This window comes from Coregonus lavaretus (genome assembly GCF_964263955.1).
Source record: "Coregonus lavaretus genome assembly, chromosome: 22".
NCBI classification, from domain to species: domain Eukaryota; kingdom Metazoa; phylum Chordata; class Actinopteri; order Salmoniformes; family Salmonidae; genus Coregonus; species Coregonus lavaretus.
The window spans coordinates 25,682,812-25,754,900 of NC_140009.1; the positions used below are offsets into that span (position 1 = coordinate 25,682,812).

The window sequence follows — 72,089 nt, forward strand, 5'->3', positions numbered from 1 at the left end:
AGTTAACCACCTAACCGAGGATCTAAATTTAACCTTGCGTAATACCCTAGATGCAGTCCCACCGCTAAAAACAAAAAACAATTGTCACAAGAAATTAGCTCCCTGATATACAGAAAATACCTGAGCCCTGAAGCAAGCTCCCAGAAAATTGGAACGGAAATGGCGCTCCACCAAACTGGAAGTCTTCCGACTAGCTTGGAAAGACAGAACCGTGCAATATCGATGAGCCCTCACTGCTGCTCGATCAACCTACTTTTCCAACCTGATTGAGGAGAATAAAACAATTTAAAAAACATGTTTTATACTGTCGCAAAGCTAACTAAAAAGCATCATTCCCCAAGAGAGGATGGCCTTCACTTCAGCAGTGATGAATTCATTAACTTCTTCGACAAAAAGATCATGATCTTTAGAAAGCAAATTATGGACTCCTCTTTGAATCTGCATATTTCTCCAAAACTCAGTTGTCTTGAGTCTGCATAGAACTGCCAGGACCTAAGATCAATGGAGACACTCAAGTTTTTTAATCCTGTATCTCTCGAAACGTTCACAAAAATAGTCATGGCCTCTAAACCTTCCAGCTGCCTACTAGACCCTATTCCAATTATTTGTCTTCAGGAAGCAACTCTTCCTGAAGACAAATAATGTATACGAAACGCTCCAGTCTGGTTTTAGACCCCATCATAGTACTAAGACTACACTCGTGAAGGTGGTAAAGTACCTTTTAATGACGTCAGACCAAGGCTCTGCATCTGTCCTCGTGCTCCTAGACCTTAGCTCTTTCTTTGACATCATCGATCACCACATTCTTTTGGAGAGATTGGAAACCCTAATTGGTCTACACGGACAAGTTCTTGCCTGGTTTAGATTTTATCTGTTGGAAAGATATCATTTTGTCTCTGTGGATGGTTTGTCCTCTGACAAATCAATTGTACGTTTCGATGTTCCTCAAGGTTCCGTTTTAGGAACACTAATGTTTTCACTGTATATTCCTCCCGAGTGGCGCAGTGGTCTAAGGCACTGCATCGCAGTGCTAGCTGTGCCACTAGAGATCCTGGTTCGAATCCAGGCTCTGTCGTAGCCGGCCGCGACCGGGAGACAAGGGCGGCGCACAATTGGCCCAGGGTAGGGGAGGGAATGGCCGACAGGGATGTAACTCAGTTGGTAGAGCATGGCGTTTGCAATGCCAGGGTCGTGGGTTCGATTCCCACAGGGGGCCAGTATATAAAAAATTAAAATGTATGCACTCACTAACTGTAAGTCTGGATAAGAGCGTCTGCTAAATGACTAAAATGTAATATTCTACCTCTTGGTGATGTCCTTCGGAAACACAATGTCAACTTTCACTGCTATGCAGACGACACACGGATGTACATTTCGATGAAACATGGTGAAGCCCCAAAATTGCCTACCCTGGAAGCCTATGTTTCAGACATAAAGAAGTGGATGGTGACAACGTTTTTACTTTTAAACTCAGACAAAACAGAGATGCTAGTTCTAGGTCCCAAGAAACAAAGAGATCTGCTGTTTGATCTGAGAATTAATCTTGATGGTTGTAAAGTCATCTCAAATAAAACTGTGAAGGACCTCGGCGTTACTCTGGACCCTGATCTCTCTTTTAACAAACATATCAACAATATGTCAGGATATTTTTTGGGTCACAAAATGATGTAGAAAAGCTCATCCATGCTTTTGTCACTTCTAGATTAGACTACTGCAATGCTCTAATCTCCAGCTACCCGGATAAAGCACTAAATGTACTTCAGTTAGTGCTAAATAAGGCTGCTAGAATCTTGACCAGAACCCAAAAAATAGATCATATTACTCCAGTGCTAGCCACTGGCTTCCTGTTAAGGATAGGGCTGATTTCAAGGTTTTACTGCTAACTTACAAAGCATTACATGGACTTGCGCCTACCTATCTCTTCTTTTTGGTCCTGCCGTACATCCCTACACGTACGCTACGGTCACAGGACGCAGGCCTCCTTATTGTCCCTAGAATTTCTAAGCAAACAGCTGGAGGCAGGGCTTTCTCCTATAGAGACGCAGACTCGGTCTCGACATTTAAGTCTTTACTGAAGACTCATCTCTTCAGTGGGTCCTATGATTGAATGTAGTCTGGCTCAGGGGTGCGAAGGGGAACGGCAAGGCACTGGAGTGACGAATCGCCCTTGCTGTCTCTGCCTGGCCGGCTCCCCTCTCTCTACTGGGATTCTCTGCCTCTGACCCTATTACGGGAGCTGAGTCACTGGCTTACTAGTGCTCTTTCATGCCATCCCTAGGAGGGGTGCGTTACTTGAGTGGGTTGAGTCACTGACGTGATCTTCCTGTCCGGTTTTGCGACCCCTCTGGCTCGTGCGGTGGAGGAGATCTTCGTGGGCTATACTCAGCCTTGTCTCAGGGTAGTAAGTTGGTGGTCTGTTGATATCCCTCTAGTGGTGTGGGGGCTGTGCTTTGGCAAAGTGGGTGGGGTTATGTCCTGCCTGGTTGGACCTGTCCGGTTGGCCATGTCCGGGGGTATCGTCGGACGGGGCCACAGTGTCCCCGACCCCCCCTGTCTGAGCCTCCGGTATCTATGCTGCAATAGTCTATGTGCTGGGGGGCTAGGGTCAGTCTGTCCTATGTGGTGAAATTCTCCTGTCTTATCTGGTTTTTCTTTATTTTTACAATTTTCTACATTGTAGAATAATACTGAAGACATCAAAACTATGAAATAACACATGGAATCATGTAGTAACCAAAAAAAGTGTTAAACAAATCAAAAATATTGCCTTGATGACAGCTTTGCACATTCTCTCAACCAGCTTCATGACGTAGTCACCTGGAATGCATTTCAATTAACAGGTGTGCCTTCTTAAAAGTTAATTTGTGGAATTTCTTTCCTTCTTAATGTGTTTGAGCCAATCAGTTGTGTTGTGACAAGGTATACAGAAGATAGCCCTATTTGGTAAAAGACCAAGTCCATATTATGGCAAGAACAGCTCAAATAAGCAAAGAGAAACAACAGTCAGTCAATATGGAAATTTCAAGAACTTTGAAAGTTTCTTCAAGTGCAGTTGCAAAAACCATCAAGCGCTATGATGAAACTGGCTCTCTTTATTCAAATTAGTTTTTTCCCTGCTAAGAACTTACCTTGTTTTAAAGTTTGTTTCTTAAATCCTTTGTTGTTGTAATTAATTATTTACATTCATGTTTTTTTCATCATATTTTAAATAACTTGTAGAAAATAAACTTTATGACACTGTTCTGAAGCATTATGACCATCCTTTGTCACTTTACTTGGACTAAGAAAATACACTTTATGACACTGTCAAGAAGCATTATGACCATCATAATCATATAAGCCAGATAGGCCTATCACATACATTCCCTTATTTCAGTCATCAGTCAAAAAGAGTGTGTCTTGTCCTGCTCCTGAAACCTGCTCCTGCATTCATCCCAGTCATCAGCAACAGAGCATTGGGGTATGTGCATGTCTGACATCAATGTGTGCGCAATTACAATGAAAATGTAATATGGTCATTTTCACACAAAAAAATATAACATAAACATACTGTTGACATGTAGGCTATGGTGTAATGGAATGTTTTGCCTTGTTTGTGTGGTAGGTTTTGTGGGCTTTGACACTTATGTAGGTGTCATAACCAGCCATAATATAACGCAATATATGTCACAATAGGTATAAATATACAGTGCATTCGGAAAGTTCAGACCCCTTGACCTTTTCCACATTTTGTTACGTTACAGCCTTATTCTAAAATGGATTAAAAAATATATATCCTCATCAATCTACACACAATACCCCATAATGACAAAGCAAAAACAGTTAAAATAAATACATATGTTTGCAAATGTATAAAAAAAACACCAACTGAAATATCACATTTACATAAGTATTCAGACCCATTACTCAGTACTTTGTTGAAGCACTTTTGGCAGCGATTACAGTCTCAAGTCTTCTTGGGTATAACGCTACAAGCTTAGCACACCTGTATTTGGGGAGTTTCTCCCATTCTTCTCTGCAGATCCTCTCAAGCTTTAACAGGTTGGATGGGGAGCGTCGCTACACAGCTATTTTCAGTTCTCTCCAGAGATGTTCGATCGGGTTCAAGTCAGGGCTCTGGCTGGGCCACTCAAGGACATTTAGAAACTTGTTCCGAAGCCACTCTTGTTTTGTCTTGGCTGTTGGAAGGTAAGCCTTCGCCCCAGTCTGAGGTTCTGAGCGCTCTGGAGCAAGTTTTCATCAAGGATCTCTTTGTACTTTGCTCCGTTCATCTTTCCCCCAATCAAATCAAATCAAATGTTATTGGCCACATGCGCCAAATACAACAGGTGCAGACATTACAGTGAAATGCTTACTTACAGCCCTTAACCAACAGTGCATTTATTTTTAACAAAAAAGTAAAAATAAAACAACAACAAAAAAAGTGTTGAGAAAAAAAGAGCAGAAGTAAAATAAAATAACAGTAGGGAGGCTATATATACAGGGGGGTACCGGTGCAGAGTCAATGTGCGGGGGCACCGGCTAGTTGAGGTAGTTGAAGTAATATGTACATGTGGGCAGAGTTAAAGTGACTATGCATAAATAATTAACAGAGTAGCAGCAGCGTAAAAGGATGGGGTGGGGGGGCAGTGCAAATAGTCCGGGTAGCCATGGTTAGCTGTTCAGGAGTCTTATGGCTTGGGGGTAGAAGCTGTTGAGAAGTCTTTTGGACCTAGACTTGGCACTCCGGTACCGCTTGCCGTGCGGTAGCAGAGAGAACAGTCTATGACTAGGGTGGCTGGAGTCTTTGACAATTTTGAGGGCTTTCCTCTGACACCGCCTGGTATAGAGGTCCTGGATGGCAGGAAGCTTGGCCCCAGTGATGTACTGGGCCGTATGCACTACCCTCTGTAGTGCCTTGCGGTCGGAGGCCAAGCAGTTGCCATACCAGGCGGTGATGCAACCAGTCAGGATGCTCTCGATGGTGCAGCTGTATAATTTTTTTGAGTATCTGAGGACCCATGCCAAATCTTTTCAGTCTCCTGAGGGGGAATAGGCTTTGTCGTGCCCTCTTCACGACTGTCTTGGTGTGTTTGGACCATGATAGTTCGTTGGTGATGTGGACACCAAGGAACTTGAAGCTCTCAACCTGTTCCACTACAGCCCCGTCGATGAGAATGGGGGCGTGCTCAGTCCTCTTTTTTTTTCCTGTAGTCCACAATCATCTCCTTTGTCTTGGTCACGTTGAGGGAGAGGTTGTTGTCCTGGCACCACACGGCCAGGTCTCTGACCTCCTCCCTATAGCCTGTCTCATCGTTTTCGGTGATCAGGCCTACCACTGTTGTGTCGTCGGCAAACTTAATGATGGTGTTGGAGTCGTGCCTGGCCATGCAGTCATGGGTGAACAGGGAGTACAGGAGGGGACTGAGCACGCACCCCTGAGGGGCCCCCGTGTTGAGGATCAGTGGGGCAGATGTGTTGTTACCTACCCTTACCACTTGGGGGCGGCCTGTCAGGAAGTCCAGGATCCAGTTGCAGAGGGAGGTGTTTAGTCCCAGGATCCTTAGCTTAGTGATGAGCTTTGAGGGCACTATGGTGTTGAATGCTGAGCTGTAGTCAATGAATAGCATTCTCACGTAGGTGTTCCTCTTGTCCAGGTGGGAAAGGGCAGTGTGGAGTGCAATAGAGATTGCATCATCTGACTAGTCTCCCAGTCCCTGCCCCTGAAAAACATCCCTTATTATAGCAGGTTATGACAAGTTATGTCAGCTGTATTGACATATTATGACATGGTTATGAACGTGTCATAATGTGTTATGGGTGAAACTAACCCAGTAATGAATTAGCTCTTCAATTAAAATCATAACCATTGAAATATTTTACATTATCATATTTGACAATAGGTTATAATTATTATAATAATCCAATCATGGCTTTTCATCAGATCTGTGCCTTTATACCTTTAGATATTTCTTTGCTGCAAGTCTGTATTTCTGGCCTATTTCATGACATCCAAATGCAATCATAGTTACTGTATGTGGAGTCTCAATCACTGAAAAGGATCTAACCGAACTACCGCCTGGGAGGCATGTGCTTCCGCGTATGATGCGTGTTGCTACCGAACCGAAACAAGAAAAAGTGTCAATAAAGTCAATACAATGAATGGCGTTACTGGGTATAAACACATCACATCATCATCACACAATTCACTGGCGACACAATCTGTTTAGAAGAGGTTCAGAGATCAGAGCTTATCTCCCCTGATACCATAATGTGCATGCGCACACGCAAATTCTACAGAGCGGATGTCTTCACCGAGGATTTTCGTTTGCGGGATAGGTTGACCGCAGTATCAGACTACAGAGTGCGCACCTAGGGGCATGGTTTATAAAATATACAGTGGGGAGAACAAGTATTTGATACACTGCCGATTTTGCAGGTTTTCCTACTTACAAAGCATGTAGAGGTCTGTAATTTTTATCATAGGTACACTTCAACTGTGAGAGACGGAATCTAAAACAAAAATCCAGAAAATCAGATTGTATAATTTTTAAGTAATTAATTTGCATTTTATTGCATGACATAAGTATTTGATACATCAGAAAAGCAGAACTTAATATTTGATACAGAAACCTTTGTTTGCAATTACAGAGATCATACGTTTCCTGTAGGTCTTGACCAGGTTTGCACACACTGCAGCAGGGATTTTGGCCCACTCCTCCATACAGACCTTCTCCAGATCCTTCAGGTTTCAGGGCTGTCGCTGGGCAATACGGACTTTCAGCTCCCTCCAAAGATTTTCTATTGGGTTCAGGTCTGGAGACTGGCTAGGCCACTCCAGGACCTTGAGATGCTTCTTACGGAGCCACTCCTTAGTTGCCCTGGCTGTGTGTTTCGGGTTGTTGTCATGCTGGAAGACCCAGCCACGACCCATCTTCAATGCTCTTACTGAGGGAAGGAGGTTGTTGGCCAAGATCTCGCGATACATGGCCCCATCCATCCTCCTCTCAATACGGTGCAGTCGTCCTGTCCCCTTTGCAGAAAAGCATCCCCAAAGAATGATGTTTCCACCTCCATGCTTCACGGTTGGGATGGTGTTCTTGGGGTTGTACTCATCCTTCTTCTTCCTCCAAACACGGCAAGTGGAGTTTAGACCAAAAAGCTTGACGGCATAGTGTGTTACTAATGGTTTTCTTTGAGACTGTGGTCCCAGCTCTCTTCAGGTCATTGACCAGGTCCTGCCGTGTAGTTCTGGGCTGATCCCTCACCTTCCTCATGATCATTGATGCCCCACAAGGTGAGATCTTGCATGGAGCCCCAGACCGAGGGTGATTGACCGTCATCTTGAACTTCTTCCATTTTCTAATAATTGCGCCAGCAGTTGTTGCCTTCTCACCAAGCTACTTGCCTATTGTCCTGTAGACCATCCCAGCCTTGTGCAGGTCTACAATTGTATCCCTGATGTCCTTACACAGCTCTCTGGTCTTGGCCATTGTGGAGAGGTTGGAGTCTGTTTGATTGAGTGTGTGCACAGGTGTCTTTTATACAGGTAACGAGTTCAAACAGGTGCAGTTAATACAGGTAATGAGTGGAGAACAGGAGGGCTTCTTAAAAGAAAAACTAACAGGTCTGTGAGAGCCGGAATTCTTACTGGTTGGTAGGTGATCAAATACTTATGTCATGCAATAAAATGCAAATTAATTACTTAAAAATCATAAAATGTGATTTTCTAGATTTTTGTTTTAGATTCCGCCTCTCACAGTTGAAGTGTACCTATGATAAAATTACAGACCTCTACATGCTTTGTAAGTTGGAAAACCTGCAAAATCGGCAGTCTATCAAATACTTGTTCTCCCCACTGTATATATATTATTTTATGCACAGATTTGACTGTACTGTAGGCCCACGTTGAAATCGAGCCAACGTTGCTTGAATTTGGCCTGAAAATGTGCAATTAATTTAGATGTTTCATAAGAATGTTTGATTAAGGCTATAGAAAAAAGGAAGTATGCAAGAACAAGAGGATTTTGTAACATAGAATGTTGTAACAAAGAATAATGGTAAGGATCATTTTCCAAACATCGTCCTCAAATAAGGTTTTAGGTAGGCTATAAATCTTAGTTTTTGTTAATATTATTATTTGTGTAGGCCTACTTGACTTACATTTTACTGCATTGTTAGGAGCCAGTAACATAAGCATTTCGCTGCACCTGCTATAACATCTGCTAAACTGTGAACGCGACTAATACACTTTTATTTGATTTAGGTATAAACCAGTTCCAAGTGGCATTGTTTATCGTCTATACAAGCACACAGTACAGGTAGGCTAACTGCCAAAATAATGGAAACACTTGACTAAATGAGGGTTCTGGCGGCTCGGTTATGGTGGTTGGGTGCATTTACTTGGCATGGTTTAGGTTCACACAACCCCTTAGAGGGCAAGGTAAACGCTATTAAATACACAGACATTCTGTATGGTGAATCTTTCTATCCTGATGGGAGTGGATGACAATACCCCCATCCACAGGGCCCGAGTGGTCACTGAATGGTTTGGATGAGCATGAACACGATGTAAACCATATGCCATGGCCATTTACGTCACCAGATCTCAACCCAATTGACCACGTATGGGAGATTCTGGAGCAGCGCCTGATACAATGTTTTCCACCACCATCAACAAAACACCAAATTATGGCATTTCTCTTGGAAGAATGGTGTTGCATCCTTTCAATAGAGTTCCAGATACTTGTAGAATTTATGCCAAGGCGCATTGAAGCTGTTCTGGAGGCACGTGGTGGCCCAACCACCTATTAAGACAATTTATGTTGGTGTTTCCATTATTTTTGGCAGTTAGCTGAATGGTGGTTTTATTACCATGAAATAATTATATAATTATAGCCTACTGAAATTAAAGGGGTCTGGGCCATTTACCATTCATGTTTTCATCAAGTAAATAGGCTATGCATTTTTACCATGTTATTAATTATTATAGACCCCTTTCCGCACCCTTTTTGGCTGTGGGTGACTTCATCGTCTGGGACATGGATTGGTGGAACGGACCATATCACGCCCACGTGACCCCTCTTTCTTGGAATGTTCCTGGAAAGACGAGCGCTCCGTTAACAAGGAAAACTAGGAAAGGAAACATTGTAAAAAGAAAAAAACTCAGTGCCCAGACACTACACTGGTACAGAGTGCACACTGATAGACTGACAGGTCGTGCATTTAGAGGGCAGCTCGTGACATATTGTGGATTGTTTGTTGAATATATTCCTGAAAATATCATAGATCATGCAGGATACAAAACAAGTACTCCAGATCTTTCGTTGCGCTGTGTCGCTCAAGACTTCAGTTTGAATTGCTGAGGACATGAGCTGTTTAACCAGTGCAGGTAAAATGAATGATCAGTTGCAGCAGCCAAATATATATGTTCTGCTTTATTTAATGTATGTTGTCCAAGACAGGAGAAGCCTAATTGTCATGCGGTTTATATGCCAAAAAGTGGTTTATGCGCCAAGAAGACGTGAGTTGAGAGATTCGGCATCATGTTTTGTTCGCAGCATTTAGCCAATGAATATTTTTTTTATACAATCACATCACACTTTACTCAACATATTCGTAAGTAGTAGGCTACTGAATCTCATTGCATGTTCTATATTGTCTATCGACGATGAAGACTGTGTTTGTCTATAGGATGTATCAAGACAACCGTTCCGCAAACTAGACCACTTTCATGTAGAATGGTGAAACATTGAAATAAACTGTGAAAAACGTGAAATATTCCTAATTAGTGTCATTTGGTTCTAGGAGTTAGGCTGCAGAAGATCTTCTGAATAGGCTATTTCAAGGGTTAGACCTCTGGGGATTCCAAGTACGCACTCAGGCTCGTTAAGGTGAGAAATAGCCCACTTTCAAATAGGCCTAGATGTGAGCATATACAACTTTAGTCTAAGACATACTGTATTTTCCAGTAAGATTTGTCCAACGACCATAATATTAGAACGCATAGGCTATTCAACACAGCAAATTATTCAAATAATGTAGTGATGCTAACACAGGTTAATATATAGGGCTAGGCGTCACAGTGTCTGGCTTTTGGAAATTCTTTATATCATTTTTATAGAACTGATTAGGCCCCTATCCATTTTTATGTGTGACATTTAGTTGATTTGTGTATCTGTTTGCGTTCTTTTTAAGACTTTGGATGGGTTACACACAGCTGCGTGTCTGAAATAGTGGACAGTGACTCCTACCAGACCTCGGGTCGACAACAGATTGAGAACCATCGGATGCCCAAATCCTCCGGTGTACCATCGCCTTCAGGCCCAATGATTATTCCGACCAGTGCCCCCAACAAATCCCTCAATGCAGTCCGGCTAAAGGACACCGAGCTGGAACCACGTCGAATTGAGTCAAGAGAGAATGCCTCACGGTTGCAAAGAGCCATGTCTCACCTTCAGGAGTCAGGTTAGCATATTTTCGTTATTGCAGGCCTACATTTCGATTTATGGACTATTTCAGTCAGCTGTCTGTGGACTTTGAACACATTTTCTGTCTCATTAGAATATTCAGACAACAACCATATTGCATTAGGCCTACAACCGATTTAAATGTCATGTTTATATTTTTTTCCCAGAATGTATATCTGACATGAATGTAGCCTAACATTTAAATTCAGATGACATTATGTAAAGAATGTTTGACAGCCTAAACGTATTGCATCTAATATTACCATCTGCATGTCCCTCTCCCTCTTGCTCATGCTCCCCTCTGTGTGTTTTGCAGGCTGGTACTGGGGCCCCATGACAGCTGCTCAGGCTAAGCAGGTTCTGATTGATGCTCCAGAGGGGACTTTCCTTTTGCGGGACAGCTCCTACCAGGGCTACCTCCTCACCCTGTCTGTGAAGACCAGCCTTGGCCCCACACACCTCCGCATAGAGCATGCCACTGGCATGTTTGGCTTCGACTCTGTAATTGTGGCACGGCCACGACTGCGGCAGTTTGAGGGTGCTGTAGATCTGGTGCAGCACTATGCCCTGACTTACAAGCATCTGGCAAGTCAAAAGGATGGACTCAGGGCTCAAAATGACACAGGGGGGGGTAACCCTTTGGCCCCTACAGAGAAAACTCTGCAGCTCAAGCTCACCCGGCCCCTCCATAAAGTCTCCCCTAGTCTCCAGCACCTTTGCCGCATCACTATTAACCAACATTCTCGCTGTCACCAAGACTTACCCTTGCCTAGGCGGCTACAGGACTTTTTGCTGGAATACCCTTTTGTGCTGTAGGAAATGTTAATCAGATTTTTTGATACTCCTGAATTAGACAATTTCGATCAATGTCCTAATATAGTGCTGAAAATGGGCTTTCCTTTTCCCCCCACCTCGTCAGCTGTATACACGCTGGTTCCTAGATTACAATTTAGCAGATTTCTCTACAGATATCAGAGGCAAAATGTACCTACTTGGGGTATATTATTATTTCCTGAAATATCACCATCTTAGGTTAGTTAAACTAAATCAACAATTGAGAGTACTGAAATGGAATGCTGAAAAAAAGAACATACAAAAGAAAATGCCAAAGGGGAATAGATAAGAGGTTTGTTATTGTTATATAAACAGTATTGAAGAAAGATTATTGCATTAGAAATGGACCACATTAATTAAAAACACAATACACTATTTCAGCCAATTCCCCTCATACCATGGCTGTTATTGTGGAGGATTTTTAATGAATATCAATCATGAAGATTTCCAGATTTCCTTGCTGAAAAGGTGGCTGATCTGAGTGTCCTATCCATTCCCATTTTTTCTGAATCCTGAAGTGTAACTTGGTTATTATCAAGGCTGTGTAGTTTCAGCTGATCTCACTAACTTTTCGTTTTTTTGAAGACTGTCATTGTGCTAAATCAATATCAGGTCTAAATTAGGTTTCCTTATAGATCTTTGATATGCTGAAATAACCATCTCTTGAACTGAGGAATAACACAATAACAAACAGCAAAATGCTGCTTGTGAAGCTTCCTCATATTCTCCAACACTGCCTTATTTATAAATGAGAGTGCGCTTTCTATCATGGTTTATTTGCGACCATTTTGCAGAGCCATTTCGATATGACATTGATCTGTTTTCATCTGTGACAGTAGCCAAATTAACTCCATTAATATTGTTGTTATTTTTTATGATGATCACTGGTCTATGTCTCAAGGTCGGGGGAATTGGCCAATTGAAACAATGTAAGAATGTAATGTGAGAGAGTGTTGCATGTTTTCTATTTTTTTGTGGTTATACTTTGGTTAAGTTGTTTTACAGGGAGCATTAAAATCTTGTGTTGGTTAAAAAAAATCACTGTCTCTGTTTGTTTATCATTTTGGACTTGAGGGAATATGATTAAATATAGAATTGTTGTTTTTAATCATTAGACTGAATACGTTCCAGAACATTTTAGTTACTATAAGCCTCGCATGGGAGGCTACAATAAACCAAATAAACCTAGAAGATATGCAAAATGAATGGACCATTATTTGTGTTTCCATGAAATGTTCTGCTTTTTAAATGTGAAAATCAAGTATAAGCCTCATCTATTTATTTTGCCACAGAGCAATTTCATTTTTGTAGATAAGCCATTTTGTCGTAGAAATGTGATATTTTATAACTGCCTATTTTATAGCTGTCCCCGTATCTGCCTCTTGAGAATGATTGAGAATAGCAAAGGTGCATTTTAACAGTATTTTGATTAATCCCTTGACCTGGTTTGCTCAGCTTCAGCTCACCGCTCTTTCAAGGAAAGGAAAGACAGGGGAAAATGCAGTACTCTTTGAGGAAACCATAGAAACTACAAACAATAGTGTGTGTGCATGGGGGGGGGGGGTGGATTCTGCAATTGTAAGCCCTCTTTTACCTTCCCAGAATGATTAAGCCTGTTTCTGTTTGACCCCATGTTCACCCACAGACTCTTTGTGAAGGTTCTCTGGTGTTTCCTTTCATTTCAACGTGGACATTCATTGAATATTGTACAAAAACAATCTCCCCACTCCCAGCTTACGTCATTACAGAGAGATACTGCAAGTGTGCACAGAGAAGGTTGGGGCTTATGCTGTAGTAATATGATATCTCACTAATGCAGAGGTGTGTGTGTGTGTGTCTGAGTGTGTCTGTGTGTCTGTTTTTGTTGAGCCCATTGAATGACTCACCATTCCTGGAATGAAGATTCCCGAAGGCTGCTGCGCCCACAACTCACCCCCAGCTGATTCTCACTCAAAGAGAGCTGAAGAGAGAGAGAGCTGAAGAGAGACAGACAGACAATGAAAGAGAGGGATAATATCATTTTGAACAATCACTTTTTCATGCCATTTTCATAACAGTTTGCCATATTCATTCATGGCTTCTGTTTTTGTCTCATCAAACATCTTTATTACAGTTATTTTTTATCATTGTTACACATTCTTACTTCCCAGTAAGGGACTTCCTTAGAGGACCCTGACCTTGAACATACAGTGAGGGAAAAAGTATTTGATCCCCTGCTGATTTTGTACGTTTGCCCACTGACAAAGAAATGATCAGTCTATAATTTTAATGGTAGGTTTATTTGAACAGTGAGAGACAGAATAACAACAAAACAATCCAGAAAAACGCATGTGAAAAATTTTATAAATTGATTTGCATTTTAATGAGGGAAATAAGTATTTGACCCCCTCTCAATAAGAAAGATTTCTGGCTCCCAGGTGTCTTTTATACAGGTAACGAGCTGATATTAGGAGCACACTCTTAAAGGGAGTGCTCCTAATCTCAGCTCGTTACCTGTATAAACGACACCTGGGACCCAGAAATCTTTCTTATTGAGAGGGGGTCAAATACTTATTTCTCTCATTAAAATGCAAATCAATTTATAACATTTTTCACATGCGTTTTTCTGGATTGTTTTGTTGTTATTCTGTCTCTCACTGTTCAAAAAAACCTACCATTAAAATTATAGACTGATCATGTCTTTGTCAGTGGGCAAACGTACAAAATCAGCAGGGGATCAAATACTTTTTTCCCTCACTGTAATGTACTGTTCTGTAAATTATTGAAATAGTATGATTCATGAAAATACATTTCATTACATTTTTATTATAGATTGAATAAACACCAATATAACATTTTCTTCAGAGTTCATCCTCTTACTCCGGTGAAGAAGTGGTCTTTAGAACTGCCCAAATAATCACATTATTCTAGTTTCAAATCACGCACAAACAGCAGAGCAACAAGTCGATGTACAGTAAATGTCCATGCCCTGAATTAATTTAGGTTTACCTAGACCCACAAGTAAAAATTGATTTCATCTCCCCAGGACCAACATGAGTGGAGGTCTCACATTAGGACAAACTTGCTCAGTGCCAAATATGATTGCTTTTTACTTTCTCCATCCTCTCAAAATGCTTCATAAACAGGTGTAGACTAACAGGCCCTTCCCAACAATGCAGATAGAAACCTTTAGAAAAATAAATAAATAACACAAGGAATAAATACACAATGAGTAACGATAACTTGGCTATATACACGGGGTACCAGTACCGAGTTGATGTGCAGGGGTATGAGGTAGATACTGTATGTACATATAGGTAGGGATAAAGTGACAGGTAACAGGATAGATAATAAACAGTAGCAGCAGTGTCTGTGATGAGTCAAAAGAGTTAGTGCAGAAAGGGTCAATGCAGATAGTCCGCATAACTATTTGGTTAATCATTTCACTATTTAGCAGTCTTATGGCTTGGGGGTAGAAGCTGTTCAGGGTCATGTTGGTTCCAGACTCGGTGCATCGGTACCGCTTTCCGTGCAGTAGCAGAGAAAACAGTCTATGATTTGGTGGCTGGAGTCTGACAAGTTTTAGGGCCTTCCTCTGACACCGCCTGGTATAGAGGTCCTGGATGGCAGGGAGCTCATCCGCAGTGATGTACTGGGCCGTACACACTACCGTCTGTAGTACCTTGTGGTCGGATGCCAAGCAGTTGCCATACCAAGCGGTGACGCAGCCAGTCAAGATGCTTTCAATTGTGCAGCTGTATAACTTTTTGAGGATCTGAGGGCCCATGTCAAATCTTTTCAGCCTCCTGAGGGGGAAGAGCCCCATATAGCTCAGTTGGTAGAGCATGGCGTTTGCAACGCCAGGGTTGTGGGTTTGATTCCCACGGGGGGCCAGTATGAAACATGTATGCATTCACTAACTGTAAGTCGCTCTGGATAAGAGCGTCTGCTAAATGACTAAAATGTGAATGTAAAATGTAAGAGGCGTTGTCGTTCCTTCTTCACGACGGTGTTGGTGTGTGTGGACCATGATAATTCCTTGGTGATGTGGACACAGAGGAACTTGAAGCTCTTGAACCGCTTCACTATAGCCCTGTCGATGTGGATAGGGGCATGCATGGCCATCTGTTTCTTGTAGTCCATGATCAGTTTGAAAATGTCAGTGAAGACACTGGTCAGCGCATGTTCTGAGTACGCGTCCTGGTAATCCATCTGGCACTGCGGCTTTGTAAACGTTAACCTGTTTACTGACATCGGCTACGGAGAGCGAGATCACACAGTTGTCCGGAACATCTGGTGCTCTCATGCATGGTTCAGTGTTGCTTGCCTCGAAGCAAGCAAGCATAGAAGGCATTTAGCTTGTCTGGTAGGCTTGCGTCACTGAGCAGCTCACAGCTGGGTTTCCCTTTGTAATCTGTAGTAGTTTGCAAGCCCTGCCACATCTGACGAGCGTCAGAGCCAGCGTAGTAGGATTCGATCTTAGTCCTGTATCAACGTTTGGACTGTTTGATTGCTCGTCGGAGGTCGTAGCGGGATTTCTTATAAGCGTCGGAATTAGTGTCCTGCTCCTTGAAAGCGGCAGATCTAGCCTTTAGCTCAATGCAGATGTTTCCTGTAATCCATGGCTTTTGGTTGGGATACAGTGCAATCGTAAAGTATTCAGACCCCTTGACTTTTTCCAAATTTTGTTACGATACAGCCTTATTCTAAAATGGATTAAAAAAAAACACATATCCTCATCAATCTGCACACAATACCCCATAATGACAAAGCAAAAACAGTTTTATTTTTTATTTTAGCAAATGTATTTTTTTTTTAAGAAACTGAAATATTACATTTACATAAGTATTCAGACCCTTTACTTTGTTGAAGCACCTTTGGCAGCAATTACAGCCTTGAGTCTTCTTGGGTATGACGCTACAAGCTTGGCACACCTGTATTTGGGGAGTTTCTCCCATTCTTCTCTGCAGATCCTCTCAATCCTGAGTGGCACAGTGGTCTAAGGCACTGCATCGCAGTGCTAACTGTGCCCCTAGAGATCCTGGTTCGAATCCAGGCTCTGTCGCAGCCGGCCGCGGGCGGCGCACAATTGGCCCAGCGTTGTCCAGGGTAGGGGAGGGAATGGCCGGCAGGGATGTAGCTCAGTTGATAGAGCATGGCGTTTGCAACGCCAGGGTTGTGGGTTCGATTCCCACTGGGGGCCAGTAAAAAAAACAACAAAAAACATGTATTCACTAACTGTAAGTCGCTCTGGATAAGAGCGTCTGCTAAATGACTAAAATGTAATGTAAATGTAAGCTCTGTCAGGTTGGATGGGGAGCATCGCTGCACAGCTATTTTCAGGTCTCTCCAGAGATGTTCGATCAGGTTCAAGTTCGGGCTCTGGCTGGGCCACTCAAGGACATTCAGAGACTTGTGCCGACGCCACTCCTGCGTTGTCTTGGCTGTGTGCTTAGGGTCGTCCTGAGCGCTCTGTAGCAGGTTTTCATAAAGGATCTCTCTGTACTTTGTTCCGTTCATTTTTCCCTCGATCCTGACTAGTCTGGCCACTCTACCATAAAGGCCTGATTGGTGGAGTGCTGCAGAGATGGTTGTCCTTCTGGAAGGTTCTCCCATCTCCACAGAGGAACACTGGAGCTCTGTCAGAATGACCATCGGGTTTTTGGTTAACTCCCTGACCAAGGCCCTTCTCCCCCGATTGCTCAGTTTGGCCAGGCAGCAGCTCTAGGAAGAGTCTTGGTGGTTCCAAACTTCTTCCATTTAAGAATGATGGGGCCACTGTGTTCTTGAGGACCTTCAATGCTGCAGACATTATTTGGTACCCTTCCCCAGATCTGTGCCTCGACGCAATCCTATCTCGGAGCTCTATGGACAATTCCTTCCACCTCATGGCTTGGTTTTTGCTCTGACATGCACTGTCAGCTGTGGAACCTTATATAGACAGGTGTGTGCCTTTCCAAATCATGTCCAGTCAATTGAATTTACCACAGGTGGACTCGAATCAAGTTGTAGAAACATCTCAAGGATGATCAATGGAAACAGGATGCACCTGAGATCAATTTCAAGTCTCATGGCAAAGGGTCTGAATACTTATATAAATAAAATATTTCAGTTTTTATTTTTAATACAGTTGTAAAAAAATCTAAAAACAGGTTTTTGATTCGTCATTATGGGGTATTGTGTGTAGATTGATGAGGATTTTTATTTATTTAATCAATTTTAGAATAAGGCTGTAACGTAACAAAATGTGGAAAAAGTCAAGGGGTCTGAATACTTTCCGAATGCACTGTATATACGTACGGTCACTGTGGGGACAACGTCGTCGATGCACTTATTAATGAAGCTTGTGACTGATGTGGTAAACTCCTCAATATTATCGGGTGAATCCCAGAACATATTCCAGTCTGTCCTAGCGAAACAGTCCTGTAGCTTTCTCCATCCCCAACCAAGAACACATCTTTTTCCTAACGTTCACCATAAGCCACCATGGTCTACCTACTCTATGGCTCACACTATACATGTTTGTTTTCCCCCAATTTTGACAAAGCATTGTCCATTATCCGCCATGTGTATTCTCTCATTGTGTCTGCCTGTAGTTATTGGTATTAATTACCAAACAGGCATCACATGACCCAACTGTCATGTATCTCCATCCCTCTTTCCCCATTTGCAATATCATTTCCTCATTTTCTCTGAACTGGCTGCCTATGAAACAGACAGAGAGACATCTGTTTTCATGAGCTTGTTCTCTGTTTTCTAGGGCCTAGTGAGGGGAGGGGACTGGTGGTGCAGAGCCGGAGGGAGGGTGGGAGAGGGATGCGCAAATGCAGCTGCTCTCTGAAAAAATTGAACTGCAATTCCGGCAGTCTTTTTTCCTGGAAGGAGGAAAAAGCTGTGAAATTCCACTCTCTCACTGCTCCCACCACCTCTTCCAGCCCCCTTCCCCCATACATTCCTAGCCCAGGCCCTCATACATGCATACGTAAACAACTCCAACTCTGCCACCAAATGCTAAACAAGGCACACAAAGGCATTTCCACCGCAATATGCCCAGTGAAAATAAATCAATATTGTTGCATTTGATTGGGCTCTGGAGTTTTTCTTGATCCTATTGATCCTAGCCAGAAAAAAAAACTCTGGGCCATAGTCGATAGATGTTCAATTCCACCCTTACAACTAAATCTTAACCCACCATACAACTATCCCCCAAAAATGAAAACTAAACAATACATACTAGTATACAAAATAGTATACTTTATGTGGCTATGACAGTACTTAAATGCTGTACAGTATGAGTTTTGCGACACCTACCGACACATCAGGTGCATAGCTATCACTCATCCTCCGTCTGTTCCAGAGACGTTTCATTGGCTGCTTCCCTCCGTTGCTCATTGCTTGCATTCGTGGGTTGGTTTGTCAATCAAAGTGCTATTTTGTTTTCTTCCTGGTTAGCTGCACAGTGACAGAGGAGCAACAACATTCGGTGAGTGTTCATTTCAACTACTTTTCTAATCAAGGTAAATTGGACACATAATTTAGAGCTAGCAATGTGGTTATCCGCAGTGATACTCTTCTAAGACACTTGCAATTATTAAGCCAAAGATCAAAATAACTTGAGCTGCGCCAGCCAAAAGCTGTGCTGCGACACCCAGGTAGCTAGAGCTGCTCGATTCAGCAAGCTAAACGCACGATGCATGACATTGTTTGCATAACAACTTTAACGAACCAAGAAATATAGAGAATAGGCTAGCTATCATCGGATTAGTAGTAGTGGCTAGTAGGTAGAAAGCCATCATACAACCCAGTGTCGTGACTCGTGGTGGTGGCCAGCAGCAGCAGCTTTTTTGCTTGTTCACGTGTGTCGCGCTGCGCAGATTCGCTCAATTCTTCTTATCTGAATATTTAAATTATTTGTTTGAGTGTTAGTTCGTTAAATCAGAGCCCAACCTGAGCGGCATTTTACCCAAGTCCATCCATATGGATATTGTGTGGCTCACTTGACTATAGAATTGTAGGGAATATCCAAATCGAGTACCACAGTATGAGTCATAATACCCATAAAACCTAGCGGTCAAACAAGGAAACGGTTCCAATCTTTATTTCCACCATTCATTTTCCCATAGGGGATTTTAAAAGTAGTTAAAATAAGGGCTGTGTTTCGTGTAGGCTTACCCTGGCATGATGTTTCAATAACCGTGTAAGTCTCTCTAGGTCAAGGAGACTTATCAATATTTTCACCTGTATTTACCCCCCAAAATGAAAGGCTAATTAGCTTCTAATGTGGCTATCATAAAGAACTACAAATGCCATGATGATCTGGACGAGACTGCTGAATCGAGGCAAAGGTAAGAATCTCTGGATTAACTATCTAATGTTAGCTAAATTTAGTAATGAATAAATTGGCTAAATTCCTTTTTAAATGGGCAATTCTGTAAACTGTCTTGTGCAAGTTTGAAATTGACACTACCTGTTAGCAAAGGTGTCAGCTAGAGATGACGTGCAGGAGCTTGCAGGGATTTGTAGACTTGCATGATGTCTACTTTGATGCTAATTAACATTTTCAAATCTAAGAGTAAATAGAGCTGAATATATTGATAAAAGTCACCTTGTCCAAGAGAGATTTACATGGTTATCAAAGCGTCACGCCAGGGTAAGCCTACACGAAACACACCCCTTTTTAAAAAGTGTTTCTAATTCCCTATGGGAAAAATGAATGGTGGAAAAACGATTGGAACCATTTCCCTGTTTGACCGCTAGGTTTTATGGGTATTATGACACCTCCACTGAAGGGAACTATGTGACTTCTATTATTGGCCATATAAATCTCACAGAAAAGTTGTGATACAGCCTGGGATCGAACCTGGGTCTGTAGTGACGCCTCTAGCACTGCAATGCAGTGCCTTAGACCGCTGCACCACTCGGTCATCTATCTATAGATAAATGCCAACTGAAAGCTACTGGCCCAAATGAAAAGTATACTGTCCCGAATGAAAATAATACTGGCTCGGAAAAGCGGATGATTCGCGCATAATTTCTATTTTATCTTTAATCTGCGGTCATAGCCTATAAAGGAGTAGTTCACTATTTTACAACTTGAAGTTAGATGGTTCCTCACCCTGTGGGCCAAGAGAAACTGTAATCAATCCATGGTTCAGTTTTCTTTAAACAGCAACTACAAACTTCAGCTAACATTAGCCACCACAAGCTAACAATCAATGGAAGTGATGGGGGCATGTGAGCATGTTAAAGATGCCCTCAGATTAAAGATAAAATAGAAATTATGCGCGCATCATCCGCTTTCCTGGGCCAGTATTATTTTCATTCAGGCCAGTAGCTTTCAGTCGGCACTCCTTTTAAAGCTGCAATATGTCTTTTTAGGCGACCAACCCACTTTACATAGAAATGTGAGATATCGATCTGTCATTCTCATCGAAAGCTAGTCTAAGAAGCGGTATATCTGTTCAATGTGCGCTATTTCTATGCTTCCCATTCTTAAGTTTCATTTTTGCGTCTTTTACTTTCGATTTTGTACACCAGCTTCAAACAGCTGAAAATATAATATTGGTTATGGAAAATATATTTCACAGTGGTTTAGATGGTACAATGATTCTTTATACTATACTTGCTTGTTTTGCCACACAAACTGATATTAAGCAACTATTAGAATTTTAGCAAAATAAAACATTTGTGCAATATCAAAAAGGGTGTTATTGTTTGCGATTTAGTCAGCAGTCTATAGTTGTAGGGCCCTATAAAATCTGTTTTATATTTTGCTCAATTCTGTTTTCCTGGGTTTGTTTTTCCAGGTTGCTGTGTTTTCCTTGTTTTTTCAGGTTTTCACTATCAAAATCACACTTTTTTAATAGAAAAAACAAGACATTTGTTTTTATAAGTCCACAACAATGCTTTAACCACATCAGGAAACCATTTTTGAGGTCTGGGAACAATAAATATATAAAAAAGTTTCTTTGCGGATGTAGTTGCCCTTTAATTCAGCACCTAGCAAGAGACAGTTGTTTGGCTAGCTGTGTTTTTGTACTGTACAGTGTAGGCTACATGTGATGGCAGAAGTTGTAAAACGAATGTCCCGCGATTGATACAAATCATCATGATATCGTTCTGCCAGGTATGCCTACTTTGCAGTCAACATTTAATTGGGAAGGTTTTTTGGGAAAGCCTTTAGAAATGTTCATTCAAACAGGGCAGGATGACTGAATTGAGCATTGCAAAGATTCAACCAAGACTTTGGACCAAACTTTTTGAATACCTAGTTTGCATACGCATTGTTGCCTAAGCATTTCCTGGTAAATATAAGTTGAAACATCTTTCCTACCTACCATACACCACTCTCGTTCTTCAGTCTGTCGGCTTGGCCCCTAAGACCCTCATGAACTTCTACAGATGCACCATTGAGAGCATCCTGTAGGGCTGTATCACCGCCTTGGGCGTTAACTGCACCGTCCGCAAACGCAGGGTTCTCCAGTGCCCAACACATCACCGGGGGCACACTGCCTGCCCTCCATGACATTTACAGCACCCGGTGTCACAGGAAGGCCAAGAAGATCATCAAGGACCTCAGCCACCAGAGCTACGGCCTGTTCACCCCGCTACCATCAAGAAGGCGGAGCTGAGAGACTGAAAAACAGCTTTTACCTCCAGGCCATCAGACTGTGGAATGGTCACCACTAGCCTTAGTCACTATTCTAGCCGGCTACCACCTGATACTCTACCCTGCACCTTAGAGACTACTGCCCTATTTACATAGTCATTGAACACTGGTCACTTGAAAAATGTTTGCATAGTGTTTTAGCAACTTTATATGTATATACTGTATTCTATATAACTACTGCTGTACACACCTTTTCTATTCATATATATACATTAGATGTATATATATTTATATTCCGCTCTCTGACATTGCTCGTTCTGATATTTCTTAATTTTCTGGATTATGTGTGTATTGTTTGTTTCTTTTTATTTCTAGATATTACTGCACTGTTGGGGCGAGAAACACAAGCATTTTGCTGCACCTGCTATAACATCTGTGTACCTCTGTAGCTCAGCTGGTAGAGCACGGCGCTTGTAACGCCAAGGTAGTGGGTTCGATCCCCGGGACCACCCATACACAAAAAAAAAAAATGTATGCACGCATGACTGTAAGTCGCTTTGGATAAAAGCGTCTGCTAAATGGCATATTATATTATTATTATTACCTGACCAATAAACTTTGATTTGATTTGAGCTGCTCCATGTGACAACCATTTGAGAGCTGCGCGCTCTTGCTACCCGTAAGATTATTCAGCTCAAACTAGGTTGTGTGTGGGCGCGTGTGATTTATAATCTACATAACAAACTAACAGCTTCAGGAATTCGTCTGTTTTTTCATCAATTATATACAGTAGCCTAGATTGAAAAAGAGCATTATTACAATATTTTTTTCACTTGCCCAAGCGGGCCACTGACGTGGATGATTGACTGGCCCGGAGGGTTTCCAAAACATCCCCGGGCCAGCGGGCAGCCCTGTATGTTCGAATCAAATCAAATTGTATTTGCCACATGCGTCAGTGAAATGCTTACTTACAAGCCCTTAACCAACAATGCCGTTTTTATATATAAGTGTTAAGTAAAAAATAGATAAATAAAAATAATTAAAGAGCAGCAGTAAAATATAATAACAGTAGGTAGGCTATACACAAGGGGTACCGGTACAGAGTCAATGTGCGGGGGCACAGGTTAGTCGAGGTAATTGAGGTAATATGTACATGTGGGTAGAGTTAAAGTGACTATCCACAGATAATAAACAGAGAGTAGCAGCAGCGTAAAAGAGGGGGTGGGGTGAGGGGGACAATGCAAATAGTCTGGGTAGCCATGATTAGCTGTTTAGGAGTCTTATGGCTTGGGGGTAGAAGATGTTAAGAAGCCTTTTGGACCTAGACTTGGCGCTCCGGTACCGCTTGCCGTGCGGTAGCAGAGAGAACAGTCTATGACTAGGGTGGCTGGAGTCTTAGACACATTTTAGGGCCTTCCTCTAACACCGCCTGGTATAGAGGTCCTGGATGGCAGGAAGCTTGGCCACAGTGATGTACTGGGCCGTATGCACTACCCTCTGTAGTGCCTTGCGGTCGGAGGCCATACCAGGTGGTGATGCAACCAGTCAGGATGCTCTCGATGGTGCAGCTGTATAACTTTTTGAGGATCTGAGGACCCATGCCAAATCTTTTCACTCCTGAGGGGGTAGGCTTTGTCGTGCCCTCTTCACGACTGTCTTGGTGTGTTTGGACCATGATAGTTTGTTGGTGATGTAGACACCAAGGAACTTGAAGCTCTCAAACTGTTTTAACTGCAGCCCCGTCGATGAGAATGGGGGCATGCTCAGTCCTCTTTTTTTCCCCTGTAGTCCACAATCATCTCCTGTGTCTTGATCACGTTGAGAGAGAGGTTGTTATCCTGGCACCACACGGCCAGGTCTCTGACCTCCCTATAGGCTGTCTCATCGTTGTTGGTGATCAGGCCTAACACTGTTGTGTCGTCAGAAAACTTAATGATGGTGTTGGAGTCGTGCCTGGCCATGCAGTCATGGGTGAACAGGGAGTAATAATAATAATAATAATATGCCATTTAGCAGACGCTTTTATCCAAAGCGACTTACAGTCATGCGTGCATACATTTTTGTGTATGGGTGGTCCCGGGGATCGAACCCACTACCTTGGCGTTACAAGCGCCGTGCTCTACCAGCTGAGCTACAGAGGACCACAGTACAGGAGGGGACTGCGCCACACCCCTGAAGGGCCCCCGTGTTGAGGATCAGCGTGGCAGATGTGTTGTTACCTACCCTTACCACCTGGGGGCGGCCCATCAGAAAGTCCAGGATCCAGTTGCAGAGGGAGGTGTTTAGTCCCAGGGTCCTTAGCTTAGTGATGAGCTTTGTGGGGTTGGTGTTCCTCTTGTCCAGGTGGGAAAGGGCAGTGTGGAGTGCAATAGAGATTGCATCATCTGTGGTTCTTTTGGGGCGGTATGCAAATTGGAGTGGGTCTTGTGTTTCTGGGATAATGGTGTTGATGTGAGCCATGACCAGCCTTTGAAAGCACTTCATGGCTACAGACGTGAGTGCTACGGGTCGGTAGTCATTTAGGCAGGTTATCTTCGTGTTCTTGGGCACAGGGACTATGGTGGTCTGCTTGAAACATGTTGGTATTACAGACTCAGTCAGGGACATGTTGAAAATGTCAGTGAAGACACTTGCCAGTTGGTCAGCGGATGCTCGGAGTACAAGTCCTGGTAATTCGTTTGGCCCTGCGGCCTTGTGAATGTTGACCTGCTTAAAAGTTGTACTCACATCGGCTACGGAGAGCGTGATCACATAGTAATCTGGAACAGCTGATGCTCTCATACATGCTTCAGTGTTGCTTGCCTCGAAGCGAGCATAGAAGTGATTTAGGTTGTCTGGTAGGCTCGTGTCACTGGGCAGCTCGCGGCTGTGCTTCCCTTTGTAGTCTGTAATAGTTTTCAAGCCCTGCCACATCCGACGAGCTTCGGAGCCGGTGTTGTACAATTCAATCTTAGTCCTGTATTGCCTCTTTGCCTGTTAGATGGTTCGATAGAGGGCATAGCGGGCTTTCTTATAAGCGTCCGGGTTAGAGTCCCTCTCCTTGAAAGCGGCAGCTCTACCCTTTAGCTCAGGGCGAATGTTGCCTGTAATCCATGGCTTCTGGTTGGGGTATGTACGTACGGTCACTGTGGGGAAGATGTCATCGATGCACTTATTGATGAAGCCAGTGACTGATGTGGTGTACTCCTCAATGCCATCGGAAGAATCTCGGAACATATTCCAGTCTGTGCTAGCAAAACAGTCCTGTAGTTTAGCATCTGCGTCATCTGACCACTTCCTTATTAACCGAGTCACTGGTGCTTCCTGCTTTAATTTTTTGCTTATAAGTAGGAATCAGGAGGATAGAATTATGGTCAGATTTGTCAAATGGTGGGCGAGGGAGAGCTTTGTACGCGTCTCTGTGTGTGGAGTAAAGGTGGTCTAGAGTTTTTTTCCTCTGGATGCACATTTCATATGCGAGTAGAAATTAGGTAGAATGGATTTAAGTTTCCCTGCATTAAAGTCCCCGGCCACTAGGAGCGCTGCCTCTGGATGAGCGTTTTCCTGTTTGCTTATGGCCTTATGCAGCTCATTGAGTGCAGTCTTAGTGCCAGAATCAGTTTATGGTGGTAAATAGACAGCCATGAAAAATATAGATTAAAACTCTTTTGGTAAATAGTGTGGTCTACAGCTTGTCTTGAGATACTCTACCTCAGGTGAGCAAAACCTCGAGACTTGATTTCGTACACCAGCTATTGTTTACAAATATACACAGACTGCCACCCCTTGTCTTACCGATGTCAGCCGTTCTATCCTGCCGATATAGCGTTTATCCCGCCAGCTGTATGTTATCCATGTCGTCGTTCAGCCACGACTCGGTGAAACATAAGATATTACAGTTTTTTATGTCCCATTGGTAGGATATCCGTGATCGTAGGTCGTCTATTTTGTCTATACTTTTTATGGTAGGTTTATTTGAACAGTGAGAGACAGAATAACAGCAAAACAATCCAGAAAAACGCATGTCAAAAATGTTATAAATTGATTTGCATTTTAATGAGGGAAATAAGTATTTGACCCCCTCTCAATCAGAAAGATTTCTGGCTCCCAGGTGTCTTTTATACAGGTAACGAGCTGAGATTAGGAGCACACTCTTAAAGGGAGTGCTCCAATATCAGCTTGTTACCTGTATAAAAGACACCTGTCCACAGAAGCAATCAATCAATCAGATTCCAAACTCTCCACCATGGCCAAGACCAAAGAGCTCTCCAAGGATGTCAGGGACAAGATTGTAGACCTACACAAGGCTGGAATGGGCTACAAGAGCATCGCCAAGCAGCTTGGTGAGAAGGTGACAACAGTTGGTGCGATTATTCGCAAATGGAAGAAACACAAAAGAACTGTCAATCTCCCTCGGCCTGGGGCTCCATGCAAGATCTCACCTCGTGGAGTTGCAATGATCATGAGAACGGTGAGGAATCAGCTCAGAACTACACGGGAGGATCTTGTCAATGATCTCAAGGCAGCTGGGACCATAGTCACCAAGAAAACAATTGGTAACACACTACGCCGTGAAGGACTGAAATCCTGCAGCGCCTGCAAGGTCCCCCTGCTCAAGAAAGCACATATACATGCCCGTCTGAAGTTTGCCAATGAACATCTGAATGTTTCAGAGGAGAACTGGGTGAAAGTGTTGTGGTCAGATGAGACCAAAATGGAGCTCTTTGGCATCAACTCAACTCGCCGTGTTTGGAAGAGGAGGAATGCTGCCTATGACCCCAAGAACACCATCCCCATCGTCAAACATGGATGTGGAAACATTATGCTTTCGGGGTGTTTTTCTGCTAAGGGGACAGGACAACTTCACCGCATCAAAGGGACGATGGACGGGGCCATGTACCGTCAAATCTTGGGTGAGAACCTCCTTCCCTCAGCCAGGGCATTGAAAATGGGTCGTGGATGGGTATTCCAGCATGACAATGACCCAAAACACACGGCCAAGGCAACAAAGGAGTGGCTCAAGAAGAAGTACATTAAGGTCCTGGAGTGGCCTAGCCAATCTCCAGACCTTAATCCCATAGAAAATCTGTGGGGGGAGCTGAAGGTTTGAGTTGCCAAATGTCATTCTCGAAACCTTAATGACTTGGAGAAGATCTGCAAAGAGGAGTGGGACAAAATCTCTCCTGAGATGTGTGCAAACCTGGTGGTCAACTACAAGAAACGTCTGACCTCTGTGATTGCCAACAAGGGTTTTGCCACCAAGTACTAAGACATGTTTTGCAGAGGGGTCAAATACTTATTTCCCTCATTTAAAATGCAAATCAATTTATAACATTTGTGACATGCGTTTTTCTGGATTTTTTTGTTATTATTCTGTCTCTCACTGTTCAAATAAACCTACCATTAAAATTATAGACTGATCATTTCTTTGTCAGTGGGCAAATGTACAAAATCAGCAGGGGATCAAATACTTTTTTCCCTCACTGTAAATGCCTAACCAGCATGTGCATTTTTGGTCTTTTGCCTCCCTTAGGCATATTTCACACTGATTAGTGAAGGAGGAGAGACCATGTGGAAGTCACATGAACAACAAGGATGAGGCAAAAACAACTGGGAGGAAACTTGTTGAGGAGAGGACTGCTGCCGCCCAACTTCTCCCTCCGATTGGGGATTTGCTGCTTGACAGCCTAGCATCCCCTGTCCCACCCGCCACCCAAACATATGCAATGAACAGCACTACTCAGCCCCCTGCCATCATAGACAGGGATGTCGCAGTCAGCTCCGTGTTGGTACCATTCTTCCTCATTACCTTCATCGGGATAGCTGCAGCTGTGGTGAGTGGCTAACAGGGACATCACATGTTGGCCTACAGTGATACAGTTAAGAATTTCTACTTTGACGAGCTACGGCTTTAGATTATTACTTTTTTGAACCACCTTTTTTTTATTGCAGGTGATGTATGTGCGCAGGAAGAGAAGGTAACTTGCTTTTATTAATTGCTTTTATTCTCTTCCTTATTGCTCTCAGCAGGTGTATGGTTACTTCTTAAATTGGCCAACTCCTTTTGAACAATACACAGAAATCCTGCAATAATGTCCAAAAAGTGTATTTTTACATTGGTCACCATGTCACGGTATACTCCTTTCCTATTGTGTGTTTCAGAATTGACAGGCTCCGGCACCAGTTGCTTCCAGTCTATACCTATGACCCCTCAGAAGAATTACATGAAGTTGAACAGGAAATGCTGTGGAAAGAGGAAGATACTAAGGTATGATTTCACCCTCGTCTTTGTCTATGAATCAATTGATAAGCTGCAGTAAGATCCCTCCCTATGTGGCACTTTTATCCCATACATACGACTAATAAAACCTACAACTTTTACAAACACTAGATGGCGACATTGGCCACGCAAAAAATAGGTCTTTTTATGTAACGTCGTCACAGATGAAAGAAGGAGACGGATGTCTCACAGGATGTATACATCTGAAGTATCCATTTAGAACTTCTACTCACCACCACATATGGTGATGAGAGGAAGTCCAGTGGCGGGAGGTGTGAGAAGATGGAGCTAGATAGAATTTGGCCGACATAGTGCAAATGTTCTCATCGATGAAACATTCGATATCAATACAGTTTTCTGTTCCCAAAATTACAATATTTTATAAACAGTTTTGTAGACTTGACCCTTTGCCAATGTTTCAAGAACTTGCATTGTTTAGAAGGAGTGCAAAGGCAAATTGAGATATTGCACATTCACACTTCACAGAGAAGGCATTCACTACATGCTAAAACGCGCCAATAGGATCTCGCTAGCCCGTGCTTGACTCTGTCCACCCACCTCCTTGCTTGTTCTACATTTACATTATAGTCATTTAGCAGGCGCTCTTATCCAGAGCGACTTACAGTTAGTGCATACATTATTTAAATAAATACAAATTCATACTGGCCCCCCGTGGCGTTGCAAACGCCATGCTCTACCAACTGAGCTACATCCCTGCCGGCCATTCCCTCCCCTACCCTGGATGACGCTGGGCCAATTGTGCGCCGCCACATGGGTCTCCCGGTCGCGGCCGGCTATGACAGAGCCTGGATATGAACCAGGATCTCTAGTGGCACAGCACAGCCTTAGACCACTGCGCCACTCGGGAGGTCTGCCCACTATGCTTCATTTGCTCCTATTGGAAATGACGGTAATGAGATATCTTGGGTTAGTTGCCAGTATCTTTGATGTAGTAGTATCAAATGGAGCAGCTTGTGGCTCATCTTTGTAAAAAAATAAAGATCAGGCAAGAAAGTGGAGCTGTAGGATAATCTTTGCTCCCTTTTAGGAAGATTTTATGAATGACGATATTAACGAATGTAGACATTTATTTGAGAACTTGGTCAAATATAAAGGTAGGTTTATTTTGCGGAGATCCGGTACAACTAAGTACCCTCGCTTATATGTGAATTAGAGTTCGGAGCAGTCTGACCGCACGTTGGATGCCTTTCTATCTGATTCTCCCAGAGAATTGTCACCTGACGTGCTATCGCTTTACATTTGCGCGCGGTATAAATTGCGTGTCGTCCACGTGGGGGAAAACTCTCAGAGTTGGATCTGTTGGCGCTTGAGCTGTCGTTTCCGACATGGGTGTAAGTCAATTAAGCGTTAGGCACTTTGTGGGTCACTTAAGATATTTGCACAAAGTGTTGACTTCAAATGCATGCCATATACAACAGTAATGAGGAAGATCCGACTGTCTGAGTTTATCTCAAATCTAGTATGTCTTCAGGTGGTGAAGGGTTGGGCACGGTCCTACCAGCAGCAACGTCCCCTGTTGATGAAAGATGCCCATGCATGAGTGTGTTGGAGCAGGACATCGATCTGTGCCATTCTACAGATCAGTGGAGTTAACCCTTGAGATGCCAGATTTCTCAATCATTCAACGCAAAGGGGTTTTAAGAAAGCATGATACTTGAGAACAGCCTGTCATGCCTTCGCATCATCATCTTTGTCATTACCATCATCATCATCCATCCATCAGTCATCAACATCTCTGTTGGAGCATTTACTTTGTACAGCGTCAACCTCTAAGCTAAGGGGTGGTTGGGTATTATGTGAACCTCTGATGCCCTGCCCGTGTTCCCGAAAGCTGCGCCATACACTAAACCACGACACGTTGGCTAACTACTGGTGGACATTATTTATTTGAGATTATTTATTTGTTTTTAAAAACTGTGTTTGTGTGTATGATGATGTGGGTGTTACTGAAACATTTGCCTTAATGTCTATTGTTGCTGTTTTAAGTAGTACTATACCAGTGAGATTAGCAAAGCCTTGACCTTGGGTGGGATGCTTCCCATTGTACTACTAGTTTTAGTGGTGTAAAATTAGGTTACTATGTCCCTCACTATTCAATGTCATAAGTTACACAGATGTGCAGTGAATCAATTTGAGTCCTTAAGTTACTTTATTTTTCCTGTTTGTTGCACTGTGGTAATGAATACCATTATCAAAGCAACCAAACTAATTCCTCCTCCTCGTCATCATCCAGATATGTGATGATGAAACGGTGGTCAAAAGAGAAAGCAAGATTAATTCCTGTTCTTTCTCTATTTTGTTTCACTTAAGTTGAGTTTCAAACATTACATTCAGAAAGAGGATGTGCAGAGAGAGAACCCTCTGGCTGTATCGGGGATGTCACATGATGGCCAATGAATGTAGCTAGTCAATCAGCCTCCCCTACCCTACCCCACCCACTCCTCTCCACTATTTAGCTGTGACTACTGCCCTAAACATGTCCTGTTGGGAAGACAGGGCAACAGGATGATTGTTCTTCTAGCAGAAGAATCCATTTAGAAGAATGTCATAGGCCTGACTGTATGCAGTACTCAGGAAATCTCATGTCTTTAAAAGAATGAGTGAACAGTGATTCATCCTTGAATAATGTGCTCTAGTCTAAGTTACCCACCTTTCCTCCTTGCATTTGTGAATGTCATATATTCAGGATGCAAGATGAAGGCTCCCATTGAAATCAATAATCTTATCAGCGCATGTATATGTATGTAGGAATCCACTCTAAGAATGTAAACAGGGAAATATATATCATGTATTTCAATATATTTGAATGTGAAATTTAGAATTTTGACTTGAATAATGGACCTTTTCCCTGAATGCTAACTGCTACGTGTTACGCTCCACTATTTATGATTCCCATGCACATTAAACATATAATAATGCATTTGATTGAAATGCAGAGTTTGTTCTGAAAAGAAAATACAGGATAGACTACTGATGAAAATACAAACTTTAAATGTAATTTTGATATCACTGTTATCAAGGGTTTGCACACTATTGTTCAAGACTGTGATTATTTTTGTTGCTTTTCAATTGAAGCGCTGATTTCACTGTCCATGAAGTAAACTTGTATGTATGTTAGTGAGAATATGGACTTTTTATAGATGGTCTGGATGTAAAGCAAAAATAAAATGGAAAGAGGAGTTAATAAATGTGTGTATTTATTGATCCTTTCTGGATACAAGTTGTTGCAATAAAAATATAGACATTGTACATTTAAAGACAGTGTACATTAAAAAGAATGATCCCTTCTCATTAACTTGAATGAATTACATAACATGGATGATGTTGGTACATAAGGGCATTGTACATAGTCAAAATAGTTGCAGCTGTGAATGGATATTTAATTACCGGAGTTCCACATTAACATGATACATCCCAAATGGCACCCTATTAACTATATAGTGCACTACTTTTGGCGAAGACTGTGGTCAAAAGTAGTGCACTATAAAGGGAATAGGGTGGCATTAGGAACGCATACATGGAAAAGCACCCGGTGCCAAAGCCGCACCGAGGCCTACAACGGAATAACCTGGAGAGAACACCCACAGTCTTTGTCACTAAACACACACACACGACAATCTGAATCAAGCGAACATTTCAGTGCACCAGAAGTAGGATTTATTAAAAAGATAAAACACACCGGCTAATCTACCACAGTCAGCGAACACAATTTGCAAAGCTGACAGATCTCCATGACTTTACACATCATGTGACCTGTCTCTGTACGCTCACTTTAAAAACAAAGAGGAGCAGAGGGGTGTGTGTGTGAGCACACCTTCACTAGTAGCTAGGCTAGGCAGTCGTTTTTAAAATACCAAATAACAGTCAGATTAAAAAAGACAAAAAATACACAGACTATGTAATACAAACATTTCTCGCACACATGCCAGAGTTTACATTGTACATTTGAAACCAGTTGAAGAATGCAATATGGGAAAGTTTAAAGTAAGCTGTAGTCAAGTGAGGTATGGGATTTTGGGCCTTGTCAGGCCCGTTGCAGTTTTCCGGGTTTTTATAACTGAGATTGTAGCAGCTTATAGGTTTGAGGAGAGGCCCAGTAACTGGACTGTGATCAAGATATACCTGACACTGAGAAACACAAATAAAACAACATTGTTTTTCTGGAGTAGACAGCAGACACTGACTGTATCCTCAAAGAAAGAACAGAATATTTCAACATCCTGTACAAAGTGATGACGACACACAAAAGGCCTTGTAAAGCAGTGAGAGGGGAAATGGAATGATCAGCTATTATACAGAACCATTGGATAAAACAGTGCCACAACAGTAACAATCCAGCTCCTAGTTTGGCCAACCAGTTTGTTACACAGTTCACCTAGAACTGACCAAGTGGCCACAGGTCGCAACAAATACTGTACACTGGAGGACCACATTAAGAGGAACAGCAGATGCCACAGAGTTCAATAAAAGCTTCCTGGAGTGATGAGAGAATGTAGCTCCCCAATCAATTAATCCCTACACATCCTTAAGCCATTACGACATTATTATGATGAGTTTTCGTAGACGTCAAAGCAGCACAATTACTCAGGTATTTGAGGCATGTTATGACCCAGAGGAACACGATAAAACACAATCAGTCTGATCAAATCTTTGATTAGTAACAGTACACTTTAGTTTACACAAACCTTTTCCAGTGGAGCCCCAAAGAGGCTATAGGAAGACAAGCACAAGCCACATCAGAGGCTAGTTAGGGACAGCTTATTTTGGATGGGAGGGAGGAGGAACAATTCTGCACAATCAAAGGAGTAACAGGGAGAGGTCTACTACAGAGTTTATACATGGATAAAATGTCTATAATAATATATTTAATGCTCATACTGTATTTTCTCCATATCAGCTTCTCCGCTGGTAAATAGATGTAAGGGATAGATTAACCACTTCACACTTAAAAACAGCAAGTAGAAGCAAAATTCACCTTTTGTCCAATAGAAAACAAGTGTATATGCCCCACCAGCTCAAGATACTGGTGTTAGAGAAAAAATGAGTAACACTAAGCCGAGAGAATGTCGTATACACTCTTTTGAAAGAAGCGTATCCAAAAACTCATCATCAGTATAAAATACTTGCAATACCACGACATACACATAGAGAAACGGTTGTCTGTCACCTGTACTGTTATTCTTTGATATATATGCTTGTTAAGAAACATCCATTGGTTTTCCAGTGCAGTTGCTTATAGAGGTTGGATGAACGGTATTGTTGACCCTCCTTTAGCTAGAAGGCAAGAAAGTGGACCGTAGAAAAGAGGTTGGGGTGGCACCGGTATTGGAGATTCAGTCTAGCTCTGGTTGACAGGAAGTCAGTATGTTGACTGAGGTAGCATGGGTTGCAAGTTTACTAGTCTTTCTCATCCTCCTCCTCTTCAGATGATTCCTGGGCTGCTTGTTCCTCCTTTTCCTGAAAAGACACCAAACACAGACAACCCATCTTTCTACTGGTTCACACCAAAAACATAACACACTAAGAAAAGGGGATCTGATCAAATATAAGTCACCAGAAGTGTATCAATCTTTCAACTACAATAACTGCCTTGCAATATAAACAACTATCTATTGGGAGTCTTTAGGATTTGGGAGGGACTTGTACAGTGGCCTTGCTAGAGAAAAATCTGAGTATTGAAGTGGAAGTAGGAGTGTGCATATTGACCACATCTCACTGATAAACAAAACCAGCGTGAAAGTCCCTAGAGCCCCCAGGGGAGGACTTGGTCATCTGTAGTGACTCATCTGAGTGGTGAGTCACTCACAGTGAGGCATCCTTCGCTCCCTCCCACCTTAGCTCCCCTCTACCTCAAACTCCCACCAACTCCTCCCACTCTGGCGCAGGAGAGTTCATTCATAAAAAGAGAGGCCAGTTAGGTGGGTAACTATGGGTCATTCCCCGCTGTGACTAATGCAACACAGGCTTTTGGGAGTAGGCTACACTAACCACTCGCTCTTATTTTATTTATTTAAGGCATGAGTATGCTTACAGTGGAGGCAAAGTTCGGTTGGTTTGTGCTGGATTAAACTGTACAGTTTTTTTATGATTCTGCAACAATTCCTTTATCCTAGACCATTTTTTGAAGAATGGAGTGAAATATGTGATTTATGAAATTGTAGTGAAGTCCATTAAAAAATGTCATAGACATGTATTTTCAACTATACCTAGTCGGTGTCAAAGACTCACTCAAGACAACATTTTAAGTACACGTTTTATTCTCAATGAATTCAACATGCACTTGTGCAGAAAACAATAGTAATAAAAAAAAACTAAAAGGTTGGATGTGTAAATATGTAGAAAATACTATGTACATCATACAAAGCAGATACAATACAATATAAATGAAGTAAAGATGAAGGACCAGCTGATCTGTGTTTCAGATCAGTAACAGTGGTTCACTTCAGTGCAATATCGGCTCAATAACAGCAAGACAGTTTCTTTCATTTAAAAAAATGGCCGATAAAGTTTAGAACTTGACAGTTCCTCAATAGCTCTACAATATAGCATAAATAGTGATATGTCTCTCAGTCCAGTGCAGGCTTGCCAAGAGTTCCTTGAGCTCTTTCTGCTGGCTCTCAATCAGGCCCCGGAGATATACAGACTTAAAACATTTGTATAGATCTGGCCTCAAATGTAACCATAGCTTCCAGCATACGGCTTGCATGCAAACTATTCCCTAGCCTCCCTCTCGCCTGCTCAATCTTTTCACCCTGTTGTAAATACAATGAAAGCATTTTGACGACGGAAAGACAGTGCTCATAAGGGTCCTCAGAGTCTGAGGTCTCCTCTTGGGTTTGTTCTCCCTTAAAGATAAATAAATAGAAAGACATGAGTCATCATGAAAGTATAGTTACCTACAGTTAGGTACAGCTAAAGGTTATTGTTTACAACAAATGCAATACCACAAAACACCTAATGAACACATTCCCCTTAATGCAAAGCACAACTACTTCAAAACAAGCAAAACTATATTATTCAACAATCATTGCTTACCTCGTCCCAGCTGTCTTCAGAATCGCTTGAAGACGAGTCCCAAAGGTCAGGTTTTAGACCAAAATTAGCCAATTCCTCATTCAGAGCTATCAGTGCCATCTGGAATGTTTGTTGTTTCAAAGAGGACGCGACAGACTCCAGGTGTAGTTGACTTCACACCTGGTAGCTGGTTGTTGCAAACAGAAAAGGTTTAGTTGAATGTTTTAATTTGCACACAATGGTTGCCATGGTTTTTGTTGATGGTGGAAGATCAGTGGAAGATAAGCAGAAGCCACTGGAAACCCTCCCACAACTTTATTCAACCAATCACAGGGGGTGGTGGAGTTGAAGTTCGCCTGGGACGATGAGTTTGATTGTTCGTTTACGTCCTTTTGTTTCTACGAACTAGCCAAATTTCTCTGTAAACATGTTAACTTAAGACCTTCAGAATTTCTGACAGCAGTGAGCATGTGGAGGGGAACCAAACAGTGACGACTTAAGAGTGACTCAGAGTCAAGGGACGTGAATGAAGGAGGCATTAGTTAAAGATAATATTAACACCTATGATAATAAGAGCTACTCTTACCTCTTTCTTAGGTCTTCCCCTGCGTTTCATCCCTGCAGTTGAGGCTGCTGGTGCCTTCTGTAGAAATAGAGGGAAGAAAAACAAAGAATTGATCTAACTGCACAGAAACCTGCTAATCTACTCTCACTAGAGGGCACTAATACTCATATTAGGAAGCAGATGGTTTTAGGGCATTGGGTTCATTGGCTATTATCTCGGAATCTGACAGGAACTGCACACAGGGCACTCCAGTTCGCTGGCCACCTGGTCTGGGGCTCAGAGACAGCTGGTGAAATTGGGCAAGAAGAGAGGAGCCCAATTCAGATCTATCCTTGCACACAGGGTTGGGTAGGTTAGTTTCTAAATGTAATCTGTTAGTTACTAGTTACCTGTCCATCATTGTAATCAGTAATGTAAACCCATACGTTCAGTTACTTTTAGATTACTTTCACCTTAAGAAGCATTAGAAGAAGACAAAAAGGATCCATCAAATGCATTTGGTGTGTCATCATAGTGGTCTCTGACTTGTGGTCAGACTCGCTCAGGTGGGAAAAATGTAAACCTTTTTTCAATGCTGAATTGAATGTCATTGAGAAAACAGAAAGGTGATATAATGTATTTTTTTTTGCAAACATCCTTTCTGAATTGAAAAGTAATCCAATAATTAATGTAGTTTTTCAAAAGCATCTGTAATCTGAATACAATATTTTACAGTGGGGGAAAAAAAGTATTTAGTCAGCCACCAATTGTGCAAGTTCTCCCACTGTCAACTATGACAGACAAAATGAGAAAAATAAATCCAGAATATCACATTGTAGGATTTTTTATGAATTTATTTGCAAATTATGGTGGAAAATAAGTATTTGGTCAATAACAAAAGTTTCTCAATACTTTGTTATATACCCTTTGTTGGCAATGACACAGGTCAAATGTTTTCTGTAAGTCTTCACAAGGTTTTCACACACTGTTGCTGGTATTTTGGCCCATTCCCCCATGCAGATCTCCTCTAGAGCAGTGATGTTTTGGGGCTGTCGCTGGGCAACACAGACTTTCAACTCCCTCCAAATATTTTCTATGGGGTTGAGATCTGGAGACTGGCTAGGCCACTCCAGGACCTTGAAATGCTTCTTACGAAGCCACTCCTTCGTTGCCCGGGCGGTGTGTTTGGGATCATTGTCATGCTGAAAGACCCAGCCACGTTTCATCTTCAATGCCCTTGCTGATGGAAGGAGGTTTTCACTCAAAATCTCACGATACATGGCCCCATTCATTCTTTCCTTTACAAGGATCAGTCGTCCTGGTCCCTTTGCAGAAAAACAGCCCCAAAGCATGATGTTTCCACCCCCATGCTTCACAGTAGGTATGGTGTTCTTTGGATGCAACTCAGCATTCTTTGTCCTCCAAACACGACGAGTTGAGTTTTTACCAAAAAGTTATATTTTGGTTTCATCTGACCATATGACATTCTCCCAATCCTCTTCTGGATCATCCAAATGCACTCTAGCAAACTTCAGACGGGCCTGGACATGTACTGGCTTAAGCAGGGGGACACGTCTGGCACTGCAGGATTTGAGTCCCTGGCGGCGTAGTGTGTTACTGATGGTAGGCTTTGTTACTTTGGTCCCAGCTCTCTGCAGGTCATTCACTAGGTCCCCCCGTGTGGTTCTGGGATTTTTGCTCACCGTTCTTGTGATCATTTTGACCCCACGGGGTGAGATCTTGCGTGGAGCCCCAGATCGAGGGAGATTATCAGTGGTCTTGTATGTCTTCCATTTCCTAATAATTGCTCCCACAGTTGATTTCTTCAAACCAAGCTGCTTACCTATTGCAGATTCAGTCTTCCCAGCCTGGTGCAGGTCTACAATTTTGTTTCTGGTGTCCTTTGACAGCTCTTTGGTCTTGGCCATAGTGGAGTTTGGAGTGTGACTGTTTGAGGTTGTGGACAGGTGTCTTTTATACTGATAACAACTTCAAACAGGTGCCATTAATACAGGTAACGAGTGGATGACAGAGGAGCCTCTTAAAGAAGAAGTTACAGGTCTGTGAGAGCCAAAAATCTTGCTTGTTTGTAGGTGACCAAATACTTATTTTCCACCATAATTTGCAAATAAATTCATTAAAAATCCTACAATGTGATTTTCTTTTCTCAATTTGTCTGTCATAGTTGACGTGTACCTATGATGAAAATTACAGGTCTCTCTCATCTTTTTAAGTGGGAGAACTTGCACAATTGGTGGCTGACTAAATATGTTTTCCCCCCCCACTGTATAACTGTATACTCTTTGAATAAACTGTAATAAACGGAATAAAACCTTGTGACATTGAAAAGCTAACTAAATCACACCTAACCTTCAGCAGCATTACCATTATTGTGAAATAACAAGGGGAAAACAGAACTCATACCATTTCAAAATCCTCTTGTGAGAAAAGCTACATGGAAGGTCAGTCTTTTCATGCATTGCAACCTCTCAAACTATTATAGTGTCAAGGGCGTATTGATAGATTGGGCACTGGCACAATGTTTGTTGATACTAAAGGACAATGTGGACACAAAGGTCCTCAGGCTCAGATGATCACTAGGCCACACTTGTCACACTCTGGCTCTGGGACTTTTTATGTTTAGTCAGGGTGTGTAGATTTCCGTGTGTTTTGTACTGTGGGTAGTGTCTAGGTGTTCGCGTTCTATGTTTGGTCAGTGACTCCCAATCGGAGGTAACGAGTGTCAGCTGTCGGCTCGTTATCTCTGATTGGGAGCCATATTTAAATGTCTGTGTTCACCTTGTGGTTGTGGGTTTTTGTTCTATGTTCAGTCGGTGTACTGAGGACGTTACGGATCGTGTTTTGTTTTGTCGTTTATTCAACATTAAGGTCATCATGTTCACGCCCAACGCTGCGCTTTGGTCCTACTTCATTGGCGATCGTGACAACACTACAGAATGAGAATAAATCATCCTCTGGTACTCAGGGTTGTGGAGAGGCATGTGTCACAAACAAAAGTAATCATCACTTGAGGGGAAGTGTGGGGGGTCAGGAGACATGCTGCTTAGTTATTTGGGTCAATTCCGCCAGCAGGTTGCCTTCCTTCACAATGGATGGTGAGGAGTAGACGGGAATAAGAAAGGAAGAGGGAGAGAATAATTGATTGATTCATCAATTGATGTTAAGTATGACAGGTGTCATATCTAAACATGACAATATCTATATCAAGGCTTCAATATATTGCACATCATTTTTGTGTTGCTTGTGGCTTCAAGGCCGGTAATTGTGCCAATCCAAACAGATGAATACCCATTCTACTTCCTTTTTAGGACAAGACTCAGAAGGTTCTTTTCACTTATTGTATCTGAACTGATTCAGTAAGCTGATCTGATCTAAGTAATTCACTACAGAAAAGTATTCAGTATCTCAGAGAAACCCCCACAAATCTTTCAAACCATAAGTCTATATGAAACCACATCTACTATAAACTAGGTGTCCATATAAGAAAAACTACCATAACACAGTCTCCCTCAATAACTAGACATAAATACAAGAGGACAGACCATTTAACCAACTGAAGGCAATTCAAATGACTTGGATAAGAGATATACATCCGAATGTTATATAATGTTAAAGTTTTGATCCAATCCTTGGGCAATAAATTAATCAATGACTGCTCTTGAAGACAAAGCTTGCAGGATATTGCACTGTACAATAAACATACTACCATCTGTCTAACAGTACAACAACAAGGAAATAAACTAAGGCAAAAGGCAAAGCCATTATGGCTCATAAATGAGCAACAATATTCATTGTTTTCGCTTACCCTATTTGCACCCATGAAAACAGATTGAAGGACACTATCACTACAATGTGATTTTCTGGGGGGGAAATTCTCAATTTGTCTGTCATAGTTGACTTGTACCTATGATGAAAATTACAGGCCTCTCTCATCTTTTTAAGTGGGAGAACTTGCACAATTGGTGGCTGACTAAATACTTTTTTCCCCCACTGTAGCTGGTAACGTAACAGTATTTTTGTAATCCGATTACATGTAATCAGTTACTCCCCAACCCTGCTTGCACATAAACACACATGCATATATACACATAAATCCTTTTCCTGCAAATACACAGTGCTTAGAGGAGCGTGGGGGTTGGGGCGAGGGATAGACCTTGTCTGTTGCTATGGTTACACGAGGGAGAAAATAACTAGGGCTGTGTGTTGTGGGGTAATGTCAGCATGCGGCCTCTGCACCTGCACCACACTGTGCATGACAAGCTACAGGAAGCTGGAGGACAGGAAGTCAGGGGGAATTAACCGAAAAATGAGCATCTCTTTAAGCAGTCAGTAAACCAAGATCTTAAACCAAGACCGGTAGCTTAGTGGTTAAGAGCGTTGTGCCAGTAACCGAAAGGTCGCTGGTTCTAATTCCTGAGTTGACTAGGTGAAAAATCTGTCGATGTGCCCTTGAGCAAGGCACTTAACCCTGATTGCTCCTGTAAGTCGCTCTGGATAAGAGCATCGACTAAAATGTAAAATCTTACAAATGGAAGCTCTGGCCCTGCTATTTTTTAGACTTGAGGTGGGAAGGGCCAAAACAATTACAGTTAACCTATAAATCATACTTAACAACAGGATATCCTTTGACCAGTACCCAATTGTCATACTTGAGTAAAAGTAAAGATGCCTTAATAGAAAATGACTCAAGTAAAAGTCAACCAGTAAAATACTACTTGAGTAAAGTCTAAAAGCATTTGGTTTATAATATACTTAAATATCAAAAGTAAATGTAATTGCTCAAATATACTTACGTATCAAAAGTAAAAGTATTAATCATTTAAGCAATCCAGACGGCACAATTATTATATACAGTGAGGGAATAAAAATGTATTTGTACGTTTGCCCACTGACAAAGACATGATCAGTCTATAATTTTAATGGTAGGTTTATTTGAACAGTGAGGAGAGACAGAATAACAACAAAGAAATCCAGAAAAACGCATTTCAAAAATGTAAATAAGTATTTGACCCCCTCTCAATAAGAAACATTTCTGGCTCCCAGGTGTCTTTTATACAGGTAACGGACTGAGATTAGGAGCACACTCTTAAAGGGAGTGCTCCTAATCTCAGTTTGTTACCTGTATAAAAGACACCTGTCCACAGAAGCAATCAATCAATCAGATTCCAAACTCTCCACCATGGCCAAGACCAAAGAGCTCTCCAAGGATGTCAGGGACAAGATTGTAGACCTACACAAGGCTGGAATGGGCTACAAGACCATCGCCAAGCAGCTTGGTGAGAAGGTGACAACAGTTGGTGCGATTATTCGCAAATGGAAGAAACACAAAAGAACTGTCAATCTCCCTCGGCCTGGGGCTCCATGCAAGATCTCACCTCGTGGAGTTGCAATGATCATGAGAACGGTGAGGAATCAGCCCAGAACTACACGGGAGGATCTTGTCAATGATCTCAAGGCAGCTGGGACCATAGTCACCAAGAAAACAATTGGTAACACACTGCGCCCACAAGGTCCCCCTTCTCAAGAAAGCACATCTACAGGCCCGTCTGAAGTTTGCCAATGAACATCTGAATGATTCAGAGGAAAACTAGGTGAAAGTGTTGTGGTCAGATGAGACCAAAATTGAGCGCTTTGGCATCAACTCAACTCGCTGTGTTTGTAGGAGGAGGAATGCTGCCTATGACCCCAAGAACACCATCCCCAAGGGGACAGGACAACTTCACTGCATCAAAGGGACGATAGATGGGGCCATGTATTGTCAAATCTTGGGTGAGAACCTCCTTCCCTCAGCCAGGGCATTGAAAATGGGTCGTGGATGGGTATTCCAGCATGACAATGACCCAAAACACACGGCCAAGGAAACTAAGGAGTGGCTCAAGAAGAAGCACATTAAGGTCCTGGAGTGGCCTAGCCAGTCTCCAGACCTTAATCCCATAGAAAATCTGTGGAGGGAGCTGAAGGTTCGAGTTGCCAAACGTCAGCCTCGAAACCTTAATGACTTGGAGAAGATCTGCAAAGAGGAGTGGGACAAAATCCCTCCTGAGATGTGTGCAAACCTGGTGGCCAACTACAAGAAACGTCTGACCTCTGTGATTGCCAACAAGGGTTTTGCCACCAAGTACTAAGTCATGTTTTGCAGAGGGGTCAAATACTTACTTTCCTCATTCAAATGCAAATCAATTTATAACATTTTTGACGTGCGTTTTTCGGGATTTTTTTGTTGTTATTCTGTCTCTCACGTTCAAAAAAACCTACCATTAAAATTATATACTGATCATGTCTTTGTCAGTGGACAAACGTACAAAATCAGCAGAGGGTCAAATACTTTTTTATTTGGGCAGTTCTAAAGACCACTTCTTCACCGGAGTAAGAGGATGAACTCTGAAGAAAATGTCAGTCTATAATTTTAATGGTAGGTTTATTTGAACGTGAGAGACAGAATAACAACAACAAAATCCAGAAAAACGCATGTCAAAAATGTTATAAATTGATTTGCATTTTAATTAGGGAAATAAGTATTTGACCCCTCTGCAAAACATGACTTAGTACTTGGTGTCAAAACCCTTGTTGGCAATCACAGAGGTCAGACATTTCTTGTAGTTGGCCACCAGGTTTGCACACATCTCAGGAGGGATTTTGTCCCACTCCTCTTTGCAGATCTTTTCCAAGTCATTAAGGTTTCGAGCCTGACGTTTGTGTTAATTCATAGTTGTGATGTATTCACTATTATTCTACAATGTAATTAAAAAAAAAACCTTGAATGAGTAGGTGTGTCCAAACTTTAGACTGGTAGTGTATATATATTTTTGCTGATAGCCAGGGGCACTCTCCAACACTCAGACATAATTTACAAACAAAGTATTTGTATTTAGTGAGTCCACCAGATCAGATGCAGTAGGGATGACCAGGGATGTTCTCTTGATAAGTGTGTGAATTGGACCATTTTCCTGTCCTGCTAAGCATTCAAAATGTAACGAGTACTTTTGGGTGTCAGGGAAAATGTATGGAGTAAAAAGTACATTATTTTCTTTAGGAACATCGCGGAGGAAAAGTTGTCAAAAAATATAAATAGTAAAGGACATATACCCCAAAAAAACTACTTAAGTAGTACTTTAAAGTATTTTTACATAAGTACTTTACACCTATGAGGTTAGCTACCACTGTGATAGCTAAAGATCATCAACCGTCATGGGTACATGACAATTTCATAGTACTTGACTATGAGGATGGGGTTGGAAACTCTGGTAATATAAAGCTAAAACCATAGGGACAACTAAAACTATAGGAGCTGGTGATAGCTGCTCCATCTGACCCTAATGGTAATCTATGGTCAACCAAGTGGCCTGCAGGATCCAATGTCTAATGTGGTTTTTGCAGGATGACTGACAGGTGGCTGCTAAGCCTAGTTGAAAGTCTAGCAGGTTACATTCATTCGGTTGAGTAAAATAGGGTTACCGTATTGCCTTACCTTGCCTTTGGTTACAGTCTTGTTCTTGCTACCCTTTGGCCTTCCCCTGGGCCTCTTTGGAGTAGGGGACCCACTGGGCTCCTGAAAGAAAAAGATGGGAAATGGTCAGGTGGACAGCACAACGTTACATTTGAACAGTCAAAGATGCCAACACGTAAAATGGTGGTTCTATAGTTGTTGCATCCCAAGGTTTGACACTATGGATGAAATGATGAATTAAGCTGCTTTTTATGGAGGGCAAACAACTTGGTCTACATCCATGTATGATGTGATACGACACGCAGCTTCTTACATGGAATACTTTGTTATTCATGACACTAAGAGTGCACTGTTCAAGGTCAGTGCAACTGACACCCGTTGCTACTTTAAGACAACAGGTGGTCACAGCCACATTTTCAAATTCCATTAACTGTAAAAAGCTCTAGAGAAATTACAGTGGATTAGATCAGACCAAAAATATGGTAGTTGTAAATAAGAGGTATGTAGGGAGTAGAGGTATAGTATAACACAAAGATAATATAGCTCTGCGCAGACCTGTGTTCAGAACTAGACTTCTGGGGCAGATTTAACTGTTGCATCAATTGCAAAACTCATTAGTACAAAACAATACATTCAAATGTATTGTGTGGTAAATTGGCATGACCAAAATGCTAACATGATCACTACACTCAACAGGGATGGTGGCGGTTTACCAGCAAACACTAATAAACATGATTAATGCATTTGGCTGTATATTATGGAGGTGCAGGTTTTTATTACCTCCTCCTAAGTCTGTTTACAGCAGCAGCTACTAGCAACCAAGCAATCCAATACCAACAACACCCTCAGGAGAGTGACAGCAACATGGACCAATCATTGCTTCTACTTCACTTACATAAACCAATCAGTTAGAAGTAGAGCTGGGGTATGTGGGTTACCACTGGTTTAAGGGGTTCAGGTTACATATCAATGACAGCCTGCCAGACCACTGGATGATCATCATTACATATGTACACAGCCAGGGCTGGTGAGGAGGGGGTGGGGGAAAGGTAAAAAGAGACATATCCAATTACTCTTTACACTAAGTCAAGAGAAATGACACAATGGAGTCTGGCATTCTCCATGGTGAAACTACATAGGAATAAGACACCTCTGATGGGCTACGCTACTGCTTTGTGGTGGGTTCTGAGACCTGCTGCAGGAACCGGGTTTGGTTGACCAGTTAACTTAACCAGGAAAACTCTGGGCCCTAGTTGGGTGGGCATAACCAGGCCCTGGAGCCATAACCAAGTAGGGCCCATAGTGTTTCCTGGTCACACATGATCTATCATACAGAAGAAAGGTAGTGTTGTTTTATAAATCTACTTACATCAGAACCGCTTTTCACCTCTGGCTGTTTCCTTGGTCTTCCACGTCCCCTCTTCTCCGCTCCCTCCTCTTTTGGTGAGACAGTACCCTTGTCACTCATGTTGACTTGTAATCCTGAGATTTAAAAAAGAAAATAACGTTTTAATAATAGGGTCAATTTTGACAATGCATGTAAATAACAAATACCACAATATCAGACTAAGAAATCTCCAAAACAACAATACTGACTCTTATTTTTTGTTATTACATTAGTGTTCTTATTACAGTGTAAATACATAGTAAGTACAGAGCCATAATAATAGTGTATCGCATTTGACTTATCCCAACGTATTTGCTGCACTATCTTTGTGTCTCATCTGTGCTCCATTAATGGACTAGGCCACTGATAAATAAACGGGGGATAACAATCAACCAGCTTGTGTGAACCGATTATATAGCCCAGGGTTTCCCAAACTAGGTCCTGGGGCACGTTTTTGTCATAGCACTACACAGCTGATTAAAATAATCAAAACTTGATAACGAGTTGGTTATTTGAATCAGTTGTGTAGTGCTAAGGCAAAAACCAAAACGTGCACCCAGCAGGGCCCCAGGACCGAGTTTGGGAAACATTGTATAGCCTACATACAGCATGATGCCGCGCACAACCGAGATAGTGTATACCAAGCAAGTAGTGAAATGTCCTGGCTTGGTGTAGGCTGCAACAGCTCAGCAATGTTTAAAGCCCAGTCGCTACGGATGTCCAGTAGCTCCAGCGCAGAATAGGCCATTTCAAACAAAAAGAGGATAAACGAGGTATGCCGTCTCTCGAAATTCAGTCAGAATAGACTGCATGCAATATCGTTGTTTGAGTACAAAAATAAGCACAACGACGTTTTCAAAGCACATTTACAACATTAACGCTATCAGCCTATCGAATTATATGTCAAAATAACATGCAGACGTGACCGTATGCAAGGTCAGTTTTGTGTTCACTGAAATGGTTTGGATTGCTCCTACCTTGATCCCTTGAAGATTATGGCCCTCGAACGAATTATAACGAAACGTTCCCGCACAAACCAGTCGCTTGTCTTACCGGTTAAATCCTTTAACTAAAGCTCTTGTTTTATATTCGACAGAGACTACACAACGCCCGCCCCTTAAATTCCAGTCTGTGCAGCACAGCAACTAGAGAAGCAGACTATAGAATAGAGCCCCTAGACTAGAGGAAGTAAAACATATTGTAGAATTGTTTTATTTACTTGATTTAAAAATAAGTAAGTTGAGCTGCAGATCCAAAGCGTGCTAAAAATAGCTGTCCATCTCTCCTCAAGATAAAGAAATAATGCGCCAGCCTCAAGGAGTTTAGCACAATTTAAAGATTTAAAGCTTTGGATAAAAGCGTCTGCTAAATGGTATATTATTATATTAAAGAGGCGTCCTCACAGTAGCTATAACATTGAGGGCGGAGATATGATAAGTGGGCCACCCCAACACCCGTCATCCATCTCCAACAACGTGGGCCCTGGAATCGAACCCACTACCCTGGCGTTACAAGCGCCATGCTCTACCAACTGAGCTACAAAATACCACCCCAGCAATATCAAATAATTAAAATGTTCCCTTGGTTTATGTACCTTCAACTCATGTTTTTAAAAAGTGATGTTGCTTTCATAGAAAGTAATTCCTGGATGACTACATATACTGGAAATCAAGTAAACTTCAACTCGTGTTTTTAAAAAGTGATGTTGCTTTCATAGAAAGTAATTCCTGGATGACTACATATACTGGAAATCAAGTAAATTAAGTTGTATTGTATTGTTAGTAGTCTAGTATCACATTTTGCATGTCATTTTCTCCATTCTTAATTTTTTTTTAGAGGCCCACTCTTCGAGTGTATCTACAAATGAAGGTGTAAATTAAGGTGTGTGGCTTAAAGAGTGTGTTTGAGTGTTTTAATTCATTCAGCACCATGTGCCATTAAATAGTATTGTTTTTTTTATTCATGTCATTTTTAAGCTTGGCTTAAGGTGCAATCTCTGAACTATAACAATATATTTAAATCTACCAGATAAATAAGCTACAATGAACAAAAATATAAACGCAACATGCTGGTTGCATGTTTCATGAGCTGAAATAATAAATCCCAGATATTTTCCATACGCACAAAAAGCTTATTTCTCTAAAATGTTAAGGAGTATTTTTGTCTGTAATAAAGCCCTTTTGTGCAGCCATGGGTGGGCCTGGCTGCCAAGTGGGTGGGCCTATGCCCTCCCAGGCCCACCCATGGCTGCACCCCTGCCCAGTGATGTGAAATCCATAGATTAGGGCCTCATTTATTTATTTAAATTGACTGATTTCCTTATTTGAACTGTAACTCAGTAAAATCTTTGAAATTGTTGCATGTTGTGTTTATGTTTCTGTTCAGTATAGATAACAAAACATGAAATTAAAAGAAACAATGGGAATCTCTGTCTGTTATCAGATATATCCTGTATACTGCATTACTTTTTTTTTTTTTCATCTTTATTTAACCAGGTAAGCCAGTTGAGAACAAGTTCTCATTTACAACTGCGACCTGGCCAAGATAAAGCAAAGCAGTGCGATAAAAACAACCACACAGAGTTATGTATGGGGTAAAACAAAACATAAAGTCAAAAATACAACAGACAAAAAACAGGCTATTTACATGGACACACAAGAAAATACGACCGACTTAACTACCAACGTACTGTATGCATAGTCGTCCTCCTCCATAGGTAGACCCCTAGACTAGACCTATATACTGTTCTTGAATATAAATCTACCCCATCTGGAGTTGATGGGTTCACTATGCATGTGAAAAAGATAGGTGTCACACCGTTAACTGCTGTCCCATTGGGACACACTGGGACACACTCTTAGCAGCAAATGGTTCCATATCCCCCACTCTGCCAAAACATAGGATAAGGGACAGACGACAATGGGCCATCTATGAAATGGAGAAGTGTATTATACCTTGCCACCTCCCCCTCAGACACACACCTCCCATCCTCCATAATAAGACGGAACAGGAACACTTCCCAATCCCTACCCCCACCCCCCCTGGCTCAGCATATGCTTTCCATGTGCCTGCTAGGTAGCTATATGGTTATCTGTAGATTCCATCTGTCTGTCCAGGGCTCAGTTTCACACCAATAAGCCCACAAACACAAATAAAACAGCAAATTAATTAATGTAAGTTGCCCTACATAAATAAAAGAACAAATTCTTGCTGTACCTTTGCATAAATGTTCTATGTTGATAAAGTATGGATTCTAAAGAAACATTGAACAGTGAAGTAAAATGTAATAATACTGTAATTACAACCAGCAGTGTGATATGTTTATTTAGAAATTGGCACATTTTTGAATAATTCCAATAATAGTTGGTACTACTAAAATACTTTAAAAAGCAGTTTAATAGCTAGGATACTTTTGACACACTTTCTGACCCAGTTTCAGTTTGTTTTTAAAAGTATCTCATTTTAATGAAATTGTGATGGTGTCAGAGGTAATTGGTTAGGTAAAGGAACTTTTAGGTAAATATGAAAATGTATGCACTCACTAACTGTAAGTCGCTCTGGATAAGAGCGTTTTCTAAATGACTAAAATGTAAATGTAAATAGAGATTTGAGCATGTGTGTACAGAATCTGGTGAGATATACAGTGTATGTATGCTACTGTACATGGTGGTCAGATAGGATGAGTGGGTAAAAGGGGGGAATGAATGGAGAGAAGTGCTCTTTTTCTGAATGAATCCAATGTTCTGCTCAGCATGTGCTTGCCTGGCACGCCAGCTCTCCATCTCACTCTATTCACTTCCTTCCTCTCTTTCTTCCCTCAGTCCCCCTAACTCATCCACCCCCAACTTCCCCCCATGTCTCTGCTATGCTCAGGCTGAGCCCCTCTATACTAGGATGAACGCAGGGCAACCAGCCCAGAGAGTGTGTTTGCCTAAGGAATGTCCTCCTCCCAAATATGGGATGAGCCCTGCTGCTGAACCATGCAGCATCAGCCTGGAGCAGGACAGGGGGGTGATGGACTGTAGCTGATATACCTTTTAATGTTTTTTTATTAGACATGGCAGAACTGTGTAAGAAATAACAGACCTGTGTTCAAATACATGTGTTCTCACATGGGGGAAAAATTATTTTCTAATATCTTTTTCAAAAACATTCCTCCATTAAAGTATTGGAAATATACACTGAGTATACCAAACATTCGGACCACTTTCCCAATATTGAGTTAAAATTCAGCAACAACACACAATGAAATACACCATAAAGCAAATCACTTCCAATCTAGACTCAAAACACTCCTTGAAGCTCCTGGCTTGTGGAGACCACAGGCAGCTCTAGGGGGAATCCTAATAAACTCTGGGGGGTCTTGGCCCACTTTGTCATACTAACCCCCCTTCTCCTGTATTTCTTCCTCCTCCTATATGCTCAGCCACCACCCCACTCCCCCTCCAACACATTCTACACATTCAGCTCATTCTAGCAATCCATTTTTAGGCCCTGTGCAAACCGCAGAGCTCTGCAGCCAAACCGGCTAACAGATGTGGACAAAAACATCCTATTCCTGCCTGTGCCTGGGTTTCCCCCTGCGTGTGTGCCTAGAATTGGCCCAGGCTGGATCTGGAAATGACTCATACTACACACACACACTCATCCTGCAAGATGGAGATACGGAAGGAGAAGGGAGAGTGAGAGATTGGAGGGATAGAGAGAGAGAGAGAGAGAGAGGGAGAAGAGAAGGAGGGAGACGTATACACATACACTTAGCACAGTTCTCCAGACAGGACCTCAGGAGGGGTGCATGAGGGAACAGGGCAGGCGGGGATGGGAGAGGGTGTCATTTTTCTTAGCGGACGGGGCGGATGGAGGTGAGGGGGCGGGGTATGGGGGCAGGCTGATTCACTGAAGTTCATGATGAGTAGTGTCTGACTCACACAAACACAGGAAGGGGCACGTGCTGCTCATTTAATGAATAAAGTGCTGGTATTTATTTGAAACTGAAATAACAGATCACACTACCAAATTTCACTGTGATGCATCATTTGGAAAAAATGACTTCCTGCACGAGTCAGAGCTCTACTCTAACTTTCACATTCTAAACCCTCTGGGTAAGGACTCAGTGATATCTGTGCCATTGGGTGACATGCCAGGGTCAGACTTTGATGCCAAATAGGCATACATCCATGGGCGGTGTGTTCAATAGGGCGATATGGGCGACGCACTGCCAAACGGGAAAAGGAAGGGATTTTTTTTCTAATCAATTATATCATGGCAACAGTAGTTCAGTGTTCACGTCTGATCTGCCAGCCACTAAATGTCCAATCAGGCTAAAGTCGTGCTTCAAATGTCCCCGCCCGTTTTGGGGCGATTTCAGTCAGGTTGAAAATCGCCCAGAAGTCTCTCATAGCCTCTAATGTAAAATATTTTTTTTTCAAATTTCTGAGCTTTCAATACATTCTCTATGGGTGTCTGAGGGCTTGCACTTACGCGCTTTCGTCATACGTAACGTAACGTAACCATGAACGGCAGACAGCAACGCTTGGACAGCGACTGGTGTAACCGACATGCACCATCTTTCAGAAAAGATTAAGAAAAATGAGCTGTCAAAGACCCACATTGATAGCTGTTTGAGATTGTCTGCTTTGGTGAGAGTGAATATTGCCACTCAACTGGATGAGGGATACAGGCTAGCTGTCCGCCGCCACAACGATGAGGTTAGCAACAGCAGAGTCGTGAACACTGTCTACGAGAATCGAGACGACCTCATAGAATGTTTTGAAGCCATCCGGACGGGTTCATTGGGTTCATTTGACCAGCCCACCGTACCAGAAGCTACAGAATAAGGACATCGATGCTGTCTTTATCAAACGTGCCCTCGACAGCTTCGCAAGCAGTGTGCAGGCCATAAGGTAAGATAAAGATTAAACAATATCATTCGATCTTTCTCAAAGCAGAGCTTTATTTGAAAATGCATGCATGAAAGGAGACTGCATTTGTGTTTGAAATTACATTATTGTCATTATATATGGCCAGTGGTGTAATCTATCTTATTTTATATACTATGTGTACTGTACAGTGGTGCTCATAAGTGTATGAACACATTCTAAAGCTGACTAAAAAGAGGAATAAAAAAATAAAAAAATCATCTTTTGGAAATTGATCTTAATGACTTAATTAAAAAAGTTGGAAAATCCAACCTTTAAGGACACCAATTTTCTTTTCTTTTTTATTCCTCTTTTTAGTCAACTTTAGCATGGGATCATAAGCTTATGAGCACCACTGTATACTGTGCTGAACATCCAGGCTATGTGAGACACAAAGGCTAACTTAAACACTAAAGACTTTATGCATCCCTGCCCATTTTAAGTGGAACTGAAGTATTTGTACTATACATGGATACATTGCATATACCTGTGCATCACATAGACAATAATACTGTACAAAGCCAACAAACACATTGGTCTGTTTGCCTTCAGGGACTCCTCTCAACAGCAGCTGCAAGAAGCAACAGGAGCCAAAAGACCCAGAACAGCTTTGAGAGAAGAGGAGAAGCAGAGGCTGTCTGAAGAGGTCTGCAACACCATCCTGGATCACACCAAAGAAAGGTTCTCTTTCTCTGGCCACCTTGTGAGTGCTACCTTACTGCAAGCAGACATGTTTGAAAGGTACTGCCATTCAAAAAAATAAAAAATCTGTTCATGTTCATTTTTACAAATCTATACAATTGGCCAGAATATGGTTGTTCATATTTACAAATCTATACAATTGGCCAGAATATGGTTGTTCATTTTTACAAAGCCATACATATTGTTTATGCAGTGTTGAGGAATGTGAAAGAACACCCTTGATTATTTTTACTGTGATAACTTATTTTGCTTTTGTAAGCCAACACTTTTGAGATCAGTCAATAAATGCTTCTGGTATTGACTTATATGCTGCCCCTGTCTTCATGTTGTTGCTGGACATATCTTTTTAAAAATGTGTGTAGGTCACCTAAATCATCAGAAAAATTGCCCCTCCTGAGAATTTTTTCAGGAGCCGCCACTGCATACATCTAATGCTCTCCATTATCAAAAAGCAATAATTTCCTAAATTTTTCCATTAAGTGAGCTGACAATAAAATGGGGGTTGACAAGAAAAGTGAAGTTATCCATTTATTTTTCACACAATTACTCTGACTGATATGAAAAAAAAAAAAAAAAGTATGCACTCACTAACTGTAAGTCGCTCTGGATAAGAGCGTCTGCTAAATGACTAAAAATGTAAAAAATGATATGTAAATTTTCTGATTTAAGTAATAACAGCAATAACATGCATCCTTGGATCTAAAATTGCATTTTAATTGTCCATACCAAATCAGTTCCTGCCTATCCTCTACCCACATATGTACTTGGGTAGATCTGAAAGGATTGGATAAGTGTAAGTAATATGTCCGAACTTTTACCGAGCCTATCAGTGGGCATGGTGGAGCTATTACCATATCTTTAACATATACAATCCTTTCAGAATCAGATCTACAGAAGTACATAGCTGAGTAAGGGCTGGATACAGTACGGTGTATAGCACCATCTTGTGGACATTAGGAAGCAAGAAAGCTGCATCTCGATATAGGCCTCCTGTAAGTCTATAATCCATCATCACAGTCCAACATCACAGTGTGTTATTATTTTTCATATAACTACTTTTCATAGAACTCCCATCCAGCTGTCTCTCAGTGGAGTGTTCTTTCTCTAAATTAAACACAGCTAATGAAACACCTGTCTTTTGATGAACAATGTCTGTCTGTTCTTGAGTAGACTTGTCCCTCAACATAGTATACCCTCATGGGATGGGAAAGACAAAAAAAAAAAAAATGAGCAGCTCATCTCTGTTGCCAGATAAACCTACTTCTCCTTAGAGTAGTCACTGCCATTATGGAGATACTAGTGACTGGAGACAGACATACTAGAGTGCTATTTATATGAACTCCAGCAGAGTGTAGTCTTGCCTTGATAAAGAGCAGAGTATTATCAGTTTTAGCCTCAGGACTAAAGTGTGAATTGGGAAGCCTTTAGGCCTAAATCATTTTTACATTAAAAATAGAAAAACAATAGAGATACAAAAAGTGTATGCTGTCAAGTTATCACTACTTAACCTGCTTTTAAATTGTCACCTGCGCTATTCCAATACTTTAATGTACTCCAGTCTTGTGAAAGCATGAATACGTTGTCACTACAATCAAGGGCCTAAATTAAGTAATCAGTTTATCTAGGCTAAATGACTTTGAGCCCGTCTGCACCAACCAGTGGAGGGATATGGAACTCAAACGACGTCAATGACTGACTGATGAGCGTATGTTCAGCTCTGTTTGTTACTGTAATGCATCTCTCTCTGTCTCTCACCTGATTGATCAAAAGCGAGAGGGTGCCCGCCTGCCCATTTTGGGCCTGTCGCCTCCCTCTGTGGTAGCTGTATCGTAGACCCAGGAGAGGGAGGGTGTGGCGGTGCTGTGCTGCATCTGTGCTGCGGTTACTTACTGAGGCAGTCCGTGCTCAGATTTATCATGGCCTTTATATTCTACCAGAACAGACAGCAGCAGGTTATCTCTACAGAAGGCTGTGATAAGAGACATTTGAGCCAGACTCAACAGAGATAGAGATACATGGAATACAAATAGGTTTTACAAAAAAGGTGCTTGACTGAGTTGCAGGTGCAACTTTTAAAATGTGTTCCTCTGCATTGAAATCCCTGCAAACAAAGTAGAAGAGGGTTGAATATCTAAACAGCTAGTTTAATACCGTAGTTCCTCTGAACTCAGATAGGGAAAGGGGGCAGACACTTACTCCTTTTTCTTGGTCTGAAGAGGCACTCTGTCTGGGAGAGAGAAGAACCTCAATCACAAGCTGAAGTCGATACACTTTTCCTGTACTGGCATCAATCGTGAGGACATTGCCAAGTCTAGTATGGACCCTCCCAAGAAATCAGGCGGTTTTAGTCAGGTACAGTGCCTTCAGAAAGTATTTATACCCCTGGATTTATTCCACATTTTGTTGTGTTACAGCCTGAATTCAAAATGGATTAAAAACAAATCTCACCCATCTACACACAATACCCCATAATGACAAAGTGAAAACATGCTTTTAGAAAATGTTGCTAATTTATTGAAAATGAAATACAGAAATATCTAATTGACATAAGTATACACACCCCTGAGTTAATATATGTTAGAAATACCTTTGGCAGTGTTTAGAGCTGTGAGTCTTTCTGAGTAAGTCTCTAAGAGCTTTGCACACCTGGATTGTACAATATTTTCACATTATTCTTTTTCAAATTCATTAAGCTCTCTCAAGTTGGTTGATGATCATTGCTAGACAGCCATTTTCAAGTCTTACCATAGATGTTCAAGCCAAAGTCAAAACTGTAACGAGGCCACTCAGGAACATTCAATGTTGTGTTGGTAAGCAACTCCAGTGTAAACTGAGTATACGAAACATTAGGAACACCTTCCTAATGTCCACACTCCCCCTTTTGTCCTCAAAACAGCCTCAATTCGTTGGGGCATGGACTCTTCAAGGTGTCGAAAGCGTTCAATAGGGATGCTGGCCCATGTTGATTCCAATGCTTCCCACAGTTGGCTGGATGTCCTTTGGGTGGTGGACCATTCTTGATACACATGGGAACATGAAAAACCCAGCAGTGTTGCAGTTCTTGACACAAACCAGTGCACCTGGCACCTACTACCATACCCTGTTCAAAGGCACTTAAATATTTTGTCTTGCCCATTCACCCTCTGAATGGCACACATACCAAATCCATATCTCAAAATCCTTATTTAACCTGTCTCCTCCCCTTCATCTACATTGATTGAAGTGGATTTAACAAGTGACCAATAAAGGATCATAGCTTTCACCTGGATTCACCTGATCAATCTATGTAATGGAAAGAGCAGGTTAAAGAAGTCCTGCTGAAAGGTGAATTTGTCTCCCAGTGTCTGTTGGAAAGCAGAGTGAACCAGGTTTTCCTCTAGGATTTTGCCCATGCTTAGCTCTATTCTGTTTATTTTTATCCCAAAACATCCCTAGTCCTTGCCGATGACAAGCATACCCATAACATTTGGTATTTTATTAGGATCCCCATTAGCTGTTGCGAAAGCATGATGCAGCCACCACCATGCTTAAAAATATGGAGAATTGTGTTGTGTGTTGGATTTGCCCCAAACCTAACACTATGTATGGTCCTCTGTAGCTCAATTGGTAGAGCATGGCACTTGTAACGCCAGGGTAGTGGGTTCGATCCCCGGGACCACCCATATGTAAAAATGTATGCGCACATGACTGGAAGTCGCTTTGGATAAAAGCGTCTGCTAAATGGCATATTATTATGTATTCAGGACATAAAGTTAATTTATTTGCCAAATTTTTTGCAGTTTTACTTTAGTGCCTTATTGCAAACAGGATGCATATTTTGGAATATTTTTTTTATCTGTACAGGCTTCCTTCTTTTCACACTGTCAATTAGGTTAGTATTGTGGAGTAACTACAATGTTGTTGATCCATCCTCAGTTTTCTCTCATCACAGCCATTAAACTCTGTAATTGTTTTAAAGTCACCATTGGTCTCATGGTGAAATCCCTGAGGGGTTTCCTTCCTCGCCGGTAACTGAGTTAGGAAGGATGCCTGTATCTCTGTAGTGACTGATCCAAAGTGTAATTAATAACTTCACCAGTGGAGGCTCCTCAGAGGTGTCACGCCCTGGCTCTGGGGACTCTTATATGTTGAGCCAGGGTGTGTAGGGTCTATGTTTTGTGTTCTATGTTCAGTTTCTAGTTCATGTGTTTTCTATGTTGGCCGGGGTGGTTCTCAATCAGAGGCAACGAGAATCAGCTGTTGCTTGTTGTCTCTGATTGGGAACCATACTTAGGCAGCCTGTTGTGCACTTGTGTTTTGTGGGATCTTGTTCCGTGTAGGTTTGTGTTTGTTAACCGAGGACTTCACGTTTCGTTTTTTTGTTTTGTATTTTGTATCGTGTTGCCAGTACTCTATTAAAGAAGATGTACGCATATCACGCTGCGCCTTGGTCCACTCATTATGACGATCGTGACAGAAGATCCCACCAATACAGGACCAAGCAGCGTGTCCAGGAGCAAACGCCGGAGGTAACGTTAGTGGATGTCCTCCTCGGTTGGGGGCAGATAACGGAGGAGGAGGCCGTCCGTTACCGGAGGGCGATGAAGGGGGAGACCCAGGCAGGAGAGGAGAAGCGGCGCCAACCGGGCCGTTGTCGGACAGGCGAGAGGCACCCCCAATAAATATTTTTGGGGGGGGTACACGGCATGGACGACGGGGCGGCTGGAGGCAGCTACAGGGCGAGTTTGTGGATTAGGAGAGGAGGCCACCGGGTTTGGGGGGCTGGAAGGGAGGTTGGCGGAGCCTAGAGGTAGAGCAGAGCCAACTCCCCGTACTCAGGCTAGGCAGCGTGAGACTGGGCAGGTTCTGAGGTATGCGGAGCTGCGTACTGTGCCGCGAGTGGTCCGGCACAGTCCGGTACGTCCTGTGCGAGCACCACGCACGTGTCGTGCTAAGGTGGGCATGCAGCCAGGACGGAGTGTGCCGGCTCAACGCTCGTGGCCTCCAGTACCCCTCCTCGGTCCCGGATATCCTGCGCCAGTGTCACGTGCTGTAGTGCCAGTACGAGTACACAGCCCTGTACGTCCTGTGCTGATGCCTCACACAGAGTGTGTAAAAATAGGCATTCAGCCAGGACGGGTTGTGTCAGCTCTTCGCTCCAGACCTCCAGTCCGTCTCCACAGCCCGGTCCGGCCTGTTCCTGTTCCCCGCACCAAGCCTATGGTGCGCGTCGCCAGCCCGGCCCGGCCTGTTCCTGCTCCCCGCACCAAGCCTATGGTGCGCGTCGCCAGCCCGGCCCGGCCTGTTCCTGCTCCCCGCACCAAGCCTATGGTGCGCGTCGCCAGCCCGGCCCGGCCTGTTCCTGCTCCCCGCACCAATCCAGTGGTGCGCGACGTCAGCCCGGTCCGGCCCGTTCCTGCTCCCCGCACCAAGCCAATGGTGCACGTCGCCAGCCCGGCCCGGCCTGTTCCTGCCCCTCGCACCAAGCCTATGGTGCGCGTCGCCAGCCCGGCCCGCCTGTTCCTGCCCCTCGCACCAAGCCAATGGTGCGCGTCGCCAGCCCGGCCCGGCCTGTTCCTGCTCCCCGTACCAAGCCAATGGTGCGCGTCGCCAGCCCGGCCCGGCCTGTTCCTGCTCCCCGCACCAAGCCTATGGTGCGCGTCGCCAGCCCGGCCCGGCCTGTTCCTGCTCCCCGCACCAAGCCAGTGGTGCGCAACGTCAGCCCGGTCCGGCCCGTTCCTGCTCCCCGCACCAAGCGTGTGGTGCGCGTCGCCAGCCCGGTCCGGCCCGTCCCTGCTCCCCGCACCAAGCCTGTGGTGCGCGTCGTCAGTCCGGCACAGCCCGTGCCTGTTTCACCGGTGCCTGGTCAGCTGCTCCACACCGGAGCCTAAGCAATCCGCTCCACCGATGTCCAGTCCAGCTCCAGCCAGCGGGACCAGACCAGGGGCGCTACGGGGGGGTTGTTAGAGGGTGGTGGTCACGCCCGGAGCCGGATCCGCCTCCGAGGCGGAATGCCCACCCGGCCCCTCCCCTGTTGGGTTTATGTTGGCGCGGTCGCAGTCCGCGCCTTTGGGGGGGGGGGGTACTGTCACGCCCTGGCTCTGGGGACTCTTATATGTTGAGCCAGGGTGTGTAGGGTCTATGTTTTGTGTTCTATGTTCAGTTTCTAGTTCATGTGTTTTCTATGTTGGCCGGGGTGGTTCTCAATCAGAGGCAACGAGAATCAGCTGTTGCTTGTTGTCTCTGATTGGGAACCATACTTAGGCAGCCTGTTGTGCACTTGTGTTTTGTGGGATCTTGTTCCGTGTAGGTTTGTGTTTGTTAACCGAGGACTTCACGTTTCGTTTTGTTGTTTTGTATTTTGTATCGTGTTGCCAGTACTCTATTAAAGAAGATGTACGCATATCACGCTGCGCCTTGGTCCACTCATTATGACGATCGTGACAAGGGGAGGACCATCCTCCTCAGTGAATTTCATAAAAATAAAAATTGTAAAACATAAAAAAAGTTATCCTTTTTAGATAAAACTATACTAAATATAATCACGTCACCAAATAGTTGATTAAAACACACTATTTTGCAATGAAGGTCTACAGTAGCCTCAACAGCACTCTTTAGGGTAGCACCATGGTGTAGCCAGAGGACAGCTAGCTTCTGTCCTCCTCTGGGTACATTGACTTCAGTACAAAACCTAGGAGGCTCATGGTTCTCACCTCCTTCCATAGACTTACACAGTCATTATGACAACTTCTGGAGGACATCCTCCACCCTATCAGAGCTCTTGCAGCATGAACTTACATGTTGTCCACCCAATCAAAGGATCAGATAATTAATCTAGTACTGAAAGCATAAGCTAGAGCTAGCTAGCACTGCAGTGCATAAAATGTGGCAAGAAGTTGACTCAAAGAGAGAGAAAGACAATAGTTTAACAGTTTTGAACAAATTAGTTTCTTCCAAAATGAAGAAGCAAGAGAGAGATAGAGATTTACATTTAGTTTTTCACTTTCAGTTTCACTTACTTAGCTAGCAAATGCAGCTAGCTAGTTTAGCCTACTCAAACACCCTGCTCAAACAGAGGGATGCTATGTTAGCTAGCAGGCTATGACTATCCAACACAACACTGGAACTCTTCCAAGTCAAGGTAAGCTTTTGGTTTAAGTGCTAAACTGCTTACTGACTGTACACTGTAACGTTACTGCATGATTGTTGCGGGTTAGTAACGCGTTAGTTCTATTAGCTATGTTGTCTATGAAGTTACTTTAGCTAATATGGTGACAAAGATGTAGGCTGTGAGTAGCGGTTATGATATGGTTTGGCTTAGAAAGGGCTGCTATGAAAGTGAACTGTGTTTACATGTGATCAGGGGTGTATTCATTCCGCTAATTCTGTTGAAAAACGTTTCTTAAATGGAAGCAAACGGACAAAGCGGGGATAAATATACCTGAATTTGTCCAATAGAAACTCTGGTTTGCAACTGTTGGACTAATGATTACACTCTGTATCATCTAGATGCAGGCAAGAGTGTGCAAGGCGGTATTGAATGTGTGTGACTGTCTGTCCATGTGTCACTGTCTGTCACCTCATATTTCTCTCGACCTGTGCACCTACGTTGTAAACTTTCATTCATAGGCTAGGTTGTAGTGACCTCATGATGGGTATAGGGAAAGTGTGAGTATCATGTAGTAGCCTAAACCTATCACTGTTGCATTGAACTGGGTGAATTAAATATGAATGACAGATCCAATATGCTGTAATAGAAATTAGGACATTCTCATGGAAAACATAATAATCCTCCCTCATCTTAAATAGCACTGACCGCCACTTAACTTCACCATGCTAAAAGGGATATTCAAAGTCTGCTTTAAAAAAAATAATGTTTATCTACCAATAGGTGCCCTTCTTTGCGAGGCATTGGAAAACCTCCCTAGTCTTTGTGGTTGAATCTGTGTTTGAAATTCACTGCTCGACTGAGGGACCTTACAGATAATTACACTATTTTTGCACACAGAGTGAGTCCATGCAACTTATTATGTGAATTGTTAAGCAAACTTTTACTCTTGAATTTATTTAGGCTTGCCAAAGGGGTTGAATACTTATTGACACAAGACATTTCAGCTTTTCATTTTGTATTAATTTGTAAAAAATGTTTTTTTTAAACATAATTCCACTTTGACATTATGGGGTATTGTGTGTAGGCCAGTGACACAAAATCTCAGGCTGTAACACAACAAAATGTGGAAAAAGTTGTGTGAATACTTTCTGAAGGCACTGTAAGTGCCTGGAGTGATGTCAGTTGTCAGATCAGATCCCCTTGTCTCTGTCTCTCTCTCACTCTTTGACACCAGGCAGCCGGTCTCTCTAGCCTTGACCACATCACAGTGCTCAATTTCTCCTGGTCTGCATCCCAAATGGTGCTCTGTTCCCTTGTTCCCTATATAGTACACTATATAGGAAATAGATTGCCATTTGGGATGTACCCCCAGACGCTGGTGTCAGATGGCTGTCTATTGATGAATGTTTAGTGTTTCTGTCTGAAAACCGACTGTGGTCGCTACTGCCTGCCCTGCAGGGCTCTGGGCGAGACGGATGGCTACATTTGTAATTCAGATGGTGGCCCCACAGCTGCATTAACTATTTAAGTGTGGTTATCTCTGGGTAATGGGACCCCAGTAACAGAGAAAAAAAACCCTGCCAGAGATGGAGTAGCCTGAGCTTTGATATATGGGCCATGCCACTCTACATTATAAGATCCTCTCTGTGCCATACTCTGACTGACTGTAAGTAATCATGATATGTGTGGTGTCATTGTGATTAAATAAAATAGGCACTCATATCATAGCACTCTAGGCGAAAAAGTACATTTATGGGCGACATATAACATGTCAGGTGATACAGGCTCTTGAAAAAATCATTCCGGATACAGGCACCCTTATTAAGGAACTAACCATAATAACTATCCAATTTGTGACGTTTTCATAAATAAATATGCCATTTAGCAGACGCTTTTATCCAAAGCGACTTACAGTCATGCGTGCATACATTTTTGTGTATGGGTGGTCCCGGGGATCGAACCCACTACCTTGTCGTTACAAGCGCCGTGCTCTACCAGCTGAGCTACAGAGGACCACCTTCATCAAATCAAGACCAGCTTTTGCCCTTTTAACCCTTCATACAAAAAATAGCAACTTTCTCAATGCTTTGTATTGCTACAGTACGTGTCATGACTTAGCATAGCTGTAGCCATCTGAAATTCAAAGCATTTTAGACAGAGTACTAATTAGACAAACCCTACCAGGCCTGTACCCAATAATATGATCACACCATCATTAGTAAACACCACTGGCTCGAACCCTCAACTATCGTGTGCAGGCCAGGTCCATGCACAGTAATCATACCTTCACTGACTCTCCCTTACATTCCCTTACGCTTCTACTCTCCTTTGGTCCCTCTTGAGTAGAGCGTATCTGGGGAGTGTAACCTTTAAGTGGATGGGCCTTAGGGGATGCAGGAGTAGCCGGGGTAGTGAGTAGCTGGGAGTACCTGGGGTACAGGAGTGAACCTTCCATCCAGCCAGCTAGCCAGGCAGGCGGTTGGGTACCTGGGGGCAGGGTGGCATTCCACCTGGCTGGCTAGATTAATAAATCATGCCATTAGGCCATTCTGTAGCTGCAGTCCAATTAACCAACAGGGACCCTGTGAATGCAGTTACCTCCTGTGATTAATTACACTGCAATGACATCAGACCAGAGCTCACACACTCCCAAAGGGCAGCCACATGGTTTCATGGCTTCATTCTGCAATTTTTAGTTTCTCAATGAAGTGCTGTGTTGTTGTTATAATGTGCTGTTGTGTTTTGGGGGAAGGGTTCTCTGCTTTCCCTGTCTTAAAGTAACTGTCCAGTGTTTCCAGATTTCTATGAAATATGACCTATAATTTCTTACAATATGAGTGAAAAAGTTTTCTTTCCAAAAATGGTAATTAAGTATGTTAAAAAGCAGCTTTCCTGTGTTGGAATGGTGTGGGCGTACCCCAACAACAGGATGGTGTAGGTGTATACCGGTCATTAAAAATATTAATGCGAGTAGACAGCTGTTTTGACTGTTTTTGAAGTGTTTTTTCTCCAATTTATGCTTTGGCCACAAATATGAGTATAGGACGAGTCAACAACATTATTTGGATATGAGTTAACAGAATTAGATTTTAAATGTTAGATTTTCAATGGACAGTTACTTTAACATGTCATTGATTTGTACCAGAGGAGAGGAAATGGTGAGTAGTGAGATGACACAATATACTGTACACAGCCACACAGGCAGGTAGGAAGGCAGGCACTCATACTCACTCACACCACTAAGCATACACAATCAATAGTACTTAAAGCAGTTTTCAATCAAAACATCATCCTCTGCGACTTATCCAAAACTATACATACAAATTACCTCCACCTCTTGAATAGCATACTCATCAGGATACAGTTAGATGCAATTATTTCCTTAAACACGATCTACGACAAAGCCTCTGTCCTCCCCAATCCGTACTCATTTAATTTGTTGCCTTAATTGAACATAAAAAGGTAGGGAATGAGATGGAAGAGAAAGGTTAATGGGACTGACACAAAGGGCAGTACAGACATCAGAGAAGGACTAGCCTTAACTGTCACATCCAGACCGTGTCACAGACTGTGCCGTGTCACAGTCACCAGGAGCCAATTAGAGCTGGGGCTGCATCCAAAATGGCACTCTATTCCTTATATACTGTATATATATAGCACAGTACTTTTGACCAGGGCCCAACCTATATAGGGGAATAGGGTGCCATTTGAGATGCAACCCTGGTCAGTAATTAAGCCACCTCCAGTAGAGTCAGTAGTGCCAGAGTCAGGCATTTGATTTCTCTGAAAGTACAGACCCTCTCTGAGAGCAGAGCTTCTAAAGTCCTCTATCTTTCTATCAATGTGCTCACTCAGGGTGAAGTCTGCCTGCCGCCATATCCAATAGAAAGGTCACGGATGATGTAACAGATGGGAGGGGTGGAGGGAAGAGACAAGTTCTTGGGATTTAATGGCAAGGGGGCAGGGACAGTGGAGTGGGGACCCACTTTCACACGTCTATTCTTTCGTTTGTGGCTTGCTCTATAAGCACTGAATTAATGTGTTTTTGTTTTAAAAGACTGAAAATGTGGGTCTTTGCAAGTGCAAAATCAAAGAAGAGGAGCAGGCGCCCTGATTGGTGTTCGTCAAACAATGTTTATGTTAGTGTGTGTGACTGTGAGTATGTTTTGTTTTCATCGTGATAGTGTACGCATTTGGCTTCATCTTACATTCCATGTTTCCATTTTTTAATGTTTGTTTTTATGTGGGTTCATCTTAGGTTACAGTTTTTACCCCTTCACTTCTTAGAGGCTCATCCAACTGAAATTAAATATATTGTTATTTTTTTTTGAGTAGCACTGCTTGAATTGATATTAAAACCACATATGACTCATGCCTGATCCTGCTTCAATAGCAGAGTTGCCTATGTGTACTAGATAGATAGGATTGTGCAACACATAACAATGACATTGAGCTGCTGCAGAACACATTTTTGGTAAATTGGACTAAGTTCACGCAATGTAGTAATACATTGGTACTGTATACGTACACCCCTCTCTAAGATAAGCTGCAGAGACTGATAAAGGAGAAGCACTGAAGAAGCCCAATGGATATCACATAAACTACAATCCATTTTCAGCAGAATAGCTTACAGAAGGTATGAGAGCCCATGTCACTTTGCTGCTTTCAGCCCATGGTATTGTATGAGTTTCTAGAGCTACAGGGGGAAATATTTGAAATGCAATGCATACCCAATGTGGTAACACTTTACATGAAGTTCCTCTTATACCTCTGTAATAACAATGCAATTACCCATCCTCCCAAAATCAAATTAGTGAATTGTCTTCAATAGGTGTAATGGGCACTCACGTAAACATGATGACTCTATGTAATGAGATGTCCTCAGTGGTTTCCAATCATTCTCTTTGGAACTTGCTCTTATCCTTTGCATTAAGAGCTTTCTATTTAAAACAATAAAGTCATTAGCATTGAACTCCTTTATGCCTGATTCCTCAAACTATTATTTCAGCTACTTTGAATGGCATGCCCACCATACATCAATCAATATGCTTTATATGCTTTCAACTAGCCGGTGCCCCCGCACATTGACTCTGCACCGGTACCCCCCTATATATATAGCCTCCCTACTGTTATTTTATTTTACTTCTGCTCTTTTTTTTCTCAACACTTTTTTTGTTGTTGTTTTATTTTTAAATGCACTGTTGGTTAAGGGCTGTAAGTAAGCATTTCACTGTAATGTCTGCACCTGTTGTATTCGGCGCATGTGGCCAATAAAATTTGATTTGATTTGATTTGATTTACAAATGTGAACTTTACTTGTTTTGCTAGTTGTCAGGAGCATCTTATGTGGATCCCAGCTAGCACATAACGTTCTGAAAACCATACTTTTCTTAGAGCGTGGTTGTCCTATGGTTATTTTGAATAAAACCTTCCCACAACGTTCTGGGAATGGTGCAGGATAGTTGCTTGGCTTTGGAACATTCTCAGCACATTTAAGGAACTTAAAAAAATTATGTTATTTTCTTGGTATTTCATTATTTTAACAGAACATTTCCTAAAAGTTCAAACATGGTTATATTCAATACATTTTTTGTTTATGTTCTAGGAACGTTCTCCAACTGGTTTGACATTGGGAATGTTCGCAAATAGTTTAGAGAACGTTAAGAAACAACATTCTTCTGTGGGAATTTCAATACTTCAGCATAACGTTTCCTACAGGTTTCCTCATTAAAAGTCGTACTCAAACATTCAGTGAAAGTTTTAAGGAAGTTATTAAAAAAACTACAATTTTCTGGGAATCATAGTAAAACGTTCTCAGAACCTCCCTGCCACCTAAAAATGTACGTTCCCAGAACAGAGGTAATGTTTGCTTCCGTTCTCAGAACGTTTAAAAAACGTTCAGTTTTACCGGTCAGGAAACTTATGGCTTCGTTCCGAGCACCAAGCTCAAGAGAGTTTTACTTACTCAAACAGTTTCTCAGAGCAGAAAGGATTAAGATTGTTTGCGTCAGGAAACCAATGAAAATGGAGACGATAAGCTCCTTTGTCTTGCCCACATTGAGGGAGAGGTTATTGTCCTGGCACGACACTGCCAGGTCTCTGACCTCCTCACTATAGGCTGTCTCATCATCGTCAGTGATCAGGCCAACCACTGTCGTGTCGTCGGCAAATGTAATGATGGTGTTGGAGTTGTGCGCGGCCACGCAGTCGTGGGTGAACAGGGAGTACAGGAGGGGACTAAGCACGCACCCCAAAGGGGCCCCCGTGTTGAGGGTCAGTTTGGCGGATGTGTTGTTGCCTACCCTCACCACCTTGGGCGGCCCATTATGAAGTACAGGATCCAGTTTCAGAGGGAGGTGCTCAGTTCCAGGGTCCTTAGCTGAGCTGTAGTCAATGAACAGCATTGTCACATAGGTGTTCCTTTTGTCCAGGTGGGAAAGGGAAGTGTGGAGTGCAATAGAGATTGCGTCATCTGTGGATCTGTTGGGACAGTATGCGAATTGGAGTGGGTCCAGGGTTTCTGGGATGATGGTGTTGATGTGAGCCATGACCAAGCCGGTGACTCATGTGGTAAACAATGCAATCAGATGAATCCCGGAACATATTCCAGTTTGTGCTAGCAAAACAGTCCTGGAGCTTAGAATCTGCTTCATCGGACCACGTCCGTATTGAGCGTGTCACTGGTAGTTGGGGCGGCAGGTAGCTTAGTGGGTAAGAGCGTTGTGCCAGTAACCGAAAGGTCGCTGGTTCTAATCCCCGAGCCGACTAGTTGAAAAATCTGTCGATGTGCCCTTAAGCAAGGCACTTAACCCTAATTGCTCCTGTAAGTCGCTCTGGATAAGAGTGTCTGCTAAAATGTAAATGTAGTTCCTGTTTTGAGTTATGGTCAGATTTGCCAAATGTAGGGTGAGGGAGAGCTTTGGATGCATCTCTGTGTGTGGAGTAAAGGTGATCTAGAGTTTGTTTTCTCTAGTTGCACAGGCTGGTAGAAATGAGGTAAAACGGATTTCAGTTTTCCTGCATTAAAGTCACTGGGCACCTGGAGCGCTGCCTCTGGGTGAGCATTTTTTTGTTTGCTTATGACCTTATACATTTCGTTGAGGGCAGTCTTAGTGCCAGCTTCGTATTTGTGGTGGTAAATAGTATGGTCTACAGCTTATCATGAGGTATTCTAAAACAGGCTAGCAGAACCTCGAGACTTCCTTATTATTATTAGCGCACCAGCTGTTGTTAACAAAGAAACACACACCACACCCCCTGATCAAACCGGACGCTGACACAGATGCATAGAAATCCCAGCTAATGACTCTGAGAAGCATAGTAGATTACAGTTCTTAATGTCCCGTTGATAGGATAGTCTCGAATGTAGCTCGTCCAGTTTATTCTCCAGCAATTTCATATTCGGCAATAGAACAGAGGGTAGAGGCAGTTCACAACACACACTTACTCTATAAGCAATTGTTTTCTATTTCATCTAAATAAATGTCCCTCATAATACAAGATTTGGTGGCCTGTGTGGTTAGTCCCACGGACCCTGGCACACATGTATGGCCTAGTCTAATAGAGCTGGGATCAGTTCGAATCCGACGCACTGCCCTTCTCTGGCAACCTGTCCTACCTTTCATGTCTGCTTTTCCCTCTCCTATACCCTCATCTCAATAAAATAAATAAACCCCCACAAACATACACTACCGTCCAAAAGTTTGGGGTCACTTAGAAATGTCCTTGTTTTCCATGAAAACATACATGAAATGAGTTTGAATATGAAATATAGCAAAATGCATAGGAAATGTAGTCATTGACAAGGATAGAAATAATTATTTTTAATAGAAATAATAATTGTGTCCTTCAAACTTTGCTTTCGTCAAAGAATCCTCCATTTGCAGCAATTACAGCATTGCAGACCTTTGGCATTCTAGTTGTCAATTTGTTGAGGTAATCTGAAGAGATTTCACCCGATGCTTCCTATAGCACCTCCCACAAGTTGGATTGGCTTGATGGGCACTTCTTACATACGGTCAAGCTGCTCCCACAACAGCTCAATAGGGTTGATATCCGGTGACTGTGCTGGCCACTCCATTATAGACAGAATACCAGCTGACTGCTTCTTCCCTAAATAGTTATTGCATAGTTTGTAGCTGGACTTTGGGTCATTGTCCTGTTGTAGGAGGAAATTGGCTCCAGTCAAGGGCCGTCCACAATGTATGGCATGGCGTTGCAAAATGGAGTGATAACCTTCCTTCTTCAAGATCCCTTTTACCCTGTACAAATCCCCCACTTTACCACCACAAAATCACCCCCAGACCCTCACATTGCCTCCACCATGCTTGACAGATGGCATCAAGCACTCCTCCAGCATCTTTTCATTTGGTCTGCGTCTCACAAATGTTCTTCTTTGTGATCCGAACACCTCAAACTTCGATTTGTCTGTCCATAACACTTTTTTCCAATCTTCCTCTGTCCAGTGTCTGTGTTCTTTTGCCCATCTTAATCTTTTCTTTTTATTGGCCAGTCTGAGATATGGCTTTTTCTTTGCAACTCTGCCTAGAAGGTCAGCATCCCAGAGTCGCCTCTTCACTGTTGACGTTGAGACTGGTGTTTTGCGGGTGTAGTGTATGTTATTCGTAGGTGTTACCGTCAATCAAGGAGTCTGCTCATACTGAACGTCGATCATAAGGTTTATTCAGATCACAAGCTTCAGCATGAGTAACAGGTGACATGACACCCGGAGAGACGCCTCAGAATGGCTGCTTGCTCTAACCTCTCCGTCATTTTCCCCCCTATTTATAAACAATGATGCCCCCTCTTCTGGCCAATCACCAGTCTCCCCTGTCTACAACCCACCTGTCTGTGGTATGTGGTATTACACCTAAAACATTGCCTTCTGATACTAACCTAAACAACATTCCTTGTTCCTCCAAAATAGTCATAATCTCAATACACGACACGGGTACTATTTAATGAAGCTGCCAGTTGTTTCTCAAACTAGACACTCTAATGTATTTGTCCTCTTGCTCAGTTGTGCATCGGGGCCTCCCACTCCTCTTTCTATTCTGGTTCGAGCCAGTTTGCGCTGTTCTGTGAAGGGAGTAGTACACAGCGTTGTAAGAGATCTTCCGTTTCTTGGCAAGTTCTCGCATGGAATAGCCTTCATTTCTCAGAGCAAGAATAGACTGACGAGTTTCAGAAAAAAGTTCTTTGTTTCTGGCCATTTTGAGCCTGTAATCAAACCCACAATTGCTGTTGCTCCGGTTACTCAACTAGTCTCAAGAAGGCTAGTTTTATTGCTTCTTTAATCAGCACAACAGTTTTCAGCTGTGCTAACATAATTGCAAAAGGATTTTCTAATGATCAATTAGCCTTTTAAAATGATCAACTTGGGTTAGCAAACACCACGTGCCATTGGAACACAGGACTGATGGTTGCTGATAATGGGCCTCTGTACACCTGTGTAGATATTCCATAAAAAATCAGCCGTTTCCAGGTACAATAGCCATTTACAACATTAACAATGTCTACACAGTATTTCTGATCAATTTGATGTTATTTTAATGGACAAAAAATTGCTTTTCTTTCGAAAACAAGGACATTTCTAAGTGACCCCAAACTTTTGAACGGTAGTGAAAATACACTGAACAAAAATATAAACGCAACATGGAACAATTTCAGTTACAGTTCATATCAAGAAATCAGTAAATTGAAATAAATAAATTAGGCACTAATCTATGGATTTCACGACTGGGAATACAGATATGCATCTGTTGGTCACAGATACTTGAAAAAAAATGTATGGGCGTGGATCAGAAAACTATTCAGTATCTGGTGTGACCACCATTTGCCTCCTTCAGCGCAGCAAATCTCCTTCGCATAGAGTTGATCAGGCTGTGGAATGTTGTCACACCCCTCTTCAATGGCTGTTGCTGGATATTGGCGGGAACTGGAACTGCCTGTCATACACGTCGTTCCAGAGCATCCCAAACAGGCTCAATGGGTGACATGTCTGGTGAGTATGCAGGCCATGGAAGAACTCTGTTATTTTCAGCTTCCAGGTATTATTTACAAATCCTTGCGACATGGGGCCATGCATTATCATGCTGAAACATGAGGTGATGGTGGCGGATGAATGGCACAACAATGGGCCTCAGGATCTCATCACGATATCGCTGTGCATTCATATTGCCATTGATAAAATGCTGTTGTGTTTGTTGTCCGTGGCTTATGCCTGCCCATACCATAACCCCACGGCAACCATGGGGCACTCTGTTCACATCAGCAAACCGCTCGCCCACACGACACCATACACACTGTCTGCCATCTGTCCGGTACAGTTGAAACCAGGATTCATCCATGAAGAGCACTCTTCTCCAGCGTGCCATTGGCCATTGAAGGTGAGCATTTGTCCACTGAAGTCGGTTACAACGCCAAACTGCAGTCAGGTCAAGACCCTGGTGAGGACAACGAGCACACAGATGAGCTTCCCTGAGACGGTTTCTGACAGTTTGTGCAGAAATTCTTCGGTTGTACAAACCCACAGTTTCATCAGTTGTCCGGGTGGCTGGTCTCAGATGATCCTTGGCTGGCGTGGTTACAGGTTGTGAGGCTGGTTTGACGTACTGCTAAATTCTCTAAAATGACGTTGGATGCGGCTTATGGTAGAGAAATTAACATTCAATACTCTGGCAACAGCTCTGGTGGACATTCCTGCAGTCACCATGGCAATTATACTCTCCCTCAAAACTTGACACATCTGTGGCATTGTGTTGTGTGACAAAACTGCACATTTTAGAGTGGCCTTTTCTTGTCCCCAGCACAAGGTGCACCTGTGTAATGATCATGCTGTTTAATTAGCTTATTGATATGCCACACCTGTCAGGTGGATGGAATATCTTGGCAAAGGAGAAATGCTAAATAACAAGGATGTAAACAAATTTGTGCACAACATTTTTGAGAAATAAGCTTTTTGTGTGTATGGAAAATTTCTGGGATATTTAATTTCAGCTCATGAAACATGGGACCAACACTTTACATGTTGCGTTTATATTTTTGTTCAGTGTATACAGTATATAAAAAACACAAGTTACTGCTATAGAGATTAAAATATGTTGGCTAGTTTTCAGTGCTGTGCAGTGTACTAATCTCCTTCTCCCTGTGGGAATGCGCTCCTCCCCTGGTGGTGGCGGCCAACATTGATAAGAATACCCTGTGTGTGCTGCTAGTCTACCAACTACCATGGTGTGGTGGCAGGGATCCTGGTCCAAAATGTCCACAAGTAAGATCTGAATGACATTAGTTTGGATCTGAGCCTTGGGTCACATTCATTAGGCACCAAATGGAAGAAAACTGACTAAAACAGGGAGACACTACCTGAACTTGTCCAATAAGAAACAGTTGTTTTAGTTTTCTGTTGCGAAATGTTTTGCTACGGTTTGCCCTAATGAACTCGAACCTGATCGTAGCCCACCATTTACAAATACCCATAACAGGGTTTTCTATGAATATATCCTACACTCTTAGAAAAAAAGGTGTTATCTAGAACATAAAATGGTTCTACGGCTGTCCCCATAAGACAACCCTTTGAAGAACCCTTTTTGGTTCCAGGTAGAACCTTTTTGGGTTCCATGTAGAACCCTTTCCACAGAAGGTTCTACATGGAACCCAAAAGGGTTCTAACTGGAACCAAAAAGGGTTCTACTTGGAACCAAAAAGGGTTCTCCTATGGGGACAGCTGAAGAACCCTTTTGGAACCCTTTTTTCTAAGAGTGTTATAGTTGTTTGTGGTCCTCTAACCCGTACCTGTTGAATTTTGGCACGGTCAGCCTCTTCCTGAGCTACAACACTATGCAGGACTCCTTCCCCACTATGGCCATTAAGGCCAACCCCACAAGTGATGACCGCCACCGCAGGAAACAGCAGAATGACTATAAGGCTCTTTCCTCTCTTTCTCTCTGTCACTGCCGGTCTGTGTTTTTCTGTCTGTGCTCTCTCTCTCTCTCTTTCCTCTTTGTCTCTGTCTCTTTATCTCTCTCTGTCGCTCTCTCTACCTCGCCCATCATGTCCTAAGGTGTGTGAGGGGATGTATATTACCAAGTACAGTTGTAATTGACAGTGTTGTGTGCTTTGTTGCCCACAGAAAAAGGTTTTAGAGGAGGGGGTGGACGAGGAAATGGTTCATGAGGAGAAGAACTGGGGTGAGCTATATCTTTGATATTGTCTCAATGTAATGTCCAGGATACGTGATACTGTCTAGGTACCATTACTGACCTATGTTGCTCTGTTAGGTATTGAGCTGGTGTAGGAGGTGACTGGTGTCCCGGCAGCCTCAGGCCCCGTCTCCGACCTCCCAGAAGTCCTCACTGTGGCCTACAGCATCCCTGAGAAGGTCATTACCAAACAAACCTTTTAATACTGTAGTATCTGTATGGTGAGAACAGACAAGCCAAGTCACCATGTATTAGTGGAGGCTGGTGAGGGGAGGACGGCTCATAGTAATGGCTGGAAAGCATACTACATTTCCGAAATTTCACATACTATTAAAAAATAATCGCATTCCCAAAATGCCTACTATTTAGAATGCTAGTACGGGTATTCGGACACGACCCATGACTAATCTTTTCTCGTAATGTAGTTATTCTGTTCCCAGGAGACAGTGGCAGGTGAGACAGTCGAGGAGACGGAACAGAGTCTACAGGAGCTGATGGCTCAGATGAGGAAGATGTAGCCGGGGACCAGGAAGACACTTCTGCTTTCAGACAACCATCATTTGCTACGTCCCAAATGAAACCCTGTTTCCTATATAGTGCACTACTTTAAGGCTCTGGTCAAAAGTAGTGCACTATGTAGGGAATAGGGTGCCATTTGGGACTCAGCCATTATCATTGCCATGCATCGCTTATCTCTGCAACATTGTACACCTACCACCTTTTAATAAAGAAGCATTGACACTCCAAAGCTCCAATGCAGCGAGCATACTGTATCTTACTGTATATCCACATTGTAAAATAATGCCAGCTCTTCTTACCCACTAACTGTACTACAGTATCAATACTCCTTAATGCAAGTACTTCTGCTCAAAGGGAATGCAATGCATGGTTAATGAGCTTAAAGTGCTGCTGATGATAAGGATCTTCATATTCCCCAAGGGTAGGAATTTACTAAGGGTAGGTATTTACTAGTGTAAGCCTGTTCAGTATGGAAGCATATAGCTGTCGAAAGATGTACATTTGAATTTCAGCATCAGAGAGCATAAACTGGAAGTTGAAATACCCTAACATTAGCCTCCTACCTGTACCTAAATCGTATGTAATTCTCTTAAATTGACTTACATTTGATGTAATGGACCAGGTACATACAGATGTTAGCTGTATAATTAATTATGCTTATGTGTCACCTGTTGACCGAGAGGAAAGATTGTTGTAACACCCGGAATTGAATAAGTAATCAATCATTGTAGTTATGGATGCAGTCTCTGACCAATTACTACTACTGTAGAGAACGTCAACTGTCTGCATGACAAACCTGCCTTTACTTTATCTGGTACATGTTTAGCTCTGGTCCAGGGTCAAGCCACATGTAACACCCTGGACCAGAGCTACTCCATGTCATACTCACAACTGTTGAAACTGATAAACCTGTAACGGACACTTTCTCTGCTGAATCCGTACACACTTTGTTTCAATAAAGTATTTATTAGCCAGAGTACAGAATACCACTTGTCACGAACCGGCTCAAGTTCGTAACAAAAGGGAGACACGTGGAGACAAGGAATACCCAAAATATATATTTATTAGCTAAAGTAAACTAAATCAAATAACAATGG

The 72,089-nt window shown here is 42.5% G+C and overlaps 3 protein-coding genes across 6 annotated transcripts; 2 read left to right on the forward strand and 1 right to left on the reverse strand.

Moving 5' to 3' along the window:
* Nucleotides 1-10,268: 10,268 nt before the first annotated feature.
* Nucleotides 10,269-11,264, forward strand: LOC311150219 (suppressor of cytokine signaling 2-like; the record flags this gene model as incomplete). The annotated part of the gene is made up of 2 exons (XM_084187585.1): nt 10,269-10,446; nt 10,765-11,264. 2 exons carry the CDS (start codon nt 10,269-10,271, stop codon nt 11,262-11,264), a joined length of 678 nt encoding a protein of 225 aa, XP_084043711.1.
* Nucleotides 11,265-18,691: 7,427 nt separating this feature from the next.
* Nucleotides 18,692-33,037, forward strand: LOC311150222 (small integral membrane protein 29-like). Of its 4 annotated transcripts, none has more exons than XM_084187587.1 (5): nt 18,692-18,744; nt 27,383-27,683; nt 27,802-27,827; nt 28,012-28,117; nt 29,622-31,435. In XM_084187587.1, the coding sequence occupies exons 2-5, from the start codon at nt 27,432-27,434 to the stop codon at nt 29,688-29,690; spliced, it is 453 nt and encodes a 150-aa protein (XP_084043713.1). In that variant the 5' UTR covers nt 18,692-18,744; nt 27,383-27,431; the 3' UTR covers nt 29,691-31,435. The 4 variants fall into 4 exon arrangements, with proteins under 4 accessions (XP_084043713.1, XP_084043715.1, XP_084043716.1 ...); XM_084187589.1 differs by lacking the exon at nt 18,692-18,744 and adding an exon at nt 24,018-24,192 and having other exon boundaries at nt 29,622-33,037; XM_084187590.1 differs by lacking the exon at nt 18,692-18,744 and adding an exon at nt 24,018-24,148 and having other exon boundaries at nt 29,622-33,037.
* A 139-nt stretch (nt 33,038-33,176) lies between these two features.
* LOC311150223 (high mobility group protein HMG-I/HMG-Y-like) lies at nt 33,177-45,639 on the reverse strand. Its single transcript, XM_084187591.1, has 5 exons — nt 45,541-45,639; nt 44,546-44,658; nt 43,198-43,278; nt 35,751-35,807; nt 33,177-33,607 (listed from the first exon to the last, which is right to left on the reverse strand). Exons 2-5 carry the CDS (start codon nt 44,642-44,644, stop codon nt 33,548-33,550), a joined length of 297 nt encoding a protein of 98 aa, XP_084043717.1. The 5' UTR covers nt 44,645-44,658; nt 45,541-45,639; the 3' UTR covers nt 33,177-33,547.
* Between the last annotated feature and the right edge of the window lie 26,450 nt (nt 45,640-72,089).

Coding starts and splice junctions, on each gene's coding strand:
- LOC311150222 (XM_084187587.1), top strand. CDS start 27,432: ATGAACAACAAGGATGAGGCAAAAACAACTGGGAGGAAACTTGTTGAG. Junction 27,684..27,801: donor TCGGGATAGCTGCAGCTGTG/GTGAGTGGCTAA, acceptor TTTTTATTGCAG/GTGATGTATGTGCGCAGGAA. Junction 28,118..29,621: donor GGAAAGAGGAAGATACTAAG/GTATGATTTCAC, acceptor GTATGTCTTCAG/GTGGTGAAGGGTTGGGCACG.
- LOC311150223 (XM_084187591.1), bottom strand. CDS start 44,644: ATGAGTGACAAGGGTACTGTCTCACCAAAAGAGGAGGGAGCGGAGAAG. Junction 43,279..44,545: donor AGGTGAAAAGCGGTTCTGAT/GTAAGTAGATTT, acceptor TTTTTCTTTCAG/GAGCCCAGTGGGTCCCCTAC. Junction 33,608..35,750: donor GGGGAAGACCTAAGAAAGAG/GTAAGAGTAGCT, acceptor GTGTCTTTTCAG/GAAAAGGAGGAACAAGCAGC.